General features: G+C 36.7%; 2 protein-coding genes across 2 annotated transcripts; both read left to right on the forward strand.

Annotated features, from left to right (window-relative positions):
* The first annotated feature begins 25,836 nt into the window (after positions 1–25,836).
* On the forward strand, positions 25,837–42,983 carry LOC131596966 (uncharacterized). Its single transcript, XM_058869690.1, has 3 exons — positions 25,837–26,228; positions 26,366–26,598; positions 42,895–42,983. Exons 1-3 carry the CDS (start codon positions 25,837–25,839, stop codon positions 42,981–42,983), a joined length of 714 nt encoding a protein of 237 aa, XP_058725673.1.
* Positions 42,984–43,510: 527 nt separating this feature from the next.
* LOC131596967 (uncharacterized) lies at positions 43,511–44,893 on the forward strand. The gene is made up of 2 exons (XM_058869691.1): positions 43,511–43,976; positions 44,082–44,893. The coding sequence occupies exons 1-2, from the start codon at positions 43,511–43,513 to the stop codon at positions 44,891–44,893; spliced, it is 1,278 nt and encodes a 425-aa protein (XP_058725674.1).
* The last annotated feature ends 27,196 nt before the right edge of the window (positions 44,894–72,089 follow it).

Consider the following 72,089-nt stretch of genomic DNA (forward strand, 5'->3'; position numbering starts at 1 on the left):
GGAAATATAATTTTTTATTTATGTTAGGAGAGGGCAAAAACAACATTTTTATTTTTATTTTGGTGACGATAAAAGAAAGAAAAAATTGCTTTGCTGTGAAGAAATCGGATAGGGATTTACCATAGTCAACAAATTCTTGCAGTCATATAGTTAGACTTTTTTAACCATTGGATCAAGTTTGGACGATCATAACTAAAGGGTGATATTTTTAAATTTGTTAGATATTGGATCGAACTCTAGTATGGTCGAAGGGTTGGTTCGACAATTCGACAGGTTTATAGCATGTCGAAGTGTGTTCTCATGATGTAGTCGAAGTATATTAGAATTGTTAACATGTCGAATTTAGCCTTTTTTTAATGCTCAATTGTTTAAGTTAGCTTGTTCTCTAGGTTAGCTGGTGTAATGGGTCTGTGTGAAAAAATTCATTAGTTTAGTGTGTTAGTTTTCTTATAAATAGCATATTAGTATCTCATCATTGCATAGTGCAAATTCTAATTAGGATGAGAGAGTTTATTTGTTATTCTATAACACTTGTAATCTTGTTTCAAAGAGAAAGTAAAAAATAGCAGTTTCTAACCAATTCATTGTGTCTTCTTGCTTTCCTCTCTTCTACCCTTGTGGGTTTTTTTCCAATAAAGAAATCGATTATACTTTCTTATTCTTGCATCGTTTTCACAACAAATTGGTGCGGTGAGCGTTGAGAAGACACCATCAACAAAGTATGAGATTGAAAAGTTCACCGGAGTGAACGATTTGGTCTATGGCGCCTGAAGATGAAAGCCATACTGATTCAACAGGGTTGGTTAGAACATTCAAGGGAGCCGTAACCATGGACGTTGCGTTAAGGGAGAAGGAGAAAACGACTATGGTAGAGAAAGTCCAGAGCGCCATCTTATTGAGCCTTGGTGATAAGGTTCTCCGATAGGTGTCAAAGGAGACGACGGTGACGAGTTTGTGGTCGAAACTTGAAAGTTTGTACATGACCAAATCGTTGGTCAATCGCCTCTACCTAAAGCAAGCTCTGTATTCATTTAAGATGAGTGAATACAAAGTCTTGGCTGAGCAGTTGGATATGTTCAACAAGCTCTTTCTTTATCTTGAAAATATTGATGTCAAGATCGATGATGAAGATCAAGCATTGTCGTTGTTGTGTGCTTTACCACGCTCTCATGCCCACTTCAAAGAAACCCTCTTGTATGGAAGAGAGTCTCTGACCTTTGAAGAAGTTCAACCTGCCTTATATTTTAAGGGTTTGAAGGAACTAAAGGAGCACAAGCCATCTTCAACTGGTGAAGGCTTGTCAGTTAAGGCAAAATTTACAGAGAGAAAAGGCAAGTTCGACAAAAAGAAGGGTAAAAGTCAGCAGAATTCTTATATTGGTGATGCACCTAGTATTCGATGTTATCATTGTAAGAAAGAGGGACATACAAGAAAGGTATGCCTTGAACGCCTGGAATATCATGGAGGAAAGGATAATATAAACACAACCGTTGTTCAAGATGATTTCGACTCATATGATATTCTTGTGGTTTCAAGAAACAATTCGAGCAAGGAGTGGATTATGGATTTAAGTTGCGCTTGGAACATGACTCCAAACAAAGACTTGTTCGAGGAACTATGTGATCAAGATGATTGATCTGCATGTTAGAACAAGATTTGTTCTGATCAATTATCTTAGTTTTGATGATAACAATAATATGAATTTTGCTTAAGATAATATGGTACTCTAATCCAATGCAATTTCCCTTTCAGGAAATATATATAAAGAGTACGCATAATTCAGCGCTCAGAAGCTTTGTCTCAAAGGGTTCAGCATGCAACATCAGAACATGGTCTGGCAAGACATCAGAAGATGGTCGAAGCAGAATCAGAACATGGGTCTATGGAAACATCAGAAGAACATGAGATCAGAAGCACTGAAGTTCTGATGGTATCACGCTCAGAAGCACTTCAAGGTCAGAAGATCAGAAGATGCTTTGCACCAAGCTGTTTGACTCTGATGATATTCAAACGTTGTATTCACAAACATCAGATCAGAAGGAAGTACAAGTGGCAAGCTACGCTGACTGACAAAAGGAACGTTAAAAGCTATTATAGGCAACGTCAGTAGACACAGCGTGAACAAGGCTCGAGGTAGTTGACAAAAGCGTATAACATTAAATGCGATGCTGTACGGAACACGCAAAGCATTAAATGCACTCAACGGTCATCTTCTCCAACGCCTATAAATATGAAGTTCTGATGAGAAGCAAGGTTAATGATTCTACCGATTCTGAACAAAAACAACTCATATTAACTTGCTGAAACTCTGTTCTACTCAAAGCTCAGAATCTTCATCTTCATCAAAGCTCACTACATTGCTGTTGTAATATATTAGTGAGATTAAGCTTAAACGTTAAGAGAAATATCACAGTTTGTGATTATAGCTTTTAAGAAGCATTTGTAATACTCTTAGAATTGATTACATTAAGTTGTAAGGAACTAGAGTGATCGTGTGGATCAGAATACTCTAGGAAGTCTTAGAGGTTATCTAAGCAAGTTGTAACTAGAGTGATCGTGTGGATCAGAATACTCTAGAAAAGTCTTAGAGGGTATCTAAGCAGTTGTTCCTGGAGTGATCAGTGTGTGATCAGAAGACTCTGGAAGACTTAGTTGCTGACTAAGTGGAGAACCATTGTAATCCGTGCGATTAGTGGATTAAATCCTCAGTTGAGGTAAATCATCTCTGCGGGGGTGGACTGGAGTAGTTTAGTTAACAACGAACCAGGATAAAAATAACTGTGCAATTTATTTTTATCTGTCAAGTTTTTAAAGCTACACTTATTCAAACCCCCCCCCCCCTTTCTAAGTGTTTTTCTATCCTTCAATTGGCATCAGAGCGCCGGTTCTAAGGTGCAAGCACTTAACCGTGTTTAGAAAAGATTCAGGAAGAGAAAAACGCTTTAGTAAAAGATGGTTGATGAATCTGCAAAGTCTACACCTGCATCTACATCTGGCTCTGCTGAGCAACACAGCGGTAACAATGGTTATACTAGACCGCCGGTATTTGATGGTGAAAACTTTGAATACTGGAAAGATAAACTGGAAAGTTACTTTCTTGGTCTAGATGGTGATCTATGGGATCTTCTGATGGATGGTTACAAACATCCAGTAAATGCCAGTGGCGTAAAGCTGACAAGGCAAGAAATGAATGATGATCAGAAGAAGCTTTTCAGGAATCATCATAAATGCAGAACTGTTTTGCTGAATGCTATCTCTCATGTTGAGTATGAGAAGATATCTAACAGGGAAACGGCCTATGACATATATGAGTCCTTGAAAATGACTCATGAAGGAAATGCTCAAGTCAAGGAGACTAAAGCTCTCGCTTTAATCCAGAAGTATGAAGCCTTCAAGATGGAGGATGATGAAGACATTGAAAAGATGTTTTCAAGATTTCAAACTCTTACTGCTGGATTGAGAGTTCTTGACAAGGGATACACCAAGGCTGATCATGTAAAGAAGATCATCAGAAGCTTACCCAGAAGATGGGGTCCTATGGTGACTGCATTCAAGATTGCAAAGAATCTGAATGAAGTTTCTCTGGAAGAGCTTATCAGTGCCTTGAGAAGCCATGAAATAGAGCTGGACGCAAATGAGCCTCAAAAGAAAGGTAAGTCTATTGCATTAAAATCCAATATCAAGAAATGCACTAACGCTTTTCAGGCTAGAGAAGAAGATCCTGAAGAATCAGAATCTGAAGAAGAAGATGAACTGTCCTTGATCTCCAGAAGGCTAAATCAACTCTGGAAGAACAAGCAAAGGAAGTTCAGAGGCGTCAGAAGTTCAAAGAAATTTGAACGTGGAGAATCTTCTGATGACAGAAGATTTGACAAGAAGAAGGTCATGTGCTATGAATGCAATGAGCCTGGACACTACAAGAATGAATGTCCAAAACTTCAGAAGGAAAATCCCAAGAAGAAGTTTCATAAGAAGAAAGGTCTTATGGCAACCTGGGATGAGTCAGAAGATGATTCAGACTCTGAAGATGAGCAGGCTAACTGTGCGCTGATGGCGACAGAAGATGACGGATCAGAATCTACATCAGAATCAGATTCTGAAGAGGTATTTTCTGAACTTACTAGAGATGAGTTAGTTTCCGGTCTAACTGAACTTCTGGAATTCAAGTCTCAGATTAGTCTCAAATACAAAAAGCTGAAAAAGCTATTTGAATTTGAAACAAAGAAGCTTGAGTTGGAAAATTCTGAATTAAAAGAAAAACTTTTAAAACTATCCAATAATGTTGGATCTCCTTCTGATTCAGAAAAATCCACTCCTAGTCTAAACCATATTCTGAAAGAATATGATTTAAGTTTCAGGAAGTTCTTATCTAGAAGTATTGGCAGAAGTCAGCTAGCTTCTATGATATATGCTGTATCTGGAAACAAAAGAGTTGGCATTGGTTTTGAGGGTGAAACCCCATACAAACTTGAACCTGTTGATGAAATGAAATTCACATACAAACCATTGTATGATCAGTTCAAGTATGGCCACTCCCATGATATTAGGCACACTTCACATGCTCAAAGTTTTCACATAACACACACCAAAAAGCATGTGACACAACCTAGGAAATATCATGAAACTCATATTAAAAATTATCATGCTGTTCCTCCTATTGCTTACAATGTTAAACCCAAGTTCAATCAGAACTTGAGAAAATCTAACAAGAAAGGACCCAAGAAAATGTGGGTACCTAAGGATAAGATTATTCCTATTGCAGATATCCTTGGCTGCAAAAAGGACAAAGCACAACATGTCATGGTACCTGGACTCTGGATGCTCACGACACATGACAGGAAGAAGGTCTATGTTCCAAGACCTGGTGCTTAAGTCTGGAGGAGAAGTCAAGTTTGGAGGAGATCAGAAGGGCAAGATAATTGGCTCTGGAACTATAAAGTCTGGTAACTCTCCTTCCATTTCTAATGTACTTCTTGTAAAAGGATTAACACATAACCTCTTATCTATCAGTCAATTGAGTGACAATGGTTATGATATAATCTTTAATCAAAAGTCTTGCAAGGCTGTAAATCAGAAGGATGGCTCAATCCTATTTACAGGCAAGAGGAAGAACAACATTTATAAGACAGATCTGCAAGATCTTATGAGTCAGAAGGTGACTTGTCTTATGTCTGTTTCTGAAGAGCAGTGGGTCTGGCACAGAAGATTAGGTCATGCTAGTTTGAGAAAGATTTCTCAGATTAACAAACTGGATCTTGTCAGAGGACTCCCTAATCTGAAATTCAAATCAGATGCTCTTTGTGAAGCATGTCAGAAGGGCAAGTTCTCCAAACCTGCATTCAAGTCCAAGAATGTTGTTTCTACCTCAAGGCCATTAGAACTCTTGCACATTGATCTGTTTGGCCCAGTCAAAACAGCATCTGTCAGAGGGAAGAAATATGGATTAGTCATCGTAGATGATTATAGCCGCTGGACATGGGTAAAATTCTTGAAACACAAGGATGAGACTCATTCAGTGTTCTTTGATTTCTGCATTCAGATTCAATCTGAAAAAGAGTGTAAAATCATAAAGGTCAGGAGTGATCATGGTGGTGAATTTGAGAACAGATCCTTTGAAGAATTCTTCAAAGAAAATGGTATTGCCCATGATTTCTCTTGTCCTAGAACTCCACAGCAAAATGGAGTTGTAGAACGAAAGAATAGGACTCTGCAAGAAATGGCCAGAACCATGATCAATGAAACCAATATGGCTAAGCATTTCTGGGCAGAAGCAATAAACACTGCATGCTATATTCAGAATAGAATCTCTATCAGACCTATTCTAAATAAGACTCCTTATGAATTGTGGAAGAATAAAAAGCCCAACATTTCATATTTCCATCCTTTTGGATGTGTATGCTTTATTCTGAACACTAAGGATCATCTTGGTAAGTTTGATTCCAAAGCACAAAAATGTTTCCTTCTTGGATATTCTGAACGCTCAAAAGGCTACAGAGTATACAATACTGAAACATTGATTGTAGAAGAATCAATCAATATCAGGTTTGATGATAAGCTTGGTTCTGAAAAACCAAAGCAGTTTGATAATTTTGCAGATTGTGATATTGATATATCAGAAGTTGTTGAGCCAAGAAGCAACGCATCAGAAGCAGAGCTTCTTAGAAGCAAAGAATCTGAAGATCAAGTATCAGCTTCTCTGGAGAATCTAAGCATTTCTGAAGAACCATCTTTCAGAAGATCATCCAGACTCATCTCTGATCATTCAGAAGATGTCATTCTTGGAAAGAAGGATGATCCAATCAGAACAAGAGCATTCCTTAAGAACAATGCAGACTGTCAATTAGGTCTTGTATCTTTGATCGAGCCAACTTCTGTTGATCATGCTCTAGAAGATCCAGACTGGATAATTGCTATGCAAGAAGAACTGAATCAGTTTACAAGGAATGATGTTTGGGATCTTGTTCCTAGACCAGATGGATTCAATATAATTGGTACAAAATGGGTCTTCAGAAACAAGCTCAGTGAGAAAGGTGAAGTGGTAAGGAACAAAGCCAGACTGGTGGCTCAGGGTTATAGTCAGCAAGAAGGGTTTGACTATACAGAAACCTTTGCACCAGTGGCCAGGTTAGAATCTATTCGTCTATTAATTTCATTTGCCACTCAACATAACATCACTCTCTATCAGATGGATGTTAAGAGTGCCTTCTTAAATGGTTATATAGATGAAGAAGTTTATGTCCATCAACCTCCTGGTTTTGAAGACGCTATGTCTCCTAATCATGTTTTTAAACTAAAGAAATCGTTGTATGGATTGAAACAAGCTCCCAGAGCTTGGTATGAACGCTTAAGTTCTTTCCTTCTGGATAATGGTTTCACTAGAGGAAAAGTGGACACTACTCTCTTTTGTAAAACCTTTAAAAGGGATATTTTAATTTGTCAAATATATGTAGATGATATTATTTTTGGAACATCTAATGCTACACTTGGAAAGGAGTTTGCTGAGTCTATGCAGGCTGAGTTTGAAATGAGCATGATGGGAGAACTCAAGTATTTCCTTGGAATACAAATAAATCAAACATCAGAAGGAACGTATGTTCACCAAACCAAGTATGTGAAGGAACTTCTGAAGAAGTTTAATCTTCTAGACTGCAAAGAAGCCAAAACTCCTATGCATCCAACATGCATCCTAGGTAAGGATGAGGTAAGTAAGAAGGTAGATCAGAAGTTATACAGAGGTATGATTGGATCTCTTCTATATTTGACTGCTTCTAGACCTGACATTCTGTTCAGTGTTTGTTTGTGTGCTAGATTCCAATCAGATCCTAGAGAATCTCATTTAACTGCTGTTAAGAGAATTCTAAGGTATCTGAAAGGTACTACTAATGTTGGCTTAGTGTACAGAAAATCTAAAGAATACAACTTAGTAGGATTCTGCGATGCTGACTATGCTGGAGACAGAATTGAAAGAAAAAGTACTTCAGGAAGTTGCCAATTTCTTGGAAGTCATTTGATCTCCTGGTATAGCAAGAAGCAAGCAACTATTGCTCTATCAACAACAGAAGCAGAATATGTCGCTGCTGCTGGTTGCAGTACACAGATGCTCTGGATGAAGAGTCAGTTAGAAGATTATCAGATATATGAGAGTAACATTCCTATATTCTGTGATAATACTTCTGCTATATGTTTATCTAAGAATCCTATTCTTCATTCAAAGGCTAAACATATTGAGATTAAACATCATTTCATAAGGGACTATGTTCAGAAGGGTGTTATATCTTTAAACTTTGTGGATACAGACCATCAATGGGCTGATATCTTTACAAAACCCCTGGCTGAAGATAGGTTTAAGTTCATTCTGAAGAACATCAGTATGGATTTATGCCCAGAATGAGAAGATGAGAAGTTCTTACGTATGAGTATCTTTTGAAATGAATGTGGATTTTTTTTTAATCAGAAGTTCTGATTGAAATCTTTTAGAAATTATGATTCGGTTATTACTAACGTTTCATTGTCTAAGTTGATTCAGAACCTCTTTTAAAGCAAAAACAGCTGTAACGTTTTATCTCGGGATGGTAAACCTGTCGTTACTATTCATGGATAAGCGCGCGTGCAGTTGAAGGGACGCCGACCATAGGTAACTGTGCTAGTCACCTCATTCGTCTTTATTATCTCTCCTTATGTCACGTAACATTAAATGCTATCCATCATTTGGTTCATTTTATTTTCTTTTAAATACTCTTCAAACGCGTCTCCTTCCCTCTTATATTTTCTCTATTACACTCTGTCTGTGTTTTCCTTTTCTATCTTTTTGCATTCATATCAAACCCTAGCTGTTCATTATCTGCAAATCCACCATGAACTCTTCATCAAGCCCAGGAAGCAGTAAATTATGACCGGGTTCGAGACATGCTGGCGCAGATTTTGTCTTAGCTAGGGTCTTAGTTTTTGGTCTTAGTGGTTTTCTTTCCTTGTTGCATCTGCTTGTTAAACATCTTCTCATGTAATATCTTTTGATTATAAATGAAAAGTTTCTTTGTTTTTACATTCCAGTGATTTTATTTGTCGTTTTATTCATCTGAATCTTTTGAAATATTCTTTTTGATGTTATGACAAAAAAGGGGGAGAAGATAAATGATAAATGATTTGATTAATCTATCAGTTGCTGGGTAAAGCTCCCACACATTTACTAACAAGAACTGCAAGTTCTATATGGTTTAAGTGTTTTGCAGGTATAAAGAAGTGAAGAGAATCTTCAAAGCAAACACAAGAAGTGTTATTCTGTAAACAGAATAAGCTCATGGAAACTGAAGCAAGCTGAGTGCTGTTAAGCTTCAGAAATCAGAAGCAAGAAAGAAGAATGAATCAGAAGCACTGATAATAGAATTTGATCCATATTTGTCTATTTGCTCTGACAAAATTCTATTTGCTCTGATACATTATTTTAGCCTATATGGCTCTGATACATATCATGTGTTCTAATATACATTTTATGTTCTGACTCGTTCATGCTGACTTTTGTCGTTTAGTTTTTGTTCTGTAACATTTCAGGATGTAGAGATGCTCTGATGATGCTCTGGTACATTCAACAATGTTCTGATACAAATCTAGCATGAAGTGATGTTGGTAGAAATTCAAAGCTCTGAAGCTATCCGAGGGAAGCAGAAATCAGAAGCTGTGAATGTTCTAAAGATCCAGAAAACTCAAGTTCTGAAGCTGTCCTAAATGGAAGCAGAAATCAGAAGCTGTGAATGTTCTGAAGATCAAAGAAATTCAAGTTCTGAAGCTGTCCTAGATGGAAGCAGAAGTCAGAAGCTGTGAATGTTCAGAAGATCAAAGAAATTCAAGTTCTGAAGCTGTCCTAGATGGAAGCAGGAATCAGAAGCTGTGAGTGTTCTAGGGATCTAAAGTAATTCTAGTTCTGAAGCTGTCCAATGGAAGCAGAAGTCAGAAGCTATGAATTCTCTGAAGACAGAAGCTTATGTGATCGTCTCTACCGAAATAATCAGGGAAGTCTTTTATTAAAGTTCTTCGAGTATTTATTTCAGGGGGAGATTATTTATCTCAGGGGGAGATTGTTAATCTCAGGGGGAGACATATTCATATGCTTATGCTATAGCTGTGTAATTTGTCTTTTGCCGTCTGCTCTTTCTGATCGCAAATTCATATCATTTATATATGTTTTTGTCATCATCAAAAAGGGGGAGATTGTTAGAACAAGATTTGTTCTGATCAATTATCTTAGTTTTGATGATAACAATAATATGAATTTTGCTTAAGATAATATGGTACTCTAATCCAATGCAATTTCCCTTTCAGGAAATATATATAAAGAGTACGCATAATTCAGCGCTCAGAAGCTTTGTCTCAAAGGGTTCAGCATGCAACATCAGAACATGGTCTGGCAAGACATCAGAAGATGGTCGAAGCAGAATCAGAACATGGGTCTATGGAAGCATCAGAAGAACATGAGATCAGAAGCACTGAAGTTCTGATGGTATCACGCTCAGAAGCACTTCAAGGTCAGAAGATCAGAAGATGCTTTGCACCAAGCTGTTTGACTCTGATGATATTCAAACGTTGTATTCACAAACATCAGATCAGAAGGAAGTACAAGTGGCAAGCTACGCTGACTGACAAAAGGAACGTTAAAAGCTATTATAGGCAACGTCAGTAGACACAGCGTGAACAAGGCTCGAGGTAGTTGACAAAAGCGTATAACATTAAATGCGATGCTGTACGGAACACGCAAAGCATTAAATGCACTCAACGGTCATCTTCTCCAACGCCTATAAATATGAAGTTCTGATGATAAGCAAGGTTAATGATTCTACCGATTCTGAACAAAAACAACTCATATTAACTTGCTGAAACTCTGTTCTACTCAAAGCTCAGAATCTTCATTTTCATCAAAGCTCACTACATTGCTGTTGTAATATATTAGTGAGATTAAGCTTAAACGTTAAGAGAAATATCACAGTTTGTGATTATAGCTTTTAAGAAGCATTTGTAATACTCTTAGAATTGATTACATTAAGTTGTAAGGAACTAGAGTGATCGTGTGGATCAGAATACTCTAGGAAGTCTTAGAGGTTATCTAAGCAAGTTGTAACTAGAGTGATCGTGTGGATCAGAATACTCTAGAAAAGTCTTAGAGGGTATCTAAGCAGTTGTTCCTGGAGTGATCAGTGTGTGATCAGAAGACTCTGGAAGACTTAGTTGCTGACTAAGTGGAGAACCATTGTAATCCGTGCGATTAGTGGATTAAATCCTCAGTTGAGGTAAATCATCTCTGCGGGGGTGGACTGGAGTAGTTTAGTTAACAACGAACCAGGATAAAAATAACTGTGCAATTTATTTTTATCTGTCAAGTTTTTAAAGCTACACTTATTCAAACCCCCCCCCCTTTCTAAGTGTTTTTCTATCCTTCACTGCATTCTTGGGAAACAACAAAGCTTGCAAGATTACAGGTGTTGGATTTGTGAGATTAAAGCTCCATGATGAGTCAATAAGGTTGTTGATAGAAGTCAGGTATGTACCTGGTTTGAAGAGAATTTTGATTTCTCTTGGTGAATTTGACAAGCAATTATATGTTTTCCAAAGAGAGAAAAGTATCCTAAAATTCATGAAAGGTTCAAAGGAAATCTTGAGAGGCGTGAAGAAACAAGGCTTGTGTACCTTTGAGGCTGAAGTGTAAGCGGTTTTGCAAATGTTTCATCCACGAAACCTTTGTCGAAAACAGAAATTTGGCACATGAGATTGGGCCATGTCAGTGAAAGGGGCATGGTCGAACTACGGAAACAAAATCTTCTTGGTGAAGACAAAGTCGAAAAGCTAAAGTTTTTTGAACCCTGTGTACTTGGAAAATCTTGTCGAGTGAATTTCAGTAAAGGAAAATAAAGAACACATGGATCCCTTGATTACATCCATGCTGATCTTTTTGGCCGGCAAGGTGTCCATCACATTCAGGAACAAGGTATTTTCTATCCATAGTTGATGATTATTCTAATAAGTTATAAGTATTCTTGTAGAAGATGAAGGATGAAACATTTGATAAATTCAAAAGTTGGAAGACTCTGGTCAAAAATCAGACTCGCAGAAAGGTCAAGAGGTTGAGAACCGATTTGCAATGAAATTTTCAGCAGTTTTTGTGCAGCCTCTAGTATTGCAAGGCACAAAACTAATGCAGATACTCCCCAACAAAATGGTTTGGCTGAAAGGTTTAATCGAACCATTTTTGGAAAGAGTTAGATGTATGTTAACTAGTGTTGGGTTAAAGAATGTGTTTTTGGAAATATTTCTGCTGCTTGAATACAAGTTGAATTTTCATACATGTTTTATTATTATTATATTTATTATAACTTATAAAAATAGTATGTGTTACATATCATGATGTATGAGAAGGTTTTGTTGAACTGTAGCATCCTAAATACTTTTGTGTTGAATTTACTCTGATAATCTATTTAAATTATGCGGGGGTTACTTAGGGTGTTACAAATATCCCCAATTTTAGTTGTTGAGTCTCATTGTATTTCATTGGTTTTGTGTTGTTGTGTTGATGGAGTGAATACATCGGTGTTGTGTTTTATGTTGGTGGTGTGGATATGTGCATTGTTGGAATGTGTGATATAATTATAATAATTTGTTACTCGCTTATTATTGTGCATTCCTTTATATAGTTATGATATATCACCCCTTCTGTTTGAATGTTTTTTATGTGGGTAACGCGCAGGTGATATGTAAAAGGTAAGGACGTGAGTAGAAGAGAGTACTCTTCGTAATTCTTTTATAGTGTCGGCATCTGCTCTGATGTGTAACACTGGGGAGAGAATTTTTTATGTATTTTATGTTGTGAAGATTAATTGAATATCTCTTGAGTTGACGTAGCTATATTTTACTTATAAACATGATTATGTTTTAAATTATTATTAGTTGATGATATTTCTGCTGCTTGAATACAAGTTGAATTTTCATACATATTTTTATTATTATTATCTTAATTATAATTTATAAAAGTAGTATGTGTTACATATCATGATGTGTGAGAAGGTTTTGTTGAACTGTAGCATCCTAAATACTTTTGTGTTGAATTTACTCTGATAATCTATTTAAATTACGCGGGGGTTACTTAGGGTGTTACAAATATCCCCAATTTTAACGCTAAATTATCCCCTCGAATTGTAGGAAAACCGAGGTGCAAATATTTTTAAGGAATGCTTTTATAGTAAAATATGAGTATCTTATCCCTCGGTTATTATGAAAATTGAATGGTTAGATTATTTAATTTACAAATCAAAATATAATAAAAAGAGAGGCTCCAGTTTGGTTTTTCCCCTCGGTTATGTGAAAATCCGAGGTAATATGTTGTTTTAAAAACTAATTAAAGTATGGTGCGCATGCATTAGAATCATATCACTAGAATATCAATGATCATCTATATTCAAGTCGTAACGTCTCTTTTGGATTTTCAAGGAGGCTTTTGAGCTATTTAAACGTCTCATTTCCAACTCTTTGTGTCTTTAAACCTTGTTTCAAATTCGTTTCATATTTTCAACGTCTCATTTCAAACTCTCTGTGTCTTGTTTCCTTGTTTCAAATCCTTTTTAATATTCAAAAATGGATGCAAATATTTTGTTCGTTATCAATGAAAATTTTATTGATTTTGATTGTTTTGATCTAAGGAAAGTTGTTAACAAACAAAGGTTGAATGGTTGCTTTCACATTCTACATGACCCCATATTCACTAATCTCGTAAAAGAGTTCTGGATGAATGCCACTGTTGTGCCACTTGGTCATGGTGAAGTCATCCGATCCTATGTCAATAGCTCTCCTTTCTTTATTACTCCATCACTGATTGCTATGACAATCAACTATCAAGAGACAGGTAGTTGTGTTGAACATTATCAGTTCAATAATGTCTAATGAACTCGCCTTCACCGAATTTATGCCAGCCAAAATAAGCCCACTAGTTATACTTCTCTACTCTCTATAGCAAAATTTTGGTTTCAACTTCTAGTGGCAAATTTTCGCCCAAGAGAGAAACCACTGAAAACATTTACTTAGTATAACAAGCATCTCTTGTACTTTCTCACCTACAACGTCAGAGTTAATCTTCCTCTTTTCATTTTCAACTTTTTGAAGAAAATGATAAGCATTTCTCGGGAGGAAATGAATTTATTCATACCATATGGAAGAGTTCTTTCTGAACTTTTCTCTATGTTAGGGATAGTTAAAAATAATGTTGAAGTTGAGTGGACTGAGAAGTTTGAATTTGTGGAATAGTTTTCTCTGTTGTCTTGTTTTTTTATTATCAATGAAATATTTATTTTTTCTATTATTGCCTATTCTTGTTAATTTATAACAAAGATTTTGAGAATTACTAATTAAAAAAGAAAAACATGGAATTTGGAAAAGACACCGAGAGATAAATTATTGAAAAAAAATTTAAATGCGGTAACGGAGATCTGAAGCGAGATACCTTATAGCTATATTACCTCGGTTCTTCAAAAAAACTGAGAGAATAGGTATATTATTATTTTATGGATAAAAAACGACGCTCAATTATAGTTGTGTTACCTCGGTGTTTTATAACACCGAAGTAAAATGTTGTTTATTTTATTTAAAAAATCAAACATGATGCTCCTAAGACATATACTCTTGGTTTTTAGCATGTTCGAGATGAAAGTTTCGTCATAAAAGTGTCACTAGTTGTAGTGTATATAGGAGTTTTACTAAGGTTTTTTACGGCTCTTGTTTTTTCAGCTCCAATCACAGCCGTCTAGGCCGACAGATGTCGGGATATAATTTATTATGTCATCTGATGACCTTAATTTAGTTCCCTACCTGGAAGTTAGGACCTGTTTTATAGGTCTTATAACCTTATCTTTTATCCATCAATATAGATATTGACATTACACTTATCATGAATATCCTTACAATTTGGACTTAAATGGTTAAATTGTAATACTCCTCATTGGATCAAATTTGGGACTGAGACCGATTAGAACCAAATTAAGATTTTGGCTTATGACTTAGACAATTTCTTTATCCACCCCCTGGGGTGAGAACTCCTACTGAAAACCTCATAATACCCTTGATTACGGAGATGCATCTCCGAAGTCACCTTTTTTCCTATTTTCTCAGAATTCATAGATGCATCTCCGAAAACACCTATTTTTGGGTGTTTTCGGAAATACATCTCTAAAAACACCTATTTTCACATTTTCCATTATTTCGGAGATGCATCTCCGAAATATGCTATGAGTTTTTCTTCTTTTTTTTTCAAAACAATGATTAATCCCATATTTTACATTAATCAACAAAATATAATAGAATCGAAAAAATATAACACGTAAATTAGAATAAAATACCAATATTATAAATACAAAAATAGTTGTACGGATAAGTGCTCAGTGTCAAAATAATACAACACGAATACAAAAAAGTCAAGAATAAAAAATAAATAGGCAACTACTACTGAGTATGCCTAACCCTAACTCTCTGGGACCTTCTCTGCCTCCTATACGCCGCTGCACCGGCCGCGTCACTGACCATCCTCTCCACAATGACAACTGCCTCTGGACCTCCCTGCTCAATGATACCTCTATCCAATGCATCATGACCAAGCATCTGTATCAGCTGGCATATCGACAGGAGATCAGTGGCATGGTCATCCTCGGCATGCTGGTTCTCCAAGGTCTCCTCATGTGCTGGCCTAGGTGGATCTTCGGGAGCGTCGGGTGTCATCAAAGGATGTGACACACGATAAAACCATGTGAAGTACCCATCTACATAGTGCCAGGCATGGGTGGCCACAGTACGCTGATACTCCTCAGATACCAAATGATGAGCCCAATTCTCAAATATAGGAGTGAGGCCCACTCGGGTAACGGTGTCGGGAGCAGCCTCAAACAGAGACCTCGGTATCATCTGTACACGTCCAAACTACCTCATGCACCGCTCCGGCAGATACCTGACCATGGTGTTGGTCCCACATTCCAATCATCCAGAATATAATGCGATGCGATCGAATGGGACAACTTCACGGTAATCAGTGAAGGGCGTCCAACGGATGTCATCGTGCACAGTGCCGTTGAGGTACACGCGATATGGGCCCACTATGTTATTCCCCCTTTGGAGGATGTATCATGCGGCCCTGGGCATGGCGTCATCGTACACAGGATCAATATCGAAGTCGTGGATGCGGTGGAAGTATGAGATGATCCATCCCGGAAACACAAATACGATACGATAATATGATGAAAAAAATATGAACCATAATTAAATGTGAAATAATTAAAAAGAAACGTACCGTGAGGAGTGTGCTAGATCCAGTCAACTGTATGATCCTCCAGTTGGAGGCTTCATTCAGCTTCTGGTATAGGTATACTAGAATGGCTGCCCCCCAGTTCCACTGGTCAACTGTAATCAAATCGATAAAGTATCGGAGATACGTCATGTCGACGTAGGTTGCACATTTGTCCACAAAGAGTACAGTGCCTACCATGAACCAGCACCGCAGAGCGCAAGCACGATGATACTCAGTAAAAAGCCCATCACCCTCCTGCTCGGACTTCGTTGCCGCCACCAAGTAGTTCTCATACAGCTCTTTCAAGATGGAGAACCTGATATGCGCCTAACTCGTCACTCTGCACTCATAATCAGCCATGTTTGGGTCCATGCCCAGATAATCCACCATCTACTCTATGGCCTCAACCCTCTGAATCCGGGGATGGTCCAGCATCCTCCCTCTGATCGGCAGGTGGAGCAGATAGGCCACGTCGTGTAAGGTGATCGTCAACTCCCCAATAGGAAGGTGGAAAGAAGACGTCTCCTTGTGCCACCGCTCGACAAAAGTGCCCTACATGTCATGGCTGATGGTACTATATTCGGTCATGCATAACCCTCCAAGCCCGCTCCCAGCTACCACGTCATTAAACCACTGAGCCTGTGGTTTAAACAGAGAAAATATTTTCCGCGCATGGTTCACGGATTTTATGGTCGGCCGTTTCTGTCACAACAAAAACAAAAATAAAAAAGAAACTTAGTTAGACCTTTAGGAGAAAATGGAATAAAAACCTAAATAAAAAACGGTTAAATTATAAAGTGTAATTAAAAAAACTACCTCTCATTCCCAAACACGTCGAGCGACGTGGTCATGGTAGTAAATCAGCACGGTAGTGTCTGTAGGCCCTCCCGAGTAGCCCTCCTCCGCATCATCCTCCCTGTGCGGAGGGTCAACATCGGGTATCTCCTCCTGGTCATGTCTCACCTCCTCCTCCTCCTCGCATACCACCTCACGAGAGGAAGAAGCCCGAGCCAGCCGAATCCTCGATCCAGATGAGGAACCAGCAGGCGCCTCATCCGTTTGGAAGGGTACTCATACTCAACCCTGTCCCCGTGTCGATGCTAGCTGTGCCGCCCGCTCGCGTTGAGCCGATGCGGTCTGGGTCTCTGTACCCTATCTAAGTCGTGTCTGGTTTCCTGACATTTTCTTGAAAAAATTGAAACCAGTAAGACAGCGAAACAATTAAGAAAATTAAAAAAACAATTCTGACTACATTTCGGAAGTGCATTTCCGAAACTGGTCAGAGAGGTGTTTTCGGAAGTGCACTTCCGAAAAAACCTGCGAACTCCATTTTTTGCAGAAACCCATTTCTTGCTCTAACCCATTCAAAATCCTATTTTTATCAACTATACACTACCATTGACCCATAATAACTTAAACCTACTACATTTTGCTAATTTCTAACCGCCCTAATATGATTATCAATCCTAGAGTTTAAGGTTGTGAAATTTACAAATTTGAAGCTTTGATTGTAGCCTTTGAAGTAGCCTTTGAATGTTGTAGAGCAAGTTTAGAGGTCAAACTTTGTGTAGTAGTAGGAGGAAATGGTTGTTGTATTGAAGTATTTGTGTTTTAGGGTAAAATGAAAAAGAGGGAGACTGTTTTGTTTAAACTGCAAAACGCATGTGTTTTCTGAGATGCATTTTCGAAAAGGTGTTTTCTGAGATGCATTTCCGAAAAGGTGATTACGGAGATGCATCTCCAAAAACACCTTATTTTTTAAAAAAAAATGATTTCGGAGATGCATCTCCGAAATCACCCTTTTTGATGACTTTGAAGATGCACTTCCAAAATATAGGGACGTTTTTGGAATTTCGCTGGAGGTTCCTAAAAAGATAGTGGGTGGATAAAGAAATTGTCATGACTTATTATGCTTATGGGCCGGTTCTATCCTTGCCAAGGTCCGGGTATAAACAACTTCCAAGATCATGGTTAAGTACAATTTCTTTCTTAAATCTCAAAATTTATAAATCTAAAGACATTTATTGTGCTCATATCTACTCATTTTTTCTCTCTCCCTCACAAATTCACTAAAATTGATAAGTTTATCACTCAATCAATATTAAAAAATAATTTTACCATAAGCACGAACAATTTTTAAATAGTCTATCAAACCAAAATCATTGCACATATTTTTGAGGTTTTAAATGTTGTACTGTGACTTGGGTTACAGTAGGAAACGTTTAGTAGGCTAACTTATTTGAATTAGGCGCTAAATGTTTTCATTCATCCTATTTTTTATATAAGTGGAACTTTTTTTGTACTTAAAAAAAAGAGTTTGAAACTTAGAGAGAAAATCAATAACAAGACTAAAGTAAGAATCAGGGTTAAGTCACATCTTTTTTCTTATTAGTTCTGAAAAAAGTTTAATATTAGAGGCATGACACAAGACGCTTCTTGTTGGCTGAAGGTTGCAAGTAGAGCTGTTAAAATGAGCTAATTCATATGAGCCGCTCGCTAGGTTCGAAAAATCTTAGGCCTTGAGCCTTAAAATTAGAGTTCATATTTTTCAGGGCCTTTTTATACCAGCTCTGAAAAGTCCACTACCCATTAGGGCTAGCTCATATGGGTCATGGGTAGCCCATTAGACTCGCATAATTATAAATTTTAAAAAAATATATTAATATTTATATTATCTTATTCCAAAATAACATATTGATTTTTCTCACTTCACTAAATTTTATCTCTATTTTATTCAATCTTTCTCTTTTAAATATTATACATTAATATAATCAATATTTTTTTATTATATTATATTAGTTTTTCTCTTATAATAAATATTCAAGTATTATTTTATACAATTTAGACATATAGTATTTAGAAACACATTATAGTATCTATAAGAGATAATATAGTACTTAAAAATGTATTGTGTTTAAAATACCATAATTTTTAATTTTATTTACAATAAATATTATGAAGTTTTTATTTTAATTTAAAAAAAAAAAAACTCATTTAGAGTCGGGTAGTCCATAGCCCATCTAGGACTGAGCTCGGGTAGTAAATCTCGAGCTCATATTACACAGGGCTTTTTTGGCCCAGCCCTATAAAGCCCAAAGCCCAAGCCGGCCCGCTTAGAACTGGATAGCCCATTTTGACAACTATATTTGCAAGTGATTAAAGTGTCACTATTATGTTATCATTTCTTTATATCTATTTATCTTAATCATTTATATGTTAATAATGGATATAGTTCTTATGCAGTAAAAGCATACATCCTATAATTGTTAGTAATGATGATCAACAAGTTTCTTTTATTCTAAAATATAGAGAAATTATTTGTGCTTTAGTGAATATATCCCTCCACAAATTACATGAACACGAGAGAACTTTGGCTTTCCCTTCAATCAGTTCAAAATCAACACTTCCTTCATTCCTTCATTGGCGTCTGATTGGTGATTTCAACACTTGACTGATTCTTATAACACAATTCATAACAAACAAAAGGAGCCTCTTTCACAAATTGCAGGAACAAGAAATGTTAGGCTGTTATATGTTTATATTGTCCCAAAAGCTCAAGTTACTCAAAGACATATTGAGGTGGTGGAATAATAATTATTTTGGAAATATGCATATTCACCTCAAAGAAGCTCAAGAAAGTCTTGAATCCATCCATAATCAAATTAATCTTTCAAGCTCCAACGATGATCTCTTTGAATAGGAAAAACAATCCCATATTTGTCTTGACAAAGCCCTAAACATGGAAGAATAATTTTGGTAGGAAAAGGACAAAGATATGGCACTTAGAGAGTGATAGAAACACAAGGTACATTTGGAGGAAACATTGCTCTAAAAGTGACATCAAATACTTTTAATACAAATGATAAATGACTATAAATCCTTCTGAATGTCTTGAGAGCTTTTAGTTTAAACTCAATTTTCTGTAATTAGATTGAAATCATCATCCACTCTTCTAGACTCTCGATACCTATTAAATTGTTATTAATTCACACTGCGACGACCGTAATACACTTGTACCGACCGAAATCGCAAAAACCTTTACACGAATGTGACGCGATCGCGACCGTTTTTTAAAACGGATCCAATATATCAATCAAACATTCTTTAGGTGATGAACCTCTTAGATAAATGCACGAGCTTTTAGTGCACATGTTAATCATAATAAATCTAAAATCGTCTCTAATTGAGTTTCTACTCATAGACTTTCATAATATATTTGGAGTTTGGTTTTAATAATTATTAAAAAATAAAAATCAAGGTGAATCAATAAAATCAATAGTATAATTAATTGTATTAATAATATAATTAATTATATTAATTAAAATATATATTATTTTAATTAAAATATCTATTTAATATAATAAAGTAAATGAAATATTAATTATTTTATAATATAATATATATATAACATTTAATTGATCAATTAATTTATCAATGACATATTTAGAGTATTAATATTCTTTTATTTTAGGATGTATTTTTGGTTTTTTTGTTGAATGTACGGTTTACTACCTTTCTATTTGAGATATTAATATTCTTTTATTTTACTATGTATTTTGGTTTTTGGTTCAATGTACGGCTTATCAACTTTATTTTATTTAGTTTGTATTTTAATTTGTGTGTTAATATATATAGTAACATTTAATTGATCGATTAATTTACCAATGACATATTTGAAATAATAATATTTTTTTATTTTACGATGTATTTTTGGTTTTTGGTTGAATGCACGAATTATCATCTTTATTTTATTTAGTTTGTGTGTTAATAAAATTTGATACGTCAAATTTAGAATATTGGGATATTTCGGATATGCATATCCGAATTAATTAATATCCCAAATTTTGGGATGAATTTTTTCGGAGATGCATCTCCGAAAAAATCCAACGTTAAATTTGAAATTTAAGTGCTTTCGGAGATGCATCTCTGAATTTTGTGAAAACTGAAGAAAAAAAATACTTCGGAGATGCATCTCCGAATTTTGTAAAAATCTAGAAAAAAAAATACTTCAGAAATACATATCCGAAGCAGGATATTTAGGGATTTTCTGCGAGGGTTCTCCCCATAGGGGGTCTCCAAAAATTATCATTAAACAATGGGTAGTATAAGTTTTGCATAATGGGCAGGAATTTCCTGAAATGCTAAGTCCTTGTTTTTAGGTTTCTTTGTAGTCAATATTGGTTAAGATAGTGCTCTTTAAGATTGACTTAAGAAGGGCCGGCCCAAGGGCCAAGCCACCAAAGTTAGAGTTTTAGGCCTAAAAAAATTGGGTTAAAAAAAGGCTTGAAATTTTTTTTTATTTAGTTGTAAAAATGTATAATGATGCATTAATCACATATATAATTGTAGTTGAGTTGGTAAATTTTAAATCTCTTTTCCCTTTAATCTTGAGTTCTACTCTTATGAATCATAAAATTATTATTCAAAAATACATTTTAAAGGTCATATTTTAAAATTTGTTTTAGATCTCTAAACGAGTAGTACTTAAGATATTTATGTATACCAATTAATTAATTTGCACTCAAAAAAGGTTTGCATAAGTTATGGTTGGAAACCAACTCTAGAATAGTTACTTTAGATTTTAAACGTTCCTTGGTAGATTCGAAATAGATGATTCAATTATCCGAATCATACTCAAAATATGTTGTTCTTGGTTTATCAAATTTATAGGGAGGTAAATCATTGTGTGGATAAATTAGTTGCTATAGCTTTAAAACTTTAGTCATATAATTGGTGGGAAAATGTTCCCTTTGCTATTGGAGAGGACTATATGCGTAACAGGCCTGAGCTTCCCTATTCACATTTATGTTAGCTACTCTTGAGGGTTTTGATCTATGTACAGAGTATATTATGGATTTAATTCAATTAGTATATAACCCGCGCGTTGCACGGTTGACTGTAATATATTGTATATGAAATTTTAAACTTTAGATTATTGTTTTATTTATAGAGTATTTCTTAAATAATTTTATTTGAGTAATTATATACAGTTTTATGAATTTTAAGAACAATATAGAGGATTAATTAGTTATGTTTATAGGATTTTTTTTCTAATAATTTAATTTGAATAATTATTATATATGAGTTTACTATAATATTTGAGAATATGTATTTTATGGAATAATAAAAAAGATAGATGTAATTGTAAGTAAATATAGGAATTACATTAAATTTTCTCAATTAGATTGTATCTTAAAAATTTAATAATTTTAATAAATAAATAATTTAGAAAATAACAGTTTGATTGGTTGTCATTTAAACAGTTAAAATTTATATCAATAATTAGTAAAAATTATAATTTTAAAATTTCTAATAGTGAGAAATATCAAAATTTGGTACTAAGTGCAGAGTTAAAATTTTTATTAGCAGATAACATCATTAATATAGTAAAATGGAGTTTTAATTTTTTAAGAGTTACAATTTAGATTGATAAATATCATAAATAGTGAGAAATATATTTTATTATTTTTTTGACAGAATATTTTATTATTTTTAATAACTCATTAATGATTGAAATAGAATGTAAATTCATAGATTATTACAGTTAAAAAAGAAATAAAATTAAACATTATCAATATGCACTAATTATAGTGTAAGAATCTTGGTTGATAGAAATAGTTTGTCTAAACGAATAAAATCTTTATTTATATAAAGAATAACAACATCAACCATTCCATGTTGCTAAACCATAAAAACATTTTCAAATTCACATAATAGAAATTAAAACAAAAAAAACTTCCTAACAATAAAATGGAAATTAAATATTATTGATATGGTTATATTTGAAAGAAATCATAAGGGGAAGAAGGAAATTAAACAAATAATAATAATAATCTAATTAATATGATTGTATTTCGATGAATGTATGTGTATTATAGTTCTAGAAATTTGATGATCTAAATTATTGCAATATTTCAATACTCATTCTAAGGTTGTTATTCGTAATGACTAAAATAATATTTAGAATTTATAATATAAAAATTAAAATTTATTTACAAAAGGAAACATAGTAGAGTGTAGCACCATTCTAGAATTGTGAAGAAAGAGGAAGGAAATTAAACCAAAAAAAATTAAAAATCAATAAAAAAAATAAAAATTTATTAACATAAGCATATGTATTACAGCTTTTAGAATTTAAATGCTCTAGGTGATTGTAAGAGACATATATTTCAATTTTCGTTCTTAAATTGTTGTTTGTAGGAGCTTGGCTGATTAGACTCATTGAAATTGCAAAACCTGTAAAATAATAATTAGAAATTATATTACACAATATAAATATGAGTATGAAATAAAGTTGAATATGATCAAAATAATACTTATAAAATAAATTTGAATATGATCAAAAGTAAAAAAATAAAATTTACACGGAAAAATATGGATATGAAATAGATTTGAATAGATGTAAAATAAAAAGAGTAGACCTTCCAAGAGCTTTTGGATTAAATAAAGATAGAAAAATCTATTCTATTTTTTAATGGTGTAGAATAGTTCACCCATTCATCCCATGCTTGCATCAAATGAAAGGATAGTAAGAAATCAAAGGATGGTGTGAGGAAGAAATAAAAGGAGTTTATCTATTTAAGGAAGAGAGTGAGACAAATTGATCTCATTCAGAATAATAAGTTAAAATAACAAAATGATAGCATGGTAAGAAATCAAAAATCACATATATCTTGATTGAATTTATATTAGCAACACAAACTACAAAATTTAATTTATATTGAATTTATAATTTAAATTTTATTGAATGGACCGTTTCATATAACACTTTATTTTCTAAACATTAATTTTTGCAATAATTAAAAATTGATCTAATTAGAAAATTGTAACTGATTTTTCTTCCAAAATAAATTGTAATTAAATGCAATATATTTTGCAATAATGTGTCATTATGCAAAACTATAAATATTAGAGTAATTGTAACTGAATAATTTATTAAATTAATATTTTCATAATAAATTATTTCAAAAGTTTAAATTTATATTTTATTTTAATTTTTATTCTATTCCTATTATATATTTTTATTAATTTTTCAAAGAATTGAAAATTTATTTTTAGATTATATTATAGAAAGATGGTTTAATAATATTGCTAGAAAAAAGTGGTATATAAATGCTAGTAATATTGTTTGAAAAAGAGTTGTATTAATAAAGGATATTAAAAAAAATAGGAAAAAAAGTGGTTACAAAATTGAAAATTGGTTATTCACTAATGATGTATAAACAATACTAAGAGATATGAGAGTTACACAATATTAAAGGGACAGAGAAGTTACACGATATAGGATTTACAAAATTAAAGGGATATGAGAATTCTAAGAATAGAAAACTATTATATTTTTTTATTAATTTTTCAAAGACTAAAAAAATAATTTTAAATAACAATTACTAATGAAATGTTAAGAGAATTCTAAGAGAGGTATAAAAATTGTCAAACAAAAATAATAATAATAATAATAATAATAATCTATGAATATATATTTTAATCAATATATTAAAAAAATTAAAAACTACTTATTAGAAATAATCTTAAAATTTCAAAATTCCGAAATTTAAATTTAATCTTAATTTCATTTATATTTATATGAGCATATATTTTATATATTTGTTATAAAATGCAAAACTAATTTTTTGAGTTCATTAATAAATAATAATAATATTATAATTCCAAAACTTTTAATTTATGTTTTGTTATATTATTATTATTATTATTAGCTAGATATTATATTATTATTATTAATAGTGGTGGTTTAATATTAATATATTATTATTATAATTTGAGAATTAAATATTTTTTTAATAAAAGAAAGAGAATTAGGATATTAACATATAATAGTGTTAATTTAATATATTACTAGTATTATTTATAATTATGGTGGTCGGTTATTATATTATTAGATTATTATTATTATTATTATTATTTTACTATTATTATTAGTTAGATATTATTTTATTATTATTATTAGTGATGGTTTAATATTATTAAATTATTATTATTATTATTATTATTATTTATTTTTAATATTATTATTAATTGTGGTATTGAATTGGAGTTGGTGTGAAGAATTAAAATAAGAATGATAAAAATTCTAAATTTTAGTATGATGCCGCATAAGCAATAGGATTGTGATATGATGCCACCTAAGAATTAGGGTTAGGGTTGTGTCTAAGGTAGTCATCAGACAACCTTGGATTTATATTAAGTAGATTTTTTTTGGGACATGTGGTGAATGAATGAATATTGAATGAATGAATATTGGAGTGGATAGAGGATGGATTGGGCTTTTTTAAGCCTTTAACCTAGGAACGTTAATATGCCACCCCTAAAACTATTTATAGCACCTCCATATTTTCTCGTATAGACTAAAATGCCCTTGTTATTATTTATCTAAAAAAAGTTACATTTCTTTAAAAAATTCACTTTGGAGAAGCAGTAAAAATTGAAATTTCTAGTACCCCTTTGAAATTTTCGGTGTATGAATCACGTTTTTACCAAAAATTATTCGTAAGTTTCAAAATTTTTGGAGAAGATTTACCGAAAATTTGAAAAATTTCGCTGCTGATATAGAAAACCAAAGAAATTTACTGAAATTTTTGAAATTTCCGGTTAGCAATAAAATCTACTAGAATTTCCCAATTTCCGTTTTACAGGAAATTCTTAACTTGCTTGAAATTTTCGGTATGTATGCTGATAAAATTATTTACTTGTGTAGTCTAGAGCCGACACCTTCTTCGACGGATTTTTGTATAGATTTTACGGAGTTTTTCATATTCAACTAATGTAATTTTGAATTGTTTTTCTGTATTTATGAAAGTGATAGTTTCATATTTATGTGTTATAATTGACAGATATTAAGTCTCGGTCTGAAGTTTTAGCATGGGCACATGTTACTAGTAAACAACGTGGTATTATTGTTGTCACTATTCGTTCCGAGGAGGAATGATAAATTCCTTATGGGTTGTGAAAGAGGAGGAATTTACAAAAGAAAGAATGCATCCGAAAACACTAATTCCTCAGACGACATTTAAAGTATGAAAGTTAAATGTTCGTTTAGGCTGAGATATGTTCCAAGTGGTATTTGTTGGAAGGTGATGGTTAGGTGCAGGATGAACAATCATAAATTATTTGAGGATTTGGAAGGCCATCACCTATTGGGTCGTCTAAAAGATCATGAAAGAAAGTTTATGAATGACATGACGAAGTATAATATGGCTCTAAGGTACAAAGATTCAAAAAACCTCACGAATGTTACTCAGATGTATAAAGCTAGAGCTACATACATAACAGGAAAGATAGGTTCATTGATAGAAATGGAGATGTTGTTGATCCTTGTTTATAAAGAGAAATACATGTGTTGGACTATAAATAGGGACAAGTCAGATGTTGTAGCTGATATCTTTTGGACACATCCTGATTCAGTGAAGTTGTAGAATATATTTCATTTGGTGTTAATTTTTTATTGCACATACAAGACAAGTAGGTAAGAATTTTTAATTGCACTTCTTGATATTTATTTTAGATGTTGAGTTAAGTTTGATTATGTGCATTTTCACCGTGTAGGTACTGGATACGACTACTTGAGACTGTTGGTGTTACATCTACAAAGTTGACATTTTTAGTTGTCTTTGCCAATTTAGAACATGAAAGGGAGGAGAATTTTACATGGGCATTAGAGAAGCTCAAAGAGTTGTTCTCTTTAGAGAAATTGCTACCAAAGGTTGTGGTGACAGACCGAGAATTTGCATTGATGAATGCCATGGAATCTGTGTTCCCAGATGCATCACATCTATTGTGTTTGTTCCATATTTCAAAAAATGTGAGCATGAAATTTAAAGAGTACGTCAAATCAGAAAGACAGGAACATATCATGGTGAAGGATAGAAAAACACTTAGAAAGGGGGGTTTGAATAAGTGTAGCTTTAAAAACTTGACAGATAAAAATAAATTGCACAGTTATTTTTATCCTGGTTCGTTGTTAACTAAACTACTCCAGTCCACCCCCGCAGAGATGATTTACCTCAACTGAGGATTTAATCCACTAATCGCACGGATTACAATGGTTCTCCACTTAGTCAGCAACTAAGTCTTCCAGAGTCTTCTGATCACACACTGATCACTCCAGGAACAACTGCTTAGATACCCTCTAAGACTTTTCTAGAGTATTCTGATCCACACGATCACTCTAGTTACAACCTGCTTAGATAACCTCTAAGACTTCCTAGAGTATTCTGATCCACACGATCACTCTAGTTCCTTACAACTTAATGTAATCAATTCTAAGAGTATTACAATTGCTTCTTAAAAGCTATAATCACAAACTGTGATATTTCTCTTAACGTTTAAGCTTAATCTCACTAATATATTACAACAGCAATGTAGTGAGCTTTGATGAAGATGAAGATTCTGAGCTTTGAGTAGAACAGAGTTTCAGCAAGTTAATATGAGTTGTTTTGTGCAGAATCGTTAACCTTGCTTCTCATCAGAACTTCATATTTATAGGCGTTAGAGAAGATGACCGTTGAGTGCATTTAATGCTTTGCGTGTTCCGTACAGCATCGCATTTAATGTTATACGCTTTTGTCAACTACCTCGAGCCTTGTTCACGCTGTGTCTACTGACGTTGCCTATAATAGCTTTTAACGTTCCTTTTGTCAGTCAGCGTAGCTTGCCACTTGTACTTCCTTCTGATCTGATGTTTGTGAATACAACGTTTGAATATCATCAGAGTCAAACAGCTTGGTGCAAAGCATCTTCTGATCTTCTGACCTTGAAGTGCTTCTGAGCGTGATACCATCAGAACTTCAGTGCTTCTGATCTCATGTTCTTCTGATGCTTCCATAGACCCATGTTCTGATTCTGCTTCGACCATCTTCTGATGTCTTGCCAGACCATGTTCTGATGTTGCATGCTGAACCCTTGAGACAAAGCTTCTGAGCGCTGAATTATGCATACTCTTTATATATTTCCTGAAAAGGAAATTGCATTGGATTAGAGTACCATATTATCTTAAGCAAAATTCATATTATTGTTATCATCAAAACTAAGATAATTGATCAGAACAAATCTTGTTCTAACAATCTCCCCCTTTTTGATGATGACAAAAACATATATAAATGATATGAATTTGCGATCAGAAAGAGCAGACGGCAAAAGACAAATTACACAGCTATAGCATAAGCATATGAATATGTCTCCCCCTGAGATTAACAATCTCCCCCTGAGATAAATAATCTCCCCCTGAAATAAATACTCGAAGAACTTTAATAAAAGACTTCCCTGATTATTTCGGTAGAGACGATCACATAAGCTTCTGTCTTCAGAGAATTCATAGCTTCTGACTTCTGCTTCCATTGGACAGCTTCAGAACTAGAATTTCTTTAGATTCCTAGAACACTCACAGCTTCTGATTCCTGCTTCCATCTAGGACAGCTTCAGAACTTGAATTTCTTCGATCTTCAGAACATTCACAGCTTCTGATTTCTGCTTCCATTTAGGACAGCTTCAGAACTTGAATTTCTTTGATCTTCAGATCATTCACAGCTTCTGATTTCTGCTTCCATTTAGGACAGCTTCAGAACTTGAGTTTTCTGGATCTTTAGAACATTCACAGCTTCTGATTTCTGCTTCCCTCGGATAGCTTCAGAGCTTTGAATTTCTACCAACATCACTTCATGCTAGATTTGTATCAGAACATTGTTGAATGTACCAGAGCATTATCAGAGCATCTCTACATCCTGAAATGTTACAGAACAAAAACTAAACGACAAAAGTCAGCATGAACGAGTCAGAACATAAAATGTATATTTGAACACATGATATGTATCAGAGCCATATAGGCTAAAATAATGTATCAGAGCAAATAGAATTTTGTCAGAGCAAATAGACAAATATGGATCAAATTCTATTATCAGTGCTTCTGATTTCTGAAGCTTGACAGCACTCAGCTTGCTTCAGTTTCCATGAGCTTATTCTTTTTACAGAATAACACTTCTTATGGTTTTGCTTCTTGTGTTTGCTTTGAAGATTCTCTCCACTTCTTTATACCTGCAAAACACTTAAACCATATAGAACTTGCAGTTCTTGTTAGTAAAAGCAACTGATTAAATCAAATCAAATCATTTATCACATATTTCTCCCCCTTTTTGTCATATCATCAAAAAACAAAAAAGATTCAGAGACAAACAAAAACGAAACACACGGAGGAAGAAGATGATTTCATTGAAGTTCAAACAGCAGGTACAGAAGTACATGAAGATAAGTAAGATCAGATGCACAAAGACAGATGCAACGAAAAGAAAGAAACAACACAGACTCAATCTAAGATGGCCCTAGCCTTGACAAGATCTTGGCCAGCATCTCTTGAACCTCATTGTTGTGTCCATCTTGCCTCACCATGAAAGCTCTATACTCAGCATTGAGTGAGCTTTGCTCATCCTGTCTCTTCTGAATTTCTTCTAGAGTCCTTGCAAGACGAGAAGATTCATCAGAAGAAGCTTCAACGCTTTCAACCACAGGAATAGCAACTTGATCTATAGCTTCCATGGATAGATCATTTGCAGGGATGTCCTCAACAGGATCTGATTCAGCAACATGATCTTCAGCATCTGCTTCTTGCATGGAAGCATCTCCATATTCTGCAGCAGGAATTTCCGAGTCTCCATTCTGAAGTGCCTGAAGAATGGCAGCTAGATTCCTGGGAGCAGAAAGACCTTCAACTTCTGGTGGGTCAACAACTTCTGGAATGACCAAGCTTGGGTCTTTCTCCGAAGGGTTTTCCCTCAGATAGTCAAAGAGAGACTTGAAGTCTCCGAGCAGAACAGGATAATCAGGAATAAAGATAACGATATCCCTGCATGGATTTGCTTCCATTTCAGCAGCCAATCTTAATTGTTCCATCTCATCCAAGAAGGGCTTCTCCTCAGCAGCAACACAATTTCTGAGAGGATGGTAGTATATACCATTATCATCCTCCAGAAGGTAACCAGGGTAACCAGGGGCAGCAGCCACTAGTCTTTTCTGTACTCCCATTGCTTCTACTTGAAAATCCTTGCGAAATCTTCTCCAGAGATTTCTTGTAGAAACATCATCCAGACCATTTAGAAATGCATCCTTCAGAAGGTCTAGACTGCTAATCACCTCATGTCTGAAAAGTTCCAGGTAGGTATAGGGTTCAGGTTCAGGCGGATTGAAGGTGAATTTGTAGTCAGGGTAGAGAAGACAGTAAGGTTTGGATTTTCTGGTAGGTAAGGGATGGGATATAGAAGGTGGAGGTGCGGTGGATGAGGAAGAAGGGATATCTGAGAGAATGATTGATGAGGATGGAATATCAGAAATGATAGATTGAGACGAGGATGGAGTATTTGTAAAGGGAATTGGTGAGAAAGATTTATCAGAAGGAGTTGGGGGAAGAATACTTAAAGGTGTGGGGTTTAGAATGGGAGAGGAGAAGGATGATGGAGAAGGATTTGGTAAGGTGAAGTTTATTTTTGGTTCAGATGGAGGTGATTGGAAAGATGGTTTAGGGACAGAAGGAGGTGGAGTAAAAACCTGTCTGGAGATTTGTACAGAAGAAGAAGATCTGGTTCTGCGAAAGGAATCTCTGATCCTTTTATCTCTTCGTTCTTCAGAGTCCACCTTGTCAGGATCATAGGTGACCCTCAACTTCTTGGCTTTCTCAGCCTCATCTTCTCGGGCTTTTCTTTTTAGCCTAGCCTTTAGTTCCTTCTGATCCTTCTTCAGAAGATCAGCCTTGGACGGAAGTACTCTGCCACGGATCCAAGCAGGATCAATATCTGATTGCTTCCTAACACAATCTTCCAGGTAAGACTTGACAACCTGATGCAGTTCTTCTTGAAACAAGGAGGCAAAACCTTCAACAACAACTCTTCTTGAGAGAATGTCAGGAAAGCTTGGGCACACAGAAGGTACATTTTGAATGAGTTCTAATCTGAACAAATCCACACCATTAAAAATGGGACCTTGAACTACTCCAAGCAAATGGGATGCATTGAGTTTTCTGATGGAGTCAAGCACTTTGCTTTCAGTAAGAATGTCTGAAATCATTCTTCCAAAAGGAATAGTCGTTCTTGAAAGATGAGGGTACTTCGCCCTTTCCTCTTCTCTTGACTCAAGGATTGAAGTCTTTAGATTCTCAAACAGAATGTGAGAAATGTTGATCTCAGTCTTTTTGCCAATGCAGAAAAGAGTGTGCTTGTGATCTGGACTGATGTAAGAAGAGGAGAGCATCCTTTTTCTGTGGTGAAGAGAACCCAGAATAATCTCAGCCCATACTCTATAAAATGGCCTCAAGGTGCCTGTGTTATTCGAGTCAATCCCAGAAGACTTAGAGATTTGTTTTTCAACTATCGACCAATCAACAGATGCATGTCGAAAACCAGACCAACCTTCTTCATCATTCAGATTGTATAGCTTCCTGATCAGTTTTTCAGAGATAACCACTTCATGCCCTAGCACGAATGAAATGATGGCCGTTGGGGTAACCGTTGCATGTACCCAGAAATCCTTCACAAGATCAGGATAAATTGGACCAACCAATCTATTAAGGTACTTGGACCATCCTTGCTCAAGGATTCTTGCATCACACTTAAAGCCATTCGCTTTAAGATTGTTTAAGTCCACAGCAGTTTCACATAAAACCTCCAAGTCCTTCGTGGGTATCAAGCAAGTTTTCAAAGGAGCATATTCATAATTTCGTAGAAGGATTTGTGAAGAAGTAAGTCTTTCTTTTGAGGAAGATGAACAAGAGGAAGAGTTCATGATGATTATGTCGTAAGATTAGAGCAAAGACTAGGGTTTGAAAAAGACAAACAGATGCAGCGAAAAAAAATGTACAGCAAAATAGAGAGAAGGAGAAAAGAATGAAGTTGAAGCGGGCTATTTAAAAGATTTGAAACTAATTTAAATCATTTTGCATTAAATGTGAAATGACATTAGGAGAGATAGCATGGTAAATGAAATGATTTAATACAGTTACCTAGGTCGGCGTCTTTTCAACTGCACGCTTCGTACTGACCGTAGAGACACGTGTTTATCATCAGATAATGGATGACAGGTGTGAAATATTCAATAGGCTTTACGCCTTCTGATTCCGATCACTGCTTCTGAATTGATCAAGTTTCTCTTCTGGAAACACTCCTTTTGAAGTGTGCTGACATAATTCTGAATGATCTTCTGATCCATTACTTCTGATATACACAGCTTCTGGGGAATCACTTCTTTGTTCTGCAGCTTCTGATAAGACAAAATTGTATCTGCAGAAATTCTTAAGCTGCTTTGTTTCATCAGAAACAAGTTTATCATCAAACCAGATATTTATTGATTCGTCCACAAACAATGTTTCAATATTGTATATTCTGTAGCATTTAGAGCATTCATAATAGTCAAGAACGAAACATCAATGCTTTAGAAACAAACAAAACAGATGGTTCCAAGACTAATAAACTTTCTTTTCTGATCTCCTATGAACATAGTTTCTTCAACAGATTTAAGTACCAGAACTTGGAAGACAGTCCTTCTTCCCTTCAAGTGTTGAGACCAATTTGAGTCCAGGTGACATGACATGTTGACTTTTACCTTTTTTGTCGCCAAGAGAATCTGCAAAAGAAATAGTCTTTTTCTTTGGTACCCACATCTTCTTGGGTCCTTTCTTGTTAGATTTTCTTAAGTTCTGATTGAACTTGGGTTTAACATTGTAAGCAATAGGAGGAACAGCATGATAATTTTTAATGTGAGTTTCATGATATTTCCTAGGTTGTGTCACATGCTTTTTGGTGTGTGTTATGTGAAAACTTTGAGCATGTGAAGTGTGCCTAATATCATGGGAGTGGCCATACTTGAACTGATCATACAATGGCTTGTATGTGAATTTCATTTCATCAACAGGTTCAAGTTTGTATGGGATTTTACCCTCAAAACTAATGTCGACTCTTTTGTTTCCAGACACAGCATATATCATAGAAGCTAGCTGACTTCTGCCAATACTTCTAGATAGGAACTTCCTGAAACTTAAATCATATTCTTTCAGAATATGGTTTAGACTAGGAGTGGATTTTTCTGAATCAGAAGGAGGTCCAACATTATTGGATAATTTTAAAAGTTTTTCTTTTAATTCAGAATTCTCCAACTCAAGCTTCTTTGTTTCAAATTCAAATAGCTTTTTCAGCTCTTTGTATTTGAGACTAATCTGAGACTTGAATTCCAGAAGTTCAGTTAGACCGGAAACTAACTCATCTCTAGTAAGTTCAGAAAATACCTCTTCAGAATCTGATTCTGATGTAGATTCTGATCCGTCATCTTCTGTCGCCATCAGCGCACAGTTAGCCTGCTCATCTTCAGAGTCTGAATCATCTTCTGACTCATCCCAGGTTGCCATAAGACCTTTCTTCTTATGAAACTTCTTCTTGGGATTTTCCTTCTGAAGTTTTGGACATTCATTCTTGAAGTGTCCAGGCTCATTGCATTCATAGCACATGACCTTCTTCTTGTCAAATCTTCTGTCATCAGAAGATTCTCCACGTTCAAATTTCTTTGAACTTCTGACGCCTCTGAACTTCCTTTGCTTGTTCTTCCAGAGTTGATTTAGCCTTCTGGAGATCAAGGACAGTTCATCTTCTTCTTCAGATTCTGATTCTTCAGGATCTTCTTCTCTAGCCTGAAAAGCGTTAGTGCATTTCTTGATATTGGATTTTAATGCAATAGACTTACCTTTCTTTTGAGGCTCATTTGCGTCCAGCTCTATTTCATGGCTTCTCAAGGCACTGATAAGCTCTTCCAGAGAAACTTCATTCAGATTCTTTGCAATCTTGAATGCAGTCACCATAGGACCCCATCTTCTGGGTAAGCTTCTGATGATCTTCTTTACGTGATCAGCCTTGGTGTATCCCTTGTCAAGAACTCTCAATCCAGCAGTAAGAGTTTGAAATCTTGAAAACATCTTTTCAATGTCTTCATCATCCTCCATCTTGAAGGCTTCATACTTCTGGATTAAAGCGAGAGCTTTAGTCTCCTTGACTTGAGCATTTCCTTCATGAGTCATTTTCAAGGACTCATATATGTCATAGGCCGTTTCCCTGTTAGATATCTTCTCATACTCAGCATGAGAGATAGCAATCAGCAAAACAGTTCTGCATTTATGATGATTCCTGAAAAGCTTCTTCTGATCATCATTCATTTCTTGCCTTGTCAGCTTTACGCCACTGGCATTTACTGGATGTTTGTAACCATCCATCAGAAGATCCCATAGATCACCATCTAGACCAAGAAAGTAACTTTCCAGTTTATCTTTCCAGTATTCAAAGTTTTCACCATCAAATACCGGCGGTCTAGTGTAACCATTGTTACCGTTGTGTTGCTCAGCAGAGCCAGATGTAGATGCAGGTGCAGACTTTGCAGTTTCATCAGCCATTTTTTACTGAAGCGTTTTTCTCTTCCTGAATCTTTTCTAAACACGGTTAAGTGCTTGCACCTTAGAACCGGCGCTCTGATGCCAATTGAAGGATAGAAAAACACTTAGAAAGGGGGGTTTGAATAAGTGTAGCTTTAAAAACTTGACAGATAAAAATAAATTGCACAGTTATTTTTATCCTGGTTCGTTGTTAACTAAACTACTCCAGTCCACCCCCGCAGAGATGATTTACCTCAACTGAGGATTTAATCCACTAATCGCACGAATTACAATGGTTCTCCACTTAGTCAGCAACTAAGTCTTCCAGAGTCTTCTGATCACACACTGATCACTCCAGGAACAACTGCTTAGATACCCTCTAAGACTTTTCTAGAGTATTCTGATCCACACGATCACTCTAGTTACAACCTGCTTAGATAACCTCTAAGACTTCCTAGAGTATTCTGATCCACACGATCACTCTAGTTCCTTACAACTTAATGTAATCAATTCTAAGAGTATTACAATTGCTTCTTAAAAGCTATAATCACAAACTGTGATATTTCTCTTAACGTTTAAGCTTAATCTCACTAATATATTACAACAGCAATGTAGTGAGCTTTGATGAAGATGAAGATTCTGAGCTTTGAGTAGAACAGAGTTTCAGCAAGTTAATATGAGTTGTTTTGTGCAGAATCGTTAACCTTGCTTCTCATCAGAACTTCATATTTATAGGCGTTAGAGAAGATGACCGTTGAGTGCATTTAATGCTTTGCGTGTTCCGTACAGCATCACATTTAATGTTATACGCTTTTGTCAACTACCTCGAGCCTTTTTCACGCTGTGTCTACTGACGTTGCCTATAATAGCTTTTAACGTTCCTTTTGTCAGTCAGCGTAGCTTGCCACTTGTACTTCCTTCTGATCTGATGTTTGTGAATACAACGTTTGAATATCATCAGAGTCAAACAGCTTGGTGCAAAGCATCTTCTGATCTTCTGACCTTGAAGTGCTTCTGAGCGTGATACCATCAGAACTTCAGTGCTTCTGATCTCATGTTCTTCTGATGCTTCCATAGACCCATGTTCTGATTCTGCTTCGACCATCTTCTGATGTCTTTCCAGACCATGTTCTGATGTTGCATGCTGAACCCTTGAGACAAAGCTTCTGAGCGCTGAATTATGCATACTCTTTATATATTTCCTGAAAAGGAAATTGCATTGGATTAGAGTACCATATTATCTTAAGCAAAATTCATATTATTGTTATCATCAAAACTAAGATAATTGATCAGAACAAATCTTGTTCTAACACATGGATCTATGGAACAACATCATGTATTCAAATACAAAAGTTAAGTTTGTCGAACATGTCGAGCACTTTGAGACTGTTTGTGATGATATTCCTTTATTTGTTAAATATGTGAATGAAACATGGTTGACACCTTATAAAGAAAAGTTTGTTGTTGCTTGGACTAACAGAGTCACTCATTTAGGGAACACGACATCAAACAAGTACACAAAATATAACAGTGTGATGTTATTCCATAACTAAATATAAGTTTGTTAGAACAAGAATTGTTCTGATCAATAATCTTAGTTTTGATGATAACAATGTATATGAATTTTGCTCAAGATAATGTGGTACTCTAATCCTATGCAATTTCCTTTTCAGGAAATATATAAAGAGTATGCACAAATCAGCGCTAAGAAGCTTTGACTCAGAAGGTTCAGTATGCAACTTCAGCACATGGTCTGGCAAGACATCAGAAGATGGTCAAGCAGAATCAGAACATGGTCTATTAGAAGCATCAGAAGAACTTGAGTTCAGAAGCAGAAGCACTGAAGTCATGGAATCACGCTCAGAAGCATATCAAGATCAGAAGATCAGAAGATGCTCTGCACCAAGCTGTTTGTACTCTGATGATTTTCAACGTAGTATTTACAAAGAACAAATCAGAATTAAGTACTAGATGGCAGGCTACGCTGACTGACAAAAGGAACGTTAGAAGCTATTAAAGGCAATGTCAGTAGTCACAGCAAAAGCAAGGCTCGAGGTAGTTGACAAAACAGTGAAACATTAAATGCAATGCTGTACGGAATACGCAAAGCATTAAATGCTCCCAACGGTCATCTTCTCAAACGCCTATATAAATGAAGTTCTGATGAGAAGCAAGGTTACCGAATTCTTAACAATTTCTATGAATATTAACTTGCTGAAACGCTGTTCAACTCAAAGCTCAGAAACTTCATCTTCATCAAAGCTCACTACATTGCTGTTGTAATATATTAGTGAGATTAAGCTTAAACGTTAAGAGAAATATCACTGTTGTGATTATAGCTTTTCAGAAGCAATTGTAATACTCTTAGAATTGATTACATTAATTTGTAAGTAACTAGAGTGATCAAGTGTTGATCAGGATACTCTAGGAAGTCTTAGCTTGTGTCTAAGCAGTTGTAATTAGAGTGATCACGTGGTGGTCAGGATACTCTAAGAAAGTCTTAGCTTGTGTCTAAGCATTTGTTCCTAGAGTGATCAGGTTGTGATCAGAAGACTCTAGAAGACTTAGAAGTTGTCTAAGTGGAAAACCATTGTAATCTCGTGTGATTAGTGGATTAAATCCTTAGTTGAGGTAAATCACCTTGTATAGGGTGGACTGGAGTAGTTTAGTTAACAACGAACCAGAATAAAAATACTTGTGCAAATTATTTTTATCTTTTGAGTTTTTGAAACTACACTTATTCAAACCCCCCCCCCTTTCTAAGTGTTTTTCTATCCTTCAATTGGCATCAGAGCGCCGGTTCTAAGGTGCAAGCACTTAACCGTGTTTAGAAAAGATTCAGGAAGAGAAAAACGCTTCAGTAAAAGATGGCTGGTGAAATTCCAACAAATACATCTGCATCTACATCTGGCTCTGCTGAGCAATACAATGGTAACAATGGTTATACTAGACCACCAATATTCGATGGTGAAAACTTTGAATATTGGAAAGATAAATTGGAAAGTTACTTTCTTGGTCTGGATGTTGGTCTATGGGATCTTCTGTTGGATGGTTACAAACATCCTGTTAAAACTACTGGTGTAAGGCTCACAAGAAGCGAAATGACTGATGATCAAAAGAAAGAATTCAAAAATCATCACAAATGCAGGACTGTTTTGCTGAATGCTATCTCTCATGCTGAGTATGAGAAGATATCTAACAGGGAAACGGCTCATGACATATATGAGTCCTTGAAAATGACTCATGAAGGAAATGCTCAAGTCAAGGAGACCAAAGCTCTTGCACTAATCCAGAAGTACGAAGCCTTCAAGATGGAGGATGATGAAGACATTGAGAAGATGTTTTCAAGATTTCAAACTCTGACTGCTGGATTAAGAGTTCTGGACAAAGGCTACACCAAAGCTGATCATGTAAAGAAGATCATCAGAAGCTTGCCCAGAAGATGGGGCCCAATGGTAACTGCATTCAAGATTGCGAAGAATCTGAATGAAGTTTCTTTGGAAGAGCTGATCAGTGCCCTGAGGAGTCATGAGATTGAACTTGACGCAAATGAACCTCAGAAGAAAGGTAAGTCTGTTGCATTAAAATCTAATTTTAAAAAATGCACTAACGCTTTTCAGGCTGAAGAAGAAGATTCTGAAGAATCAGAATCAGAAGAAGAAGAAGATGAACTCTCCATGATTTCCAGAAGAGTCAATCAACTCTGGAAAAGCAAGCAAAGGAGGTTCAGGAGCTTCAAAAGCTCAAAGAAGCCTGAAGGAGGAGAATCTTCTGGAGGCAGAAGATCTGACAAGAAGAAGACTGTCTGCTATGAGTGCAATGAGCCTGGACATTACAAGAATGAGTGTCCGAAACTTCAGAAGGAGAATCCCAAGAAAAATGTTTCATAAGAAGAAAGGTCTTATGGCAACATGGGATGATTCTGAATCAGAATCAGAATCAGACTCTGAAGGAGAGCAGGCCAACTTCGCGCTGATGGCTACAGAAGATGATGGATCAGAAACTACATCTGAATCAGATTCTGAAGAGGTATTTTCTGAACTATCTAGAGAAGAGTTAGTTTCCAATTTAACAGAACTTCTGGAACTCAAGGCTCATCTTAGTATCAAATACAAAAAGCTGAAGAAGCAATTTGAATTTGAAACTAAGAAGCTGGAAGTGGAAAATTCTGAACTGAAGGAAAAAGTTTTAAATTTATCCAAAAATATTGGATCTCCTTCTGTCTCTGAAAAATCTACTCCAAGTCTGAACAATATTCTGAAAGAATATGACTTAAGTTTCAGGAAGTTTTTATCTAGAAGTATTGGCAGAAGTCAACTTGCTTCTATGATATATGCTGTGTCAGGAAACAAAAGAGCTGGCATTGGTTATGAGGGTGAAATCCCATACAAGCTTGAATCTGTGGATGATATGAAAATATCATACAAGCCTCTGTATAACCAATTTAAATTTGGCCACTCCCATGATATTAGGCACACATCACATGCTCAAAGTTTTCACATAACACACACCAAGAAGCATGTGACAAAACCTAAGAAATATCATGGAACTCAGAACATAAACTATCATTCTGTTCCTCCTATTTCATATAATGCTAAACCCAAGTTCAATCAGAACTTGAGGAGAACTAACAAGAAAGGACCCAAGAAATTGTGGGTACCTAAGGAGAAGATAATTTCTGTTGCAGATATCCTTGGCGGCAAAAAGGACAAAAAGCAAAATGTCATGGTACCTGGACTCTGGATGCTCGCGACACATGACGGGAAGAAGGTCTATGTTCCAAGACCTGGTGCTTAAATCTGCTGGAGAAGTGAAGTTTGGAGGAGATTAGAAGGGCAAAATTATTGGCTCAGGAACTATAAAGTCTGGTAACTCTCCTTCTATTTCTAATGTTCTTCTAGTAGATGGATTAGCTCATAACTTATTGTCCATAAGTCAATTAAGTGACAATGGTTATGACATAATCTTTAATCAAAAGTCTTGCAAGGCTGTAAGTCAGAAGGATGGCTCAATCCTATTTACAGGCAAGAGAAAGAATAACATTTATAAGACAGATCTTCAGGATCTTAAGAATCAGAAGGTGACTTGTCTTATGTCTGTTTCTGAAGAGCAATGGGTCTGGCACAGAAGATTAGGACATGCTAGTTTGAGAAAGATTTCTCAGATTAACAAACTAAATCTTGTCAGAGGACTCCCCAATCTGAAATACAAATCAGATGCTCTTTGTGAAGCATGTCAGAAGGGCAAGTTCTCCAAACCTGCATTCAAGTCTAAGAATGTTGTCTCTTCCTCAAGGCCGTTAGAACTTTTGCACATTGATCTGTTTGGCCCAGTCAAAACAGCATCTGTCAAAGGGAAGAAATATGGATTAGTCATCGTTGATGATTATAGCCGCTGGACATGGGTAAAGTTCTTGAAACACAAGGATGAGTCTCATTCAGTGTTTTTTGAATTCTGCACTCAGATCCAAACTGAGAAGGAGTGTAAAATCATAAAGGTCAGAAGTGATCATGGTGGTGAATTTGAGAACAAATTCTTTGAGAAGTTCTTCAAAGAAAATGGTATTGCCCATGATTTCTCTTGTCCTAGAACTCCACAACAAAATGGAGTTGTAGAACGAAAGAATAGGACTCTACAAGAAATGGCCAGAACCATGATCAACGAAACCAATATGGCTAAGCACTTCTGGGCAGAAGCAATAAACACTGCATGTTATATTCAGAATAGAATCTCTATAAGACCTATTCTAAATAAGACTCCTTATGAATTGTGGAAGAACAGAAAGCCCAACATTTCATATTTTCATCCTTTTGGATGTGTTTGTTTTATTCTGAACACTAAAGATCATCTTGGTAAGTTTGATTCTAAGGCACAAAAGTGTTTCCTTCTTGGATATTCTGAACGCTCTAAAGGCTACAGAGTATACAATACTGAAACATTGATTGTAGAAGAATCAATCAATATCAGGTTTGATGATAAGCTTGGTCTTGAAAAGCCAAAGCAGTTTGAGAATTTTGCAGATTTTGATATTGATATCTCAGAAGTTGAAGAACCAAGAAGAAATGTTTCAGAAGCTGAAAACCTAAGCAGCAAAGAATCAGAAGATCAAGTTGCTGCATCCTTGGAAAATCTGAGAATTTCTGAAGAACCAACTATCAGAAGATCATCTAGACTCACATCTGCTCACTCAGAAGATGTCATTATTGGAAAGAAAGATGATCCTATCAGAACAAGAGCATTCCTCAAGAACAATGCTGAATGTCAATTAGGTCTGGTTTCTCTGATCGAGCCAACTTCTGTTGATCAAGCTCTAGAAGATACAGACTGGATAATTGCCATGCAAGAAGAGTTAAATCAGTTTACAAGGAATGATGTTTGGGATCTTGTTCCAAGACCTAAAGGATTCAATATTATAGGAACAAAATGGGTTTTCAGAAACATGCTGAGTGAGAAAGGTGAAGTGGTAAGAAACAAAGCCAGACTGGTGGCTCAGGGTTATAGTCAGCAAGAAGGGATTGACTATAAAGAAACCTTTGCACCAGTGGCCAGGTTAGAATCTATTCGTCTATTAATTTTTTTTGCCACTCAACACAACATCACTCTTTATCAGATGGATGTTAAGAGTGCCTTCTTAAATGGTTACAAAGATGAAGAAGTTTATGTCCATCAACCTCCTGGTTTTGAAGACTCCATGTCTCCAAATCATGTCTTTAAATTAAAGAAATCATTATACGGATTGAAACAAGCTCCTAGAGCTTGGTATGAACGTTTGAGTTCTTTCCTTCTGGAAAATGGTTTCACTAGAGGAAAAGTGGACACTACTCTCTTCTGTAAAACATTTAAAAAGGATATTTTAATTTGTCAAATATATGTTGATGATATTATCTTTGGAACATCTAATGCCACACTTGGAAAGGAGTTTGCTGAGTCTATGCAGGCTGAGTTTGAGATGAGCATGATGGGTGAACTCAAGTATTTCCTTAGGATTCAAATCAATCAAACATCAGAAGGAACGTATGTTCATCAAACCAAGTATGTGAAAGAACTTCTGAAGAAGTTTAATCTTTCTGACTGCAAAGAAGCCAAAACTCCTATGCATCCAACATGCATACTAGGTAAGGATGAGGTAAGTAAGAAGGTAGATCAGAAGTTGTACAGAGGTATGATTGGATCTCTTCTATATTTAAGTGCTTCTAGACCTGACATTCTGTTCAGTGTTTGTTTGTGTGCTAGATTCCAATCAGATCCGAGAGAATCTCATTTAACTGCGGTTAAGAAAATTCTGAGGTATCTGAAAGGTACTACTAATGTTGGTTTAGTTTACAGAAGATCCAAAGATTACAACTTAGTAGGATTCTGTGATGCTGACTATGCTGGAGATAGAATTGAGAGGAAAAGTACTTCTGGAAGTTGTCAATTTCTTGGAAGTCATCTAATCTCTTGGTACAGCAAGAAGCAAGCAACCATTGCTCTTTCAACAACAGAGGCAGAATATGTTGCTGCTGCTGGTTGTAGCACACAAATGCTCTGGATGAAAAGTCAGTTAGAAGATTATCAAATATTTGAGAGTAACATTCCCATCTTCTGTGATAATACTTCTGCTATTTGTTTATCTAAGAATCCTATATTGCATTCAAAAGCTAAACATATAGAGATTAAACATCATTTCATAAGGGACTATGTTGTTAGGGACCAAATTGTAGTGTAATTCATATCTTTTTATTGGTCCCTTTAATAACTTTTATTTGCAAATCACGCGCTTTACTCACACAAAGTGCAAGAAATTGAAGTTAGTCTCGTTATTATGTGATTTGAGTAGATATTTCACTTTCTTCTCTAGTTTTGCAGAATGTTACATCATGAAGTGATCAAAGAGGATACGAGCGGAGAGAACACAAGGGAGCTGCCAAGTAAACAAGGAAGAAGTCATCATCAAGCCAGTTCGCGCCGCGTCCTCTAGTTGGCGCCGCGAACTGAGTAAAAATCAGAGATGTCCAAGTCAGCTCAGTTGGCGCCGCGTCCTCCTGTTGGCGCCGCGAACTGAGCGAATCCTGCCAGCGTGTTAAGTGAAGAGTCTGACTTTTATGGAGGCATGTGAAGTGGTGGCGTGGTAGACAACAAAAGAGCACTTTTTGGGGCTATTCATTTCTATTGGTCACTTAGGGAGGCTAAAAAAAGAGTCTAGCAATCATTTCTTTTTGTCTTATTGGAAAGATAAACTTGGTGTAAGAGATTAATATCTCAAAACTTAGGTTTTAATTTATTATTCAGTTTTGCAAGAAAGAATACAGAGAGAAAAGAGAGCAAAAGCCAAAAACGAAATTTATCATCTTTGTGAGCTTGCAACCATGGTGATGAGGAACTAAACCCTATTTCTTTGTCAAGATTAGAGGTAGCTATTCTTCATAACTCTATGTATCTCTCTTAAACCTTCATGTATGTGAATCTCTCATTGAATGAATATAGTATGAATCTCTTGTTTTGAACTCTTATCTTTGATTTATATTATTGTTGAAAAAGATAATATAAATGTTGTTTTAGAGATTTATTCAAACAATGCATGAGTTGTAGAAATAAACTTATGAATTGTTTACCATGTGTATTGCTAAATAATGATGGTTAGATTTATGTTTAGGTGAAGAAATTGCCTAAAGTGTTATTTAACAATTGTTACAATATTACTTAGACATAAGTCTTATTGAGGCAATACTAGATTGTATTCATGAGATGAGAATTCATATACATGGTTTGAGGGAATGCATGAGTTTGGAATAGTGAACACTAATCTTGGCAAAACATTTTTATTTGAGAAAATCTTATTTTACTATCTTAGTTTGTTTCTAAAATTCAAGATAAATTCCAAACACAAACCAAACTCATTTTTTCTTATCAACTTAAAATGATCACAACTATAGAACGGCGGTAATATCACCCAATCTCTGTGGATACGATATAAAAATATTTGCCGAAAATATACTTTTCAACAAATTGGCGCCGTTGCCGGGGATTGGCGTTTGATATTGCAAGCATTGCAATAGTTCATTATTTTAAGTTGTTGCTTTATTCTAAACTCTTTTGCGTTTCACTTGGTTTGCTAGTTTTGTAGATTCTTGTGCATGCGAGAAAAAGCTACAGAAGAGCAATTTCATTTCGACCCCGAAATTGAAAGAACACTTCGAAAGCTCAATAGCAAGACACGAAGAAGAAGAAAGTTAGCTCAAGAGAAGAGACAAAGAGAGGAGGCATCTACTTCTTCCAACAATCAAATTGAAGAAGTAGTTGTAGACACATTTGAAGGAGACATGGCGGGTGTGGTTCCAACCGAAATGTCCGCCAATAGTCCAAGACGTACCGCCCAATTCGCACGCAATGCTCAAGGTGGTGCAAATACGGAAATGAAGACCGGAATACTTCAACTTGTTTATGCAAGCCCATTCACCGGAATGGATCATGAAGACCCTTTTGCACATCTCACCAAATTTTATGAGATAGCGGGTTCAACGGGAGTTGATGCGGCAAATGAAGAATCATTGTTCAAGAGACTATTTCCACATTCATTAGTGGGGAAATCCAAAGAGTGGTATCTTGATCAACCACCAAACGTGATGACGGATTGGAATCTATTGGAAGAGAAGTTTTTAGAGAGATTTTTTCCTCAATCCCGATTCATGGAAGCCAAAACGGCAATTGCGGTTTTCACTCAAGGAGGCAACGAATCCTTAAATGAGGCTTGGGAAAGATTCAAATCCATGCTTAGAAAATGCAAGGGTCATGGGTTCGATGATCTCACACAAATTCACATCTTCCGCAATGGACTTCAACCGGTGCACAAAACACTTTTGGATGCTACCGCGGGTGGATCTTTAATGTCAGAAAGTGCGGAGGATGCAACAATGATAATCGATCGCATGGCACTCAATGATCTCCAAACTCAACATGATAGGAGTCCATCACAAAGGAAGCCGGGAGTTCTTGAATTAAACACCAATGATGCTATCCTCGCTCAAAACAAAATCCTTTCTCAACAAGTCGAGTTACTCACCAAGCAAATGTCAAAGCTCCCACAACAAATGAAGGAGATTCATGAAATGCAAATGACTTCTCAAGTAGCAAGTTGTGAACTTTGCAAAGGTGATCACCCTACCGGCTTTTGTCCACCACCCGAAGGAGAGGAAGTTAATTTTGTGAACAACCAACATCAAGGCTATCAAAGGCAACCTCCGTACCAACATCAAGGTTATCAAAGGAACAACCAAGGTTTCCAACCCTCAAGATTCAACAACCAACACAATCAACATCAAAGTCCATATCAAAGTCCGAATCCACAAGGCCAAGGTCAACAATCTCAAGGAGGAGGCTCAAAGTTGGAAGATACACTCAACCAATTCATGCAAGTTTCTATGGAGAACCAAAAGACTAATGTGGCTGCCATAAAGAACTTAGAAAATCAAGTGGGGCAGCTTGCAAAACAATTGGCCGAACAACAAACGGGACCTTCTTTTTCCGCAAACACTCAACCTAACCCAAAGGAGTATTGCAAGGCAATTATTACACGGAGTGGCAAGGAAGTGAGTAATGGGGAGAGAAAGGAAATAGTAGTGGAGGATGATGGATTTGTTGTTGTTGAGGGTGAGGAGGATGAGATAGTGGTAGAAAAAGAAAAAAAAAAGAAGAGGAGGAGGTAGTCGAAAAAGAAAAAGAAAAAGATGGAAGTAGAAAAGAAGATAAAAGTGTGAAGAAAAACAAAGAAGGAGTGAGTGCAAGACCCATTCAACATCTACCCTACCTACATGCACCATCAAGGAAGGAGAATGAGAGGCAAAATGCAAGGTTTATGGATATATTCAAGCAACTTCAAATAAATATTCCATTTTCCGAAGCATTAGAACATATGCCAAAATATGCAAAATTCTTGAAGGACATTCTCACCAAGAAGAAACGGTATCCGGAAAATGAAACAGTCTTGCTAGATGCCCAATGTAGTGCTATCATCCAAAGAAATCTCCCAAGGAAGGAATCCGATCCGGGACGAGTCATCTTGCCGGTCACCATCGGAGACACTTACATCGGGAATGGTCTCATTGATTTAGGATCGAGCATAAATCTAATTCCCTTATCTATCATAAAAAGATTGGGGAATGTCGAGATGAAACCTACCCGTATGACATTGCAACTAGCGGATAAGTCGACAACTTCACCCTACGGAGTTGCTCAAGACATGTTGGTCAAAGTTGATAAATTCTTATTTCCGGTAGATTTTGTGGTGGTAGATATGGAAGAAGATAGAGATGTTCCATTAATTCTTGGAAGGCCTTTCATGAAAACAGCCCGGATGATGATAGACATTGATGATGGACTTATGAAAGTGAGAGTGGACAATGAGGAAGTCACTTTTAATCTCTTTGAAGCCATGAAACACCCCAAGGACAAGCACGATGTCTTTCGCATTGATGCAATTGAAGAGGAAGTTGTGGAAGTGTGTAATCATATTCATACTTCTAATCCGTTGGAGAAAACTCTCATCGGAGCTTACAACAATTCCCTTGAAGATGAAGAAAAAGAAATTGAAGTCATCTTGGAAAAGTTGGAGTCTTGTGGAGAAATTAAGCAAAATGAGGAAAAGGTCGAGGAACTAGATGTGAATAGGAAAGATGAAGAACCGAAGGTTGAACTAAAGGTGCTACCCATTCATTTGAAGTATGTCTTCCTTGGCGAGAATTTCACCAAACCGGTGATAATTAGTAGTGCTCTATCACCAAAGGAGGAAAAGAAGTTAATTGAGGTGCTCAAGAGAAATGAGGGAGCTTTAGGTTGGGTGCTGTCCGATTTGAAGGGAATTAGCCCAGCTTATTGCATGCACAACATCATGATGGAGGATGATTTCAAACCCGTAGCACAACCACAAAGGCGTTTGAATCCGTCTATGAAGGAAGTGGTTAGGAAAGAGGTGATTAAGCTATTGGAAGCCGGGATGATCTATCCCATCTCCGATAGCGCATGGGTAAGTCCGGTTCAAGTGGTACCAAAGAAAGGTGGGATGACGGTCATCCGAAATGATAAGAACGAGTTGATTCCTACAAGAACGGTAACCGGGTGGAGAATGTGTATCGACTATAGGCGGTTGAACCAAGCCACAAGAAAAGATCATTTTCCGCTACCATTTATGGATCAAATGCTAGAGAGATTGGCCGGTAAAAACTGTTACTGCTTCTTGGATGGTTATTCGGGATATAACCAAATCACGGTAAACCCGGCGGACCATGAAAAAACGGCTTTTACATGCCCATTTGGTGTCTTTGCCTATCGAAGGATGCCGTTCGGGTTATGCAATGCACCGGCAACATTTCAACGGTGTATGCAAGCGATTTTCTCAGATTTGATTGAGGAGTGTATTGAAGTTTTTATGGACGATTTTTCCGTTTATGGCGAGTCTTTTGATATTTGTTTGAAGAATCTAGACGTGGTGCTTGGAAGATGTGTAGAAACAAACCTTGTGCTTAATTGGGAGAAATGCCACTTCATGGTTACCGAAGGAGTGGTTCTTGGTCATAAAATATCGTCAAGGGGTTTGGAAGTTGATAAGGCTAAGGTAGAGGTGATCGAGAAGCTGCCCCCACCGATCAACATCAAGGGAATACGAAGTTTCCTTGGTCATGCGGGTTTCTACCGGCGGTTCATCAAGGATTTCTCCAAGATAGCCAGGCCATTGAGCAATTTGCTCAACAAAGGTATGACTTTTAACTTTGATGAGTCTTGTTTAAAAGCCTTTCATGAGCTTAAAGAAAAACTTGTCACCTCACCCGTAATCGTTGCACCGAATTGGAAACTCGATTTTGAACTTATGTGTGATGCTAGCGATTATGCGGTCGGGGCCGTTTTGGGTCAAAGAAGATCTAAAATTTTCCATGCAATTCACTATGCTAGTAAAGTTTTGAATGAAGCACAAATAAATTATGCTACTACGGAGAAGGAATTACTAGCTATAGTTTATGCCTTGGAAAAGTTTAGAGCTTACTTGATCGGTTCTAAAGTAGTTGTTTATACGGACCATTCAGCCATTAAATTTTTGTTGACCAAACCGGATTCTAAGCAAAGATTGATCCGTTGGATTCTTTTGCTGCAAGAATTTGACTTAGAAATCCGAGATAAAAAAGGGTCCGAAAATTTGGTGGCGGACCATTTGTCTCGTTTGGTCAATATAGATGTGACAATGAAAGAAAGTGAGGTGAGAGAGGAGTTCCCGGACGAGAAACTCTATGCGATACAAGTGAGGCCTTGGTTTGCCGATTTTGCAAATTTTAAGGCAACCGGTTTGATACCGGAAGACCTCACTAGTAATCAAAAGAAGAAATTCTTGTCCGATGCCAAGCAATATGTGTGGGATGATCCATACCTTTTCAAGGTAGGAGTGGACAATATTTTAAGAAGGTGTGTCACGAGTGAAGAGTCCAAAGACATTCTTTGGCATTGTCACAATTCTCCATACGGGGGTCATTATAGCGGTTTGCGTACAGCCACGAAAGTCCTTCAATCGGGATTTTATTGGCCGTCATTGTTTAAAGATGCCCATGAACACGCTAAAAGTTGTGATCAATGTCAAAGAAGTGGGGGAATAGGCAAACAGGATGAAATGCCACTAACCAACATGCTGGAAGTTGAAGTATTTGATTGTTGGGGCATTGATTTTGTTGGCCCATTTCCTCCGTCTTTGGGTAATGAATATATTCTCGTTGCGGTTGACTATGTGTCCAAATGGGTTGAAGCAAGTGCTTCACCCAAGGCCGACTCCAAAACGGTAATCAAATTTTTAAAGAAAAACATATTTTCCCGTTTTGGTGCGCCTAGAGTTTTGGTAAGTGATGGTGGTTCTCATTTTTGTAATGCACCATTGGAAAAAGTGTTAGAACATTATGGTGTCAAGCACAAAACCACCACTCCTTACCATCCTCAAGCTAATGGTCAGACCGAAGTCTCTAATAGGGAAATTAAACGGATTCTTGAGAAGACCGTTTCAAGTGCGAGGAAAGATTGGTCTACAAAGTTGGATGAAGCCTTGTGGGCATATCGCACTGCACTTAAGGCTCCAATAGGTTTGACACCATTCCAAATGGTCTATGGTAAGACTTGCCATTTGCCGGTTGAGTTGGAACATAGGGCACTTTGGGCTCTCAAATTTTTAAACTTTGATTCCAATTTAGCCGGATTAAAACGGAAAGATCAGCTTCATAGAGTTGAAGAATTAAGAGACACCGCTTATCACTCAAATAAACTTTACAAAGAAAAAGTGAAAAAGTATCATGATGGTAAAGTGAGGTCAAAAGAATTTCATGAAGGACAAATGGTACTCCTCTTCAACTCTAGGCTGAAACTTTTTCCGGGCAAATTAAAATCAAAATGGTCGGGACCATTTGTAGTAAGGGAAGTTCGTAATTATGGAGCAATTGTTGTGGAGGACCCAAAGACTAAGGCCAACTGGACAGTAAATGGGCAAAGACTGAAGGTGTATCATGGTGGTGATTTCAATCGAGATGTAAGTGTGATTTCGCTTATCGAACCTTGAATCATCATGGACCGTCGAGCTCAAACGACGTTAAACAAAGCGCTTGTTGGGAGGCAACCCAACGTCGTAAGTTTCACTTTTATCTTTGTTGTTTTAATTAGTTACTGGTTTCGTAATATGCGTGTGCCGTTAAAAATTATGTGGAATACTGTTTTTCAAAGAAAAACCTGCTACGGACGCGCCGCGTCCCCAGATTTGCGCCGCGAACAAAGTGGCAGAATCAAAGGTTTTCAAAAACCACTCAGTACGCGCCGCGTCCCATGTTTCGCGCCGCGAACAAAGTGGCAGAATCAAATGTTTTCAAAAACCACTCAGTACGCGCCGCGTCCACTGTTTCGCGCCGCGAACAAAGTGGCAGAATCAAATGTTTTCAAAAACCACTCAGTACGCGCCGCGTCCACTGTTTCGCGCCGCGTCACTTACGGAACTCAGATAGTCACTTGGCTTTTTAAGGTTCTTCCTTGTCTCATTTCATTCTTCATGCTTTTCATTTTCTTCTCTCAAGTTCTTCCTCTCAAGCAGAAAAACCCTACCTCCCTCACTCCACAACACCCACTCTCACAACCCTATCTTGCATCTTTAATTCTCACTCTAACACTCTCACTCAAGGTATGTGGTTCTAGATCTGTCCTTTTCTTTCCTTTTAAAATTTATTTTTTTTAGGGTTAGAATAGAGAGATTGTTCAAGCTTGCATGTGTAGCATCTTAAATTAAGAACTTAAGCTAGTTGTTTTTGTTCCATTGAAAGGTGTTAGAATCAATTTTTTACCATTGCTGTGAGGACAACATGGATGTTGCCATGTCTGCTGGTTGAATTTCTGGGTTTCGCCCAGGACGCGCCGCGTCCTTCTTCTCGCGCCGCGAACCCAGTGAATTCAGCCACCATATTTTTGTTGTCTTGTGCTGATAATCTTGGGTGTTTGTGTTGTTGTGCTGGTTGTTTTGTGTGCAGATGTCTAAACGTACTAAGACCTCAGCCCCCAGCAGAGTGGTAAGCAAATTTCTCAGTGACGAATGTGAAGAGAGGTACAATGACCTGGTTCAGAGAACAATTGTGGCCGAAAGGTTGGTCCAATTCAACCCGAATGGAAAGTTCAGCAGGATTGTCAGTATAATAGAAGGGCGTAAGTGGGGGCAATTATGTGAACCGGTGAGAGATATCAACTATGACATTGTGCGTGAATTTTACGCCAATGCCCTGCAAGTGGAAGAGGGAAGAGCCTATCATTATAGGACTAAAGTGAGGGGCAAAATTATCGTCTTTAACAGAGACGCGATCAACAACTTTTTAGGAAACCCCCTACAGTTGAGAGAGGGAGAAAAATGCGCCTACCGAATGAAGAATGATGCCGCCGATTGGGATTATGATTGGGTGAGCAGCAAGTTGTGTCAAGAGGGCAGAACTTATGTGCTCAATGAGCAGGGACATGCAAAAAATTGGAGAAGGGAAGATTTCACTTTGGAGGCTCGAGCTCTCCTTGTCCTAATGTTAAACAATTTCAGGCCCCGATCTCACACCACCACCATTCCCATTGAAGTGGCATGCTTGATGTCATTCATTATGGACGGACAATCAGTCGACATCGCATCCATCATAGCCAATGAGTTGCGAAAAGTGGCAACAAGTGGGACAAAATTTGGTGGAAAGGCCGGGAATCTCATTTATCCAGGGTTGATCATGGGGTTGTGCAGGAAAGCAAATGTACCAATTCCCCAGGAAGTGCATTTTACTATTACCTCTGTGATTAACGATTATTTTGTGAGCAGGTTTTGTGAGGGGGCAACAAACAGGGCCGAGAGAGCAGGAACCTCCACCTCCAGGCAGCGTGCACGCCGTGCGCCTGTTTTCAATCAAATGGAGTTCGCTTCTTACTGCTGCGAGAATTTTGAGGCTTCAAGGAGGTCTCAAACCTTTCTTTTCGATGCCATGCAACAACAATTTCAAAACACTTTTTTGGCACCGGAGGCTCGCACCTTCCCTTCCCAGGCGGATTATGTGGCATATGCTAATTGGCCTGAGGGCAGGCCAGCTTTTATGGGGGGAGGCAGCAGTCATGCGAGCGGAAGTGGAACCGCGAATGTGGACACCGAGATGGAAGACACCCTCGGACCGGTCGGAGGTGGTGATGATGAAGATGCTTGAAGATGAAGTTTGATAGTTGTAGTTTAGGATTTTAATTTCAGCAATTTTAAAATTCTAGCATTTCCATTTAAGTACTTTTTGTTAAAAATTTGGTTTGTGTACTTTTTAAGTTGTTGACTTTTGAAGACTTATTTCAATTTTGCTTTTGTGTGGATGATGAATTGTGATTGATGTTGCAATAACTTTGTTGCCGTGCTTGCTAAAAGAAATTTTGTTTGTTTGTGATTTTTCATGCGAATGAAGAAACAAAGGGGCATGTGAAGGAGGATCCAAGTGAGCAAGTAGGGTGGTAATGATAAGAATGGTATGCGGCAAATTCAAGGTACACTTTTACCACTTACTAGACTTTGCAATAATTATTTGATGGTTTGTGCAAAAGTTTATAGCATAAGTTCTTAGAATTACATGTCTTTTTGAATCATTTAGAACTTAACCATGTGTGAGGTAGCCTTCCAATGTACACCAAATGCGGGAGACCGAACATTATTTTGACACATTTTTATTATGTTTAATCATGCATTGATCCTTGTTGTGAACATTTGAGAAAATGATAAGGCATTGTTGAAAGGAGAGAAACCACTTGGCCAAAAATAGCAAATCAATCAACCTTGTGAGGAGCATCCCTTGTTTTCCCCCTTTGAGCTTTTTAGGATTCATTTCAAGTCATTATTGCTTAATTGTTGAATTAATGAATCCTACTCTTTTGTGTGTGTAAACCCTTAACCATTTTGGTTGCAATTTATTTTCCTTTGGGAGCATTTTTGTTATCAATTTGGTAGGAAAAGAAAAAGTTGGGGAGAACCATTAGTGTTGTGAATAATAAAGAATTGGTCAATAAAAGAAAATTAATATCTCTTGTTGAAATAGGACAAGTGCATATTTGTGAAAAAATTTGAGCCAAAGAAATAGAAAAGACTCAACACTTATAAGTGTCAAGTAAGAAAAAGCCCCCCGGTTGTGGAATGTGAAGAAAAGAAAATTGGGTTTAAGGAAATTTATTGAGTGAATTTGGAGAAATGCTCCCTTAGGAACTTTTGTTAGATTTCCTTCGATTTTATCCCTTCCTTGTAAACCAAGCCCCACTACAACCCATGAAAGACCTTTGATTCTCATTTTGTTCACATAATTGGTGTTTTGTCTTGATGAATGCATAATTTAGGTGTTGTTGATTTATTTGTTCGGGTGAGTGAAAGGACCCTTCATAATCTCATATTACTCAAATTGTGTGTAGGAATGATTCAAACTTGACATGTACCTTTTGGAACTTTTTGATATGTATTTTTTGCGCACAACCATTGATCATTATTGCCTTGCTCTAGTATTGAGGTAGGTGTACCACAAATGAGCCTTATGCTTTTGAACCACCCAATTGCTTGAAATTTTGTGAATCATTTTCTTGCCTTCCTTTGTGTTCTTTGTTGAGAATTTTTGTTTTGGGACAAACAAAATGGCAAGTTGGGGAGAGTTGTTAGGGACCAAATTGTAGTGTAATTCATATCTTTTTATTGGTCCCTTTAATAACTTTTATTTGCAAATCACGCGCTTTACTCACACAAAGTGCAAGAAATTGAAGTTAGTCTCGTTATTATGTGATTTGAGTAGATATTTTACTTTCTTCTCTAGTTTTGCAGAATGTTACATCATGAAGTGATCAAAGAGGATACGAGCGGAGAGAACACAAGGGAGCTGCCAAGTAAACAAGGAAGAAGTCATCATCAAGCCAGTTCGCGCCGCGTCCTCTAGTTGGCGCCGCGAACTGAGTAAAAATCAGAGATGTCCAAGTCAGCTCAGTTGGCGCCGCGTCCTCCTGTTGGCGCCGCGAACTGAGCGAATCCTGCCAGCGTGTTAAGTGAAGAGTCTGACTTTTATGGAGGCATGTGAAGTGGTGGCGTGGTAGACAACAAAAGAGCACTTTTTGGGGCTATTCATTTCTATTGGTCACTTAGGGAGGCTAAAAAAAGAGTCTAGCAATCATTTCTTTTTGTCTTATTGGAAAGATAAACTTGGTGTAAGAGATTAATATCTCAAAACTTAGGTTTTAATTTATTATTCAGTTTTGCAAGAAAGAATACAGAGAGAAAAGAGAGCAAAAGCCAAAAACGAAATTTATCATCTTTGTGAGCTTGCAACCATGGTGATGAGGAACTAAACCCTATTTCTTTGTCAAGATTAGAGGTAGCTATTCTTCATAACTCTATGTATCTCTCTTAAACCTTCATGTATGTGAATCTCTCATTGAATGAATATAGTATGAATCTCTTGTTTTGAACTCTTATCTTTGATTTATATTATTGTTGAAAAAGATAATATAAATGTTGTTTTAGAGATTTATTCAAACAATGCATGAGTTGTAGAAATAAACTTATGAATTGTTTACCATGTGTATTGCTAAATAATGATGGTTAGATTTATGTTTAGGTGAAGAAATTGCCTAAAGTGTTATTTAACAATTGTTACAATATTACTTAGACATAAGTCTTATTGAGGCAATACTAGATTGTATTCATGAGATGAGAATTCATATACATGGTTTGAGGGAATGCATGAGTTTGGAATAGTGAACACTAATCTTGGCAAAGCATTTTTATTTGAGAAAATCTTATTTTACTATCTTAGTTTGTTTCTAAAATTCAAGATAAATTCCAAACACAAACCAAACTCATTTTTTCTTATCAACTTAAAATGATCACAACTATAGAACGGCGGTAATATCACCCAATCTCTGTGGATACGATATAAAAATATTTGCCGAAAATATACTTTTCAACATATGTTCAGAAGGGTGTCTTATCTTTAAACTTTGTGGATACAGACCATCAGTGGGCTGATATCTTTACAAAACCCCTGGCTGAAGATAGGTTTAAGTTCATTCTGAAGAATATCAGTATGGATTTATGCCCAGAATGAGAAGATGAGAAAATCTTATGTATGGCTATCTTCTGAAATGAGATTGGATTAACGTTTTATAAGAAGTTCTGATCTTAAATCAATTAGAAGTAGTGACTCGTTTATTACTAACGTTTCATTGTCTAAGTTGATTCAGAATATCTTTTAAAGTAAATACAGCTGTATCTAGCTTTCCAGATGGTAACACGTGTCTACCCTATTTGGACAAACATGCGTGCAGTTGAGGAGGCGCCTTTCCTAGGTAACTGTTCTATCACTTCATTTGTCATAGTTTCTCTCTCCTCTTGTCACGTAACATTAAATGCCATTCATCATTTCTTTTATTTTCTTTTTCGTTTTTATATCCGTCAAACGTTTCCCTTCCCTAGAACGTTTCCTTCCCCACATTCCCTCTATTTATTTCTCCATTTCTTTGCATTCTTCAATCAATCTTTGCGCTCTTCTGGACCTCCGTTTTTTTCGGGCCATACCTCTGAGCGGGAGAGATACGTGAACTGACTCTTTTTTATCGCTTATGCTTTCGCATTTTTGAAAATTCACAGAGTCGCCGCCGACCTTTTATTTTATCCAATTAAGGAAAGGTTTATAAAAGAAACAGAAAAAAGACCTGTTAGAACAAGATTTGTTCTTATCAATTATCTTAGTTTTGATGATAACAATAATATGAATTTTGCTTAAGATAATATGGTACTCTAATCCAATGCAATTTCCCTTTCAGGAAATATATATAAAGAGTACGCATAATTCAGCGCTCAGAAGTTGTATCTCAAATGGTTCAGCATGCAACATCAGAACATGGTCTGGCAAGACATCAGAATATGGTTGAAGCAGAATCAGAACATGGGTCTATGGAAGCATCAGAAGAACATGAGATCAGAAGCACTGAAGATCAGAAGATGGTATCACGCTCAGAAGCACTTCAAGGTCAGAAGATCAGAAGATGCTATGCACCAAGCTGTTTTGACTCTGATGATATTCAAACGTCGTATTCACAAACATCAGATCAGAAGGAAGTACAGGTGGCAGACTACGCTGACTGACAAAAGGAACGTTAAAAGCTACTAAAGGCTACGTCAGTAGACACAGCGTGAACAAGGCTCGAGGTAGTTGACAAAAGCGTATAACATTAAGTGCAATGCTGTACGGAACACGCAAAGCATTAAATGCATTCAACGGTCATCTTCTCAACGCCTATAAATATGAAGTTCTGATGAGAAGCAAGGTTAACGATTCTGCACCAAAACAACTTATATCAAACTTGCTGAAACGCTGTTCAAATCTAAACTCAGAATCTTCATCAACTCAACTCACTACATTGCTGTTGTAATATTTTAGTGAGATTAAGCTTAAACGTTAAGAGAAATATCACAGTTGTGATTATCGCTTTTAAGAAGCATTTGTAAACTCTTGAATAGATTACATTAAGTTGTAAGGAACTAGAGTGATCGTGTGATCAGTATACTCTAGGAAGTCTTAGCAGTTGGCTGAGCAGTTTGTAACTAGAGTGATCGTGTTGATCAGAATACTCTAGGGAAGTCTTAGGAGTGAACTAAGCCTAGAGTGATCGTGTTGATCAGTAGACTCTAGAAAAGTCTTAGAGGGTATCTAAGCAGTTGTTCCTGGAGTGATCAGTGTGTGATCAGAAGACTCTGGAAGACTTAGTTGCGGACTAAGTGGAAAACCATTGTAATCCGTGCGATTAGTGGATTAAATCCTCAGGTTGAGGTAAATCATCTCTGCGGGGGTGGACTGGAGTAGCTTCGTTAACAGCGAACCAGGATAAAAATAATTGTGCAATTTATTTTTATCGTCCAAGATTTAAAGTCACACTTATTCAATCCCCCCCTTTCTAAGTGTTTTTCTATCCATCAATTGGCATCAGAGCGCCGGTTCTAAGGTGCAAGCACTTAACCGTGTTTAGAAAAGATTCAGGAAGAGAAAAACGCTTCATTTAAAAGATGGTTGATGAAAGTGAAAAGTCTACATCTACACCTGCATCTACATCTGGCTCTGCTGAGCAATACAACGGTAACAATGGTTATACTAGACCGCCGGTATTTGATGGTGAAAACTTTGAATACTGGAAAGATAAACTGGAAAGTTACTTTCTGGGTCTAGATGGTGATCTATGGGATCTTCTAATGGATGGTTACAAACATCCAGTAAATGCCAGTGGCGTGAAGCTGTCAAGGCAAGAAATGAATGATGATCAAAAGAAGCTTTTCAGGAATCATCATAAATGTAGAACTGTTTTGCTGAATGCTATCTCTCATGCTGAGTATGAGAAGATATCTAACAGGGAAACGGCCTATGACATATATGAGTCCTTGAAAATGACTCATGAAGGAAATGCTCAAGTCAAGGAGACTAAAGCTCTAGCCTTAATCCAAAAGTATGAAGCCTTCAAGATGGAGGATGATGAAGACATTGAAAAGATGTTTTCAAGATTTCAAACTCTTACTGCTGGATTGAGAGTTCTTGACAAGGGATACACCAAGGCTGATCACGTAAAGAAGATCATCAGAAGCTTACCCAGAAGATGGGGTCCTATGGTGACTGCATTCAAGATTGCAAAGAATCTGAATGAAGTTTCTCTGGAAGAGCTTATCAGCGCCTTGAGAAGTCATGAAATAGAGCTGGACGCAAATGAGCCTCAAAAGAAAGGTAAGTCTATTGCATTAAAATCAAATATCAAGAAATGCACTAACGCTTTTCAGGCCAGAGAAGAAGATCCTGAAGAATCAGAATCTGAAGAAGAAGATGAACTGTCCCTGATCTCCAGAAGGCTAAATCAACTCTGGAAGACCAAGCAAAGGAAGTTCAGAGGCTTCAGAAGTTCAAGGAAATTTGAACGTGGAGAATCTTCTGATGAAAGAAGATTTGACAAGAAGAAGGTCATGTGCTATGAATGCAATGAGCCTGGACACTACAAGAATGAATGTCCAAATCTTCAGAAGGAAAGTCCCAAGAAAAAGTTTCATAAGAAGAAAAGTCTTATGGCAACCTGGGATGAGTCAGAAGATGATTCAGAAGATGAGCAGGCTAACTGTGCGCTGATGGCGACAGAAGATGACGGATCAGAATCTACATCAGAATCAGATTCTGAAGAGGTATTTTCTGAACTTACTAGAGATGAGTTAGTTTCCGGTCTAACTGAACTTCTGGAACTCAAGTCTCAGATTAGTCTCAAATACAAAAAGCTGAAAAAGCAATTTGAATTTGAAACAAAGAAGCTTGAGTTGGAGAATTCTGAATTGAAAGATAAACTTTTAAAATTATCCAATGATGTTGGATCTCCTTCTGATTCAGAAAAATCCACTCCTAGTCTAAACCATATTCTGAAAGAATATGATTTAAGTTTCAGGAAGTTCTTATCTAGAAGTATTGGCAGAAGTCAGCTAGCTTCTATGATATATGCCATATCTGGAAACAAAAGAGTTGGCATTGGTTTTGAGGGTGAAACCCCATACAAACTTGAACCTGTTGATGAAATGAAAATTACATACAAGCCATTGTATGATCAGTTCAAGTATGGCCACTCTCATGATATTAGGCACACTTCACATGCTCAAAGTTTTCACATAACACACACCAAGAAGCATGTGACACAACCTAGGAAATATCATGAAACTCACATTAAAAATTATCATGCTGTTCCTCCTATTGCTTATAATGTTAAACCCAAGTTCAATCAGAACTTGAGAAAATCTAACAAGAAAGGACCCAAGAAAATGTGGGTACCTAAGGATAAGATTATTCCTATTGCAGATATCCTTGGCTGCAAGAAGGACAAAGCACAACATGTCATGGTACCTGGACTCTGGATGCTCACGACACATGACAGGAAGAAGGTCTATGTTCCAAGACCTGGTGCTTAAGTCTGGAGGAGAAGTCAAGTTTGGAGGAGATCAGAAGGGCAAGATAATTGGCTCTGGAACTATAAAGTCTGGTAACTCTCCTTCCATTTCTAATGTACTTCTTGTAGAAGGATTAACTCATAACCTCTTATCTATCAGTCAATTGAGTGACAATGGTTATGATATAATCTTTAATCAAAAGTCTTGCAAGGCTGTAAATCAGAAGGATGGCTCAATCCTATTTACAGGCAAGAGGAAGAACAACATTTATAAGACAGATCTGCAAGATCTTATGAGTCAGAAGGTGACCTGTCTTATGTCTGTTTCTGAAGAGCAGTGGGTCTGGCACAGAAGATTAGGTCATGCTAGTTTGAGAAAGATTTCTCAGATTAACAAACTGAATCTGGTCAGAGGACTCCCTAATCTGAAATTCAAATCAGATGCTCTTTGTGAAGCATGTCAGAAGGGCAAGTTCTCCAAACCTGCATTCAAGTCTAAGAATGTTGTTTCTACCTCAAGGCCATTAGAACTCTTGCACATTGATCTGTTTGGACCAGTCAAAACAGCATCTGTCAGAGGAAAGAAATATGGATTAGTCATCGTAGATGATTATAGCCGCTGGACTTGGGTAAAATTCTTAAAACACAAGGATGAGACTCATTCAGTGTTCTTTGATTTCTGCATTCAGATTCAATCTGAAAAAGAGTGTAAAATCATAAAGGTCAGAAGTGATCATGGTGGTGAATTTGAGAATAGATCCTTTGAAGAATTCTTCAAAGAAAATGGTATTGCCCATGATTTCTCTTGTCCTAGAACTCCACAACAAAATGGAGTTGTAGAGCGAAAGAATAGGACTCTGCAAGAAATGGCCAGAACCATGATCAATGAAACCAATATGGCTAAGCATTTCTGGGCAGAAGCAATAAACACTGCATGCTATATTCAGAATAGAATCTCTATCAGACCTATTCTAAATAAGACTCCTTATGAATTGTGGAAGAATAGAAAGCCCAACATTTCATATTTCCATCCTTTTGGATGTGTATGCTTTATTCTGAACACTAAAGATCATCTTGGTAAGTTTGATTCCAAAGCTCAAAAGTGTTTCCTTCTTGGATATTCTGAACGCTCAAAAGGCTACAGAGTATACAATACTGAAACATTGGTTGTAGAAGAATCAATCAATATCAGGTTTGATGATAAGCTTGGTTCTGAAAAACCAAAGCAGTCTGATAATTTTGCAGATTGTGATATTGATATATCAGAAGTTGTTGAGCCAAGAAGCAACGCATCAGAAGCAGAGCTCCTCAGAAGCAAAGAACCAGAAGATCAAGTATCAGCTTCTCTGGAGGATCTAAGTATTTCTGAAGAACCATCTGTCAGAAGATCATCCAGACTCATCTCTGGTCATTCAGAAGATGTCATTCTTGGAAAGAAGGATGATCCAATCAGAACAAGAGCATTCCTTAAGAACAATGCAGTCTGTCAATTAGGTCTTGTATCCTTGATCGAGCCAACTTCTGTTGATCATGCTCTAGAAGATCCAGACTGGATAATTGCTATGCAAGAAGAACTGAATCAGTTTACAAGGGATGATGTTTGGGATCTTGTTCCTAGACCAGATGGATTCAATATAATTGGTACAAAATGGGTCTTCAGAAACAAGCTCAGAATGAGAAGATGAGAAATTCTTACGTATGAGTATCCTTTGATATGAAATTTTTTTAAGAAGTTCTGATAGAAATCAATTAGAAACTGTGATTCAGTTATTACTAACGTTTCAGTGTCTAAGTTGATTCAGAATCTCTCTAAAAGCAAAACAGCTGTAACTGGCTATCCAGATGGTAAACACGTGTTCACTATTCCTGGACAAGCGTGCGTGCAGTTGAGGGGACGTCTACTTAGGTAACTGTGCAAATCACGTCTTTTGTCATTATTATCTCTCCTCATGTCACGTAACATTAAATGCTTTTCATCATTTACTCTCTTTCAGTTTTTTTTTTATTACTCTTCAAACGTTTCTTTTCCCTCTCATATTTCTCTCTCTCTCTGCATTCGGTTTCTTTTTCATCTCTCTCTTTTCATATCATAAACCCTAGCAGTTTCCAATATCTGAAAATTCATCATGAATCCATCGTCAAGCTCTGGGAATCAAGACAATGATAGGAAACAAAAGAGAAAGGCATCTGCTGAACCAGAAACCAAACCTAAAAGAGTTAGGATCTCCTATGACCCTCTCAAAGTGTATCAACCCCTTGACGGTTCCCGTCAATCACCTCCCTCTTCAAAGACCTCCACCACCTCTTCCTCCTCATTCATGCTCTCGGAACCACCTTCTTCACCATCTGATATCTCCTCTCCTTTAACCCCTCCATCAGATATTTCTTCATCCCTCTCATACCCTTTTCCCACCAGAACACCTAATCCCTATAGTGTTGTTCTTCCCGACTCAAGGTTCACTGTCAACCCTCCAACCCCTACCACTCAAACATATCTGGAGCTTTTACATGCTGATGTAAATGGTTGGTTGGAGATTCTAGGTGCTGCTCACCTTAATCATCTGGATGAGTATGCTACAAACAACCTCTGGAATACCTTTCGTCAGGATTTTCTGGATAAGGCTACAGACACTCAGAGAAGGATTATGTCTGAAGCTCCTGGTGTTCGTGGTCTCCGGTTGGAAGTTGGTGAGAGCAGCCACCACTGTCTCATCAGGAACAGAAGCGTTCTTGAAGAGAAGATACCTGCAGATGAGTTGGAAGAAGAAAATCTCTGCAGAGATATCGTGGTGTGGAAACCCCGGTCTTCTGTGCTCTGGTTTCCTGTGCTGACTGGAGACTTTCAGTGGCTGTTCAACTGGTTCAGAATGAACCCTTCTGAAAAAGCACCTCTTATGGTCTTTCCAGTAGTGGTTTATCGTGCTGAAGTTGCTAGTCCTACTCCTCCAACAAACCTAGCAGCTATTCTTCAAGCATTGGAAGATGGAACTTCTGAGCTGCCTGAACCAGAATATGCCAAGGCTCCTTCTGAGTCAGACTCAGATGAGGAAATGGGAGATGCACAAGCTGAAGATCTTCCAGAAGATCACCCTGCTGAGATTGATGTCCCTCTGGGCAGAAATACTGGTGCCTCTTCTTCTGGTGAAACCTCAGCTCTGATGGAGACCTTGGAAACTCTTCATCAGAATCAAGCTATGTTGGCTTCTCGTTTGGACGCGCAAGAAGCAGCCAATGCTGAGTTTCGTTCCTTCATGACAAGGCAAGCTACAAGCACTGACGGGATTCGTGATGTTCTGGCGCGGATTTTGCGTAGGCTAGGATCTTAGGATTTGGTCTTTGTAGTTTCCTTTCCTTGTTGCATCTGTTTTCCTGCATTCCTGTCTTGTAAACCTTTTTTGATTATCAATGAAAAAGTTTCTTTGATTTAGATTCCAGTGATTCTATTTGTCGTTTTATGCATCTGAATTTTTTTAAATATTCTTTTTGATGTTATGACAAAAAGGGGGAGAAGATAAATGATAATTGATTTGATTAATCTATCAGTTGCTGGGTAAAGGCTCCCACACATTCACTAACAAGAACTGCAAGTTCTACATGGTTTAAGTGTTTTGCAGGTACACAGAAGTGAAGTGAATCTTCAGAAGCAAACACTAGAAGCAAAACCATGGAAACTGAAGCAAGCTGAGTGCTGTCAAGCTTCAGAGATCAGAAGCAAGAAAGAAGAATGAATCAGAAGCACTGATAATAGAATTTGAATATCATTGTCTATCCTGTTCTGACAAAATTCTATTTGCTCTGATACATATAATGTTATGGCTCTGATACATTATTTGCTCTGATACATTATTTCAGACTATATGGCTCTGATACATATAATGTGTTCAAACATACATTTTATGTTCTAACTCGTTCATGCTGACTTTTGTCGTTTAGTTTTTTGTTCTGTAACATTTCAGGATGTAGAGATGCTCTGATGATGCTCTGGTACATTCAACAATGTTCTGATACAAATCTAGCATGAAGTGATGTTGGTAGACATTCAAAGTTCTGAAGCTATCCGAGGGAAGCAGAAATCAGAAGATGTGAATGTTCTAAAAGATCCAGAAAATTCAAGTTCTGAAGCTTTCCTGAATGGAAGCAGAAGTCAGAAGCTGTGAATGTTCTGAAGATCAAAGAAATTCAAGTTCTGAAGCTGTCCACGATGGAAGCAGGAATCAGAAGCTGTGAGTGTTCTAAGGATCTAAAGAAATTCAAGTTCTGAAGCTGTCCAATGGAAGCAGAAGTCAGAAGCTATGAATTCTCTGAAGGCAGAAGCTTATATGATCGTCTCTACCGAAATAATCAGGGAAGTCTTTTATCAAAGTTCTTCGAGTATTTATTTCAGGGGGAGATTATTTATCTCAGGGGGAGATTGTTAATCTCAGGGGGAGACATATTCATATGCTTATGCTATAGCTGTGTAATTTGTCTTTTGCCGTCTACTCTTTCTGATCGCAAATTCATATCATTTATATATGTTTTTGTCATCATCAAAAAGGGGGAGATTGTTAGAACAAGATTTGTTCTTATCAATTATCTTAGTTTTGATGATAACAATAATATGAATTTTGCTTAAGATAATATGGTACTCTAATCCAATGCAATTTCCCTTTCAGGAAATATATATAAAGAGTACGCATAATTCAGCGCTCAGAAGTTGTATCTCAAATGGTTCAGCATGCAACATCAGAACATGGTCTGGCAAGACATCAGAAGATGGTTGAAGCAGAATCAGAACATGGGTCTATGGAAGCATCAGAAGAACATGAGATCAGAAGCACTGAAGATCAGAAGATGGTATCACGCTCAGAAGCACTTCAAGGTCAGAAGATTAGAAGATGCTATGCACCAAGCTGTTTTGACTCTGATGATATTCAAACGTCGTATTCACAAACATCAGATCAGAAGGAAGTACAGGTGGCAGACTACGCTGACTGACAAAAGGAACGTTAAAAGCTACTAAAGGCTACGTCAGTAGACACAGCGTGAACAAGGCTCGAGGTAGTTGACAAAAGCGTATAACATTAAGTGCAATGCTGTACGGAACACGCAAAGCATTAAATGCATTCAACGGTCATCTTCTCAACGCCTATAAATATGAAGTTCTGATGAGAAGCAAGGTTAACGATTCTGCACCAAAACAACTTATATCAAACTTGCTGAAACGCTGTTCAAATCTAAACTCAGAATCTTCATCAACTCAACTCACTACATTGCTGTTGTAATATTTTAGTGAGATTAAGCTTAAACGTTAAGAGAAATATCACAGTTGTGATTATCGCTTTTAAGAAGCATTTGTAAACTCTTGAATAGATTACATTAAGTTGTAAGGAACTAGAGTGATCGTGTGATCAGTATACTCTAGGAAGTCTTAGCAGTTGGCTGAGCAGTTTGTAACTAGAGTGATCGTGTTGATCAGAATACTCTAGGGAAGTCTTAGGAGTGAACTAAGCCTAGAGTGATCGTGTTGATCAGTAGACTCTAGAAAAGTCTTAGAGGGTATCTAAGCAGTTGTTCCTGGAGTGATCAGTGTGTGATCAGAAGACTCTGGAAGACTTAGTTGCGGACTAAGTGGAAAACCATTGTAATCCGTGCGATTAGTGGATTAAATCCTCAGGTTGAGGTAAATCATCTCTGCGGGGGTGGACTGGAGTAGCTTCGTTAACAGCGAACCAGGATAAAAATAATTGTGCAATTTATTTTTATCGTCCAAGATTTAAAGTCACACTTATTCAATCCCCCCCTTTCTAAGTGTTTTTCTATCCATCAAGACCTTTAAGAAATTCTGGGTAAGAGGGTAGGTTATACAAAGGGAAGGTGTTAGCACCCTTTGTATCCATGGTTATCCATGGGCTCTTAAGTTTGCTTAGCTCACTTGTTTTTCGATCACTTTTCAATTGCTTTAGATTGCTCATATGTGGTTTCAAATACTTTTGTAAATTGAATTTGTAATGATCCTTGTGCGGATGTATACAAAATGCTTGTTTATCTTTCGAAAGATGTTTTGAAAAGAACGTTAACTTTGTAATGATCCGTGTTTGGATGTATACAAAATATTGTCTTTTTGGAAAGTTTTGAAAAACAACAGTGTATGAGAATTTTGTTTGTTTTGATTTGAGCAAGCAAACTAGGAGGTCTACCCTGAGTTATAAGGTCTTTATCCTATTTCCTTTAAAAATCTATCCTTTCACCGGATACAAACAAAAGGTTCGATTTTGTACTCGAAACAGTAGAATTTTGACTTTGATTTTGAAAAGAATGAGAAGGGATTACCTTAAGAGGTGCAAATGTGATTGTGATTGGATTCAGATATTTTATCTTTGAAGTTAGTGATCTAACGGTTCAATTTTATCTTTGACATAGACGCAGTTTATATTTGCTGGAAATTAAAATGCGGAAATGTAAAGTGCGGAAAGTAAATCTACGCTATTACATCGATTGTGCAGGAAATGTAAACTAGCCTATTTACATGAATTTGACATCCTATACATTTATCTAGGAATTTAAATTGCAAGAAAAATAAAAGGCATGTTTTTGGATTTTTTTATGATTGATTTTAATTATAATTAATGCATGATTAATTAAATTAAAATGAAGAAAAAAGATGAAAATAGATATAAACCTAGAAATTAAGTTTAAAATATGTACAAAATATTTGTCAATTAATTTTAAAACAAAACTAATTTTTTTGGAATTTTTGAAATTGATTTGAAATTGATTAAGCTAATTAAAACATAATTATGCAAATAATTATTCAAATAATTAAAACTTAGAGAGAAAATTATTCAAAATATGTACAAAATTAGTTTATAATATATAAACAATATTTTATATAAAGAACAATTTTTTTTATGATTTTTTGATTGGTTAGAATAATTAAAAAGCAAATATATAAATATATACTAATTAATTATGCAAAATATTGAAATTTTGAAGAAAAATAAAATATTTTTATTTCAGAAAATAATATATTATTTTAGAAGTCTAAAAATATTTTTTGTGTATTTTTTGGATTTTTAAAACTATTTTTAATTAATTTTGCAAATAAAATTAAAATAAAATAGAAAATAAAAGGATACATGATCATGTGTGATTAATCTGAGAGTCCATGGTATGAGGATTCATTCTGAGGCGTTGGATGGTTCATTAAATGAGATCAGATGGTCCAGACATTGAGGCAGTAGTAAAAGTTACACCTGCAAAGCACAGAATCAGAGACAAATTCAAAAAAAAACACGCGCGCGTCTGAACCAATGGGGGGGGAGACACGTCTTCGTCTTCAACCTCCAGACAACACTTATAACAGCGCTTTTGTAAAAAAGCGCTATAATACATGATGCTTAAACCTGCAAAATAGCGAATAGGGTCAAACGTAAAAATAAATTTGGCGCGACCTATCCATTCAACTCGTCTGATCCATACGAACTCAATGGTACCACTTAGATCCTCTAATTTTGCCTATTTCAGAAAGCCCTAATTTTGAGATTATGAACCCTAGAATGGTAACTTCGTGTGTAAGCGTCTAAAACTCAATTAAAGTTCCAGAAATGATCTACACACCACACCAAGTTCAAATATATGTCTACATCGTGCTAGATATGCTTGTGTTATGAGATACAAGTCAGTTTTAGTTTGGACAAATCGTGACCTGTAGTGTTTGATTCAATGAGTTTCAAAGCTTGCAAATGATCTGGATAGGTTCAGTGAAGTTCAAGGAACGTGTTTGAGTGTTTATTTTGTATTGAAACTAACTTAAACTTAGAATTCGAATTTCAAAATTCTTTGAATATTTTAAGAGGTTACAAATGTATTACAAGCAAGAGTTTGATTCTGAATTCGTTCCCCCTTCATTGCTGAAGTATTGTAGCCTATATATAGGCATTGAAGTGCTTAGAATTGAAGCTAAGAAGCCTTTAGTAGCCTTTGTGGAATTCTTGATTTTTTATATTAAAAACCTTTGAATTGTTGACCAAGTCTTCTTCTCTTCAATGCTCTTGCCTTGCTCTTCAATTCTCTGCAGAAAATCAGAGATTCCTTGGGTGAGTCATGCTTAGATTGTAAGCTAACCATTATCCATTCATTTTTCCTTTTAATTTAATCTTAAAATAAGATAAAATTATGCCAAAAATGGATAAAAATGGTATGGGCCTTGTCTTGGTCGTGGGAGGCCCATAATATTATGGAAATGATGTTTGAATCATGAAAACTTGGCCCCATTTGGAAAAAATACATTTTTGAGCAACGTTGATTTCATGCATTTTCCCAAAATTTAGCCAACTTCAACAAGGTGTAAATCCCTCAATTTTTGTCATATGAAGTAGATCTTGCACTTTTTGGAAACCTCAAAGAGTCCTCTAACCAATGTCTTTGGTCTCATGTCAAAATGATTTTTGATGCTCCTTGTGTGTCCTTTTGAAAAAAGTGTCTTTGTGTTGACTTTGAAAATGACCTGTAATGTCTTTGGTCATATTTTTCAAATGGTGAATGAAATGACCATGGGATCAATTGCATTTGAAAGATAATTGAATTTCCTTCAAAATGAGCTTTGGTTTGAATTTTTTGGATGAAGGATGAGAGAGTTATGACCAGTCAAAGTTGAGTTGACTTTTCAGGCAAAAACCCTAATTTTGAATCTTAGGGTTTTGTTGATTTTTGATCTTTCCTTGATGAATTATGATCATCCAATGATCAAATGATGAATCCTTTGACAAAATATGGACTTTGACAAAAAATTTCATTTTTGACTGTCTGTTGACTTTTTTGGTCAAACGGGTCGTCTGTTGACTGTTTGAGCTGCTGACGGTGCGTCTGAGTGAATTGAAGTTTGAAAATTTGTATGATGGTACTTTGAGATATATGGATGTGCATGAAATCCATTTGAGGTCTCAAAAGCTTGTTTCTCCTGTAAAAACAAGAAAACCCTAGTCAGGGACTGTTTGTGTAGGAGACAGTTAAGCGTACCTGATTTTTGTGCAGTGTTGAGTCTCTGCTAATCGCGTGATATTCAGAAGACTTCTAGAACAAAAATCTTGGAATTTTGAATTGTGAAAGATTGATTTGATTGATGGTACAAAACACTGAGACTTGTATTGCCAGCAGTTTGGCTGTCAATTGACAGTACAGTCTGAGTTTCCTGATTCTGCGCCTGCAAAAAGATTTAACTCTGTACCAATTGTGTCAGTACTATTTATCTATAAATAAATAAATAGCATGTGTGAAGTAATAAACAGTATTTGGCGTTTGCGTAAGAATAAATTCAACTGCAAGCCAAATTACTGTATAAGAAAAATTCTAAAAACTAAGTATTTCATATGTCAGGATATTTGTTGAAATAAAAATCCATGATTATATGAGACTCTTAATTTCCAGATTGGAGTTTTCTTGAAAAAAGATGCGGGCAAATTTTGGGGTATAACAGTTGCCCCTATTTAATCTTCTTAAACCTGAAGAGATTTTCTGAAATCTGAAGGTAGAAGATGATTGAATATTTAGATGCCCTGAAAATTTGCACTTACCTTGATCAGAAGAGATGTTGGAAGTTGCATTTGAATGTCGTCTGCGAAACGTTGTTGGCAGATTGAAACATTACCTGAGATGGGCTTTCAGATGCCACCTGGTAAATGTGTTGATGGTTTGTTCATCAGAATGAATCCATTGATTATATCTTGATGAAGGATTTGAAAGTCTTTGTGTTGATTGTTTCGGAACCGTCCAAGGTTACCGCTTTAAGTCTAGGAGGATGATTTCTACGGAACTTGTCCAAAGTTTTTCCGCTTTAGATTTTGATCATTGTGGAACCATCTGAGGTATCAGCTTTAGATCTTTGATGTTAGATCGTTCTTGAACCGTCTGAGGTATCAACTTTAGATCTGTGATGCTAGATCGTTCTGGAACCGTCTGAGGTATCGACTTTGATCTGTGATGCTAGATCGTTCTAGAACCGTCTGAGGTATCGACTTTGATCTGCAATGTCTGTTTTTGAGTTGGTAAGTGATCAGAATGAATCTTCGGCTTGATTATATCTGAGAGAACCGTTCATGGAATTCAGGTGAACACTGCATGTGATTGAGAACATCTTTGTTGAAGATATCCGTCTACCTGAAAAATCAAGTTAGTGATATACAATGTTTATGATGCATGTAAATGTGAGATATTCCCGGAGAAATATGCATGTGATGTTGTGTATGAATATGCGCATGATGCATGATGTATGATGTATGATGTATGATGTATGATGTATGATGTATGATGTAGGACGTATGATGTATGAATGTGATGTCAAGCTTTTATTTGGGAAAATAAATTTCCGTCAGTCATCTGAATATGACTATATTGTGATTGTCGATGATCTTTTGTCTTGTTTGAGTACCCTCGGCTGGGGAAATTCTTTGAGAACCACGGTACTCTGTTGAAGGATCTTTGACTATCACTTGGGAATGAAAGGTAGCTGGAAGTTCTGATGCCCTTTCAAATGGGAATGAGGGAGATGTATAATCCTCCGATGCACTATCTGACCAAGTCCGGGTGCGGGGATCACACCTTCTGAAGATAGTAATCTGGAACAACCCTGCTGGGGTATAAGACTTCTTTTGAAGAGAAAATCTTTTTGAGGAATTTGCTGAGAAATGTGTTTCTCTTGGGGATTTTCTTCTGATGGAATGATGTCCAGATAATTGGGACATTTCCTGAATGCTATTCCTGTTTTTCCTGGTAAACATCAATCATATTCAAATGCACATGTTCATTCAAAATTATCATTGGGACGTTTACGTATTCAAAACAGAAAAAGTGAAAATAGTGACTTTTGAGCCTAAGCTGCATTGATTTTTGAAAAAGAGCCATGATAGGCTGATTAGCACAGGGAGACAACAATCCTAGAAGTAGGAAACTGTCATAAAGTTTTGGAAAATATTTATAAAGATAAATAGCTATGTGAAAACAATCCAGTCAAGTTTCAATTCTGCTATTGCCAATCTGTCTTCGAGCATCTCATCCCTCACTTGTTGGAAGAAAGTGATTGGACTGATCGGTGTCTTTGAGGTGTTGAATCTTGATGGTGAGTAGGCAGCTGAACGGAACATAGTTGTATGCTTCATTCCCTAACTTTTGCCTAGGCTGCCCTTTCAGGTTTTCAGCCTACCGGGATAGTATTTGTTTAGTCTCTAATTTTTGCCTGGACCGCCCTTTCGGGTTTTCAATCCACCGAGACGCTCATTTTTTGCCTAAGTTGCCCTTTCAGTTTTTCAACTTAGCGAGCTGTTTTTTCTTTTTAAGCGAAGTACTTTTTGACTATGTCAGCATTCACAGGGTGTGGGAAATCCTCGCCATCCATGGTGGTAAGCAACATGGCTCCGCCGGAGAATATTTTCTTGATTATGAATGGTCCCTCGTAGGTGGGAGTCCATTTGCCTCTGGGATCACCTTGTGGTAAGATGATGCGTTTGACAACCAAGCCACCAGTTTGGTATGCTTGACTTTTGACTTTTTTGTTGAAGGCTTTGATCATACGCTTTTGGTATAGCTGACCATGACAAATAGCTGCGAGCCTTTTCTCATCAATCAAGTTTATCTGGTCCAACCGTGTTTGAATCCAATCGTCTTCGTCTAGATTGGCTTCTTTCATAATCCTTAGGGAAGGAATCTGAATTTCAATTGGAAGAACTGCCTCCATACCATAGACTAAGGAGAATGGAGTTGCCCCTGTTGAAGTACGCGCAGATGTGCGATAACCATGAAGAGCAAAAGGTAACATCTCATGCCAGTCTTTGTAGGTTACTGTCATTTTTTGTATGATTTTCTTGATGTTCTTGTTGGCAGCTTCCACCGCGCCGTTCATCTTTGGTCGATATGGAGAAGAATTATGATGTTTGATCTTGAACTGTGTGCAAAGTTCAGTAATCATTCTGTTGTTTAGATTTGTGCCATTGTCCGTGATAATCCGTTCAGGGATGCCGTACCGACAAATGAGATTGTATTTGATGAACCGGGCCACGACATTCTTGGTAACAGAAGCAAATGAAGCTGCTTCTACCCACTTTGTGAAGTAGTCAATAGCGACCAGGATAAAGCGATGTCCGTTGGAGGCAGTAGGTTTGATTTCTCCAATCATATCAATACCCCATATTGCAAAAGGCCAAGGAGCCGTCAGGACGCTTAATGGAACTGGAGGTACATGTACTTTGTCAGCGTATATCTGGCATTTGTGACATGTTCGGGAGTGATGATGGCAGTCTGTTTCCATGGTAGACCAGTAATAACCTGCTCTCAGGATCTTTTTAGCCATTGTATGTCCACTGGAATGAGTACCGAAGGCACCATTGTGTATTTCTTCCATGATCTATTCTGCTTCCTTCTTGTTTACACAGCGAAGTAAAGTCGAGTCATGGTTGCGTTTGTATAGGGTTCCATTGCTTAGAAAGAATTTGGCAGCAAATCTCCTTAGAAACTTTCTGTCGTTAATGGATGCCCCTTCAGGGTACTCCTGAGCTTCGAGATATCTTTTTACTTCATGGAACCATGGTTTTTCTTCTGTTCCCTCGGTATTGATCTCATTGCAATAGGATGGTTCATCTTGCCTGTAAATGGTGATCATAGGCGCCTCGTTGTCCCACCTGACTTTGAACATGGATGACATGGTAGCTAAAGCATCAGCTAGTTGATTTTCCTCGCGTGGAATGTGTTCGAAAGTGATTTCTTTGAAGTAAGGAATCAAACTCAGCACATATTCTTTGTAAGGAATTAGATTCGGGTGCTTCGTGTCCCATTCCCCTTTGACTTGGTAGATTACCAAGGCCGAGTCTCCGTAGACTTCCAGGAATTTGATTCTTAGATCGATTGCAGCTTTAAGACCCAGAATACATGCTTCGTATTCGGCTATATTGTTAGTGCAATTGAAGCATAACCTGGCAGTGAATGGTGTATGACCTCCTGCGGGGGAAATGATCACAGCTCCGATGCCATTGCCAAGTGCATTAGAAGCTCCGTCAAAAACCATAGTCCACCGGGATCCTGGCTCGGGTCCTTCTTCTGGTCCTGGTTGTTTGTAGTCATTGACTAGCATAATGTCTTCGTCTGGGAAGTCAAAGTTCAATGCTTGATAATCATCCACTACTTGATGAGCCAGATGATCAGCTACCACACTTCCTTTGATTGCTTTTTGTGAAGTGTATTGAATGTCGTATTCTGTTAAGATCATTTGCCATCTCGCTATTCTTCCAGAGAGAGCAGGTTTTTCGAACACGTATTTGATGGGATCCATCTTGGAGATTAGGAAAGTGGTGTGATTTAGCATGTATTGTCTTAGTCGGCGAGCCGCCCAAGCTAAGGCACAACAAGTTTTTTCGAGTAGTGAGTATCTTGTTTCACAATCGGCAAACTTTTTGCTAAGATAGTAGATTGCGTGCTCCTTTCGGCCGGATTCGTCATGTTGTCCTAGTACACACCTCATTGAGTCTTCTAACACAGTTAGGTACATTATCAGAGGTCTGCCTTCCACAGGTGGCAACAAGATTGGAGGTTTTTGGAGATATTCTTTGATTTTGTCAAAGGCTAACTGGCATATGTCATTCCACCTTTCCACTTGATCTTTCTTCAACAGTTTGAAGATCGGCACACAAGTAGTAGTCATGTGGGCAATAAATCGGGCGATGTAATTTAGACGTCCCAAGAATCCTCTGACTTGTTTCTCGGTACGAGGTATAGGCATTTCTTGAATGGCTTTAACCTTGGCGGGATCAACCTCAATACCTTTGCTGCTGACGATGAAACCTAAGAGTTTGCCGGATCTTACTCCAAAGGTACACTTATTTGGGTTCAGTCGCAACTTGTATTTCTTGAGTCTGTCAAACAACTTGTGTAAATGACCCAGATGTTCTTCCTCGGTGTTGGATTTTGCAATCATGTCATCGACATACGCCTCTATTTCTTGATGAATCATATCATGAAATAGCGCTACCATTGCACGTTGATAGGTTGCTCCCTGCGTTTTTCAGACCAAAGGGCATTACTTTGTAACAAAAGGTTCCCCAGGGTGTTGTGAAGGTTGTTTTTTCCATGTCTTCGGGTGCCATCTTGATTTGATTGTACCCTGAGAATCCGTCCATAAAGGAGAATACCTTGCATTGTGCGGTATTGTCAACCAGTACATCGATGTGTGGTAAAGGGAAATCATCTTTGGGGCTTTCCCGGTTCAGATCTCTGTAGTCCACGCACATTCTGACTTTCCCGTCTTTTTTAGGTACAAGCACGATGTTAGCTATCCAAGGAGGATAACTTACAACTTTTAGGAATCCGGCATTGAACTGTTTTTCAACCTCGTCTTTGATCTTTTTTGACATGTCAGGCCTACTCCTTCGTAGTTTCTGTTTGACTGGAGTG

This window comes from Vicia villosa, linkage group LG4 (genome assembly GCF_029867415.1).
Source record: "Vicia villosa cultivar HV-30 ecotype Madison, WI linkage group LG4, Vvil1.0, whole genome shotgun sequence".
NCBI lineage: Eukaryota > Viridiplantae > Streptophyta > Magnoliopsida > Fabales > Fabaceae > Vicia > Vicia villosa.

Bases quoted from the DNA above. Each gene is read 5' to 3' on its own strand.
- LOC131596966 (XM_058869690.1), top strand. From the start codon at position 25,837: ATGAAAGTTAAATGTTCGTTTAGGCTGAGATATGTTCCAAGTGGTATT. The intron at 26,229-26,365 runs GTTGTAGAATAT...TTCACCGTGTAG, and splicing joins ACACATCCTGATTCAGTGAA to GTACTGGATACGACTACTTG. The intron at 26,599-42,894 runs GTTTGTTCCATA...AATATTACTTAG, and splicing joins AGATGCATCACATCTATTGT to ACATAAGTCTTATTGAGGCA.
- LOC131596967 (XM_058869691.1), top strand. From the start codon at position 43,511: ATGGCGGGTGTGGTTCCAACCGAAATGTCCGCCAATAGTCCAAGACGT. The intron at 43,977-44,081 runs GTCATGGGTTCG...CTTTAATGTCAG, and splicing joins CATGCTTAGAAAATGCAAGG to AAAGTGCGGAGGATGCAACA.